This window comes from Saccopteryx leptura, chromosome 11, assembly GCF_036850995.1.
Source record: "Saccopteryx leptura isolate mSacLep1 chromosome 11, mSacLep1_pri_phased_curated, whole genome shotgun sequence".
In the NCBI taxonomy this organism is placed as follows: Eukaryota; Metazoa; Chordata; class Mammalia; order Chiroptera; family Emballonuridae; genus Saccopteryx; species Saccopteryx leptura.
Genome location: NC_089513.1, coordinates 47991660 through 48063748, shown reverse-complemented (window position 1 = coordinate 48063748; position 72089 = coordinate 47991660). Strand labels below are relative to the sequence as shown.

The following is a 72089-nucleotide window of genomic DNA, read 5'->3' as shown; positions in this document are numbered from 1 at the left end:
AGGTGATTAACTAACCCTGTTGTAATCATTTCTCAATATATATGTGTATCAAATCATCAGGTTGTGTTAATATAAGTAGGTAGCTAAATAGTGATGAGGAAAGAGAACAAAGGGAGCTGGTCATTATATTTAATAAAACTGGAAGTGCTTCAGTAAAAAGCTTCTGCATTCTATTTAGCTTAATTTGCTAGAAGGCTACAGCATTCATAGACTCATTTGAACATTCCAGGAGCCCATTTCTCCCACAGCCCTCTAGACTCGATCCCCAGCTGGTTGGGAGAAGTCTCCCCAAGAAACTGCCAATCCCAGTGCTGCGGGGAAGCCAGGAGAGAAATCTTGTACTGGGAATGCACTGTAGAAGCCAAAGAGGCAGCCATAGAGGCCTATCAGTTTAGCCTAGAAGAAGGATCTGATTGGTTAGTGGGAGGAACCAGTGTAAGCCTGTGAAATTTTAAATAAGTTGATTGGCTGGCTTAAGAAAAGCTAGTCTTTCCCAGCCCACCAATAAAAACACAAACTTAGCAAAGTTCCCTCTCCTCTTTCTGCTTGGAAACACAGGCTCTCACCCTGTCTGTGCGTCTTTCCAAGTAGCCCCATGATCCTAAAAATCCACACAGGCTGGCCAGCTGCCAGCAACTCTGGGGACTCCCAGCCCCAGCACCCCACCAGGACCCAGTCAGGAACACAGAGTATGCTATCTGGATGAGTACTTATTGGACTGAACCATGTCATAGAATATCTGGACTTTGGTCTTCATACTGGGCTTAATGAAGACAAAACTGGGCTTTTTCCTTGGCTGAACAGACAGAAATAAGACTCTAGGAACCTATGGGCAACCTTATATTTCAACTCGAAATACATCTTACTGTGAAAATCTAATCTCCAAACGCAGGTCCTGTAAAATTACTTTTCTGCAACTCCATACAAGAATATCATTTTCACTACCATCAGTTGTGCACCTTACACATACACGATGTTATATATCAATTATATCTCAATAAAGCTGGAAAATAAACTTATTTATTTATTTAATAACTGCAATTACAGTCAGAAAAAGTTAAACACACACATGCACACACCCTCAGCTGTCTGATTGCTTCAGACAATATAGAACATTCTTCTATTTAATTCATATGCATCCTCTACCAGGAATAAAAGTATTAAGTAGATTTAGATTTTAGTGCCCTCCTTCCTCCCTTTTTTCTAGCCTCTCTCTCTTATAGCTTCTCTCCCTTCTTCTCCCTGAAGTCACCCTTGTCTCTCCTGGGTCCCAGGACCTTCCCAGGCCTGCTCTTCTCTCACCAAGAGGACCAGCATTCCACTCTTGCTCCCACCAAAGACTCAGCATGGCTGACTTCAGTGACACAATAAAAAGAAAGCAATAGCGTTATACGCATTCATTCCAAGACCACTTTTCCAAGGTAGTCATGTTTTCAAAGTAAAGCTTTTTTTCATATAAATTCCTATTAGATGAAATATGGGTTTCAGCCTATGTGCCCAAGGAAATTAAAGAATTCTATAGTACTGTGGAGAAGGAGGGATGGTTTTTTGTTGGGTTTTTTTTTTTGTATTTTTCTGAAGCTGGAAACGGGGAGAGACAGTCAGACAGACTACCGCATGCGCCCGACCGGGGTCCACCCAGCATGCTGGCCCACCAGGGGCGAAGCTCTGCCCACCAGGGGGCGATGCTCTGCCCCTCTGGGGCGTCACTCTGCCGCGATCAGAGCCACTCTAGCGCCTGGGGCAGAGGCCAAGGAGCCATCCCCAGCGCCCGGGCCATCTTTGCTCCAATGGAGCCTTGGCTGCGGGAGGGGAAGAGAGAGACAGAGAGGAAGGAGGTGGGGGTGGAGAAGCAAATGGGCGCTTCTCCTATGTGCCCTGGCCAGGAATCGAACCCGGGTCCCCCGCACGCCAGGCCGACGCTCCACTGCTGAGCCAACCGGCCAGGGCCAAGAGGGATGTTTTTATCACTTCTTGAAGGTGGCTACTGCCCACAATGCAAGGAGCATTGCTGTGTGACTCCTCACAGCCTCCAGAAGGTGCTGTATGAACTACGGGTGAGACACGCTCATTGATCCCTCGGTGCTTTGATTATCATGCTTTTTCCCCCTATTTCTAGATGGACAAAAGTTTAATAAATTATATCACATGGAAACTTGTAAGTGAATGGTGAAAGAATTTTAACTTAGTTAGAATATACAGCTATGTCTCTAAGCGAGAGTCCGTTATTCACGTCTTCCCAGCTTCACAAGCCCTTTCTTTCTAAGACCACTCTTGCTTTCAGTTTCTATTGTTTCATATATACATATGCAACCACAAAGTAAAAACAGGGCAGGAACTAGACTTATGGTCATTAGAACATTGGTGTTCTGGTGCCACTGTTAATAGATGCCTAAAACTTGATCATCTAATTTCAGAATTACTGCCACATCCCAGTTCTTTTATCACTGGAGGGAGATGCTGGCATTCACCTAAATGTCTTTCATCAGGCTACCGTTATATATCCTCTCTTGGAACCCAGCATCATACCGCCTGCTCATGGAATAAACAAGATAACCAACCAATGTATATATATTTAGAATATGAATCCAGAACATAAGATAAGTGAAGGTGGGCAGGATTTAGTAATTGCAGAGAAGACTATTTTTTTAAGAGAAATGCTTCTAGAATCCATAATTCACATTTTTTAAGCAAGTGGAAATCAAGTAATGATATTGGAAAAGCAATAGCATTTTATGAATCAAAAATTGTTTTTGCTCTGGCCAGATAGCTTGGTTGGTTAGAGCAGGGGTAGTCAACCTTTTTATACCTCTCTCCCACTTTTGTATCTCTGCTAGTAGTAAAATTTTCTAATCGCCCATCGGTTCCACAATAATGGTGATTTATAAAGTAGGGAAGTAACTTTACTTTATAAAATGTATAAAGCAGAGTTACAGCAAGTTAAAGCATATAATAATAATTACTTACCAAGTACTTTATGTCAGATTTTCGCTGTTTGGCAGAATAAATCTTTATAAAACAACTTACTATAGTTAAATCTATCTTTTTATTTATACTTTGGTTGCTTTGCTACTGCCCACCATGAAAGCTGGAATGCCCACTAGTGGGCGGTAGGGACCAGGTTGACTACCACTGGGTTAGAGCATCATCCCAATCTCTCTCTCTTTCTCTCTCTCTCTCTCTCTTTTCCCCTTCTTCTCTCACTAAAATCAATCAACAAAAATTTTTAAATGTTTTCTAACAAAGTACACCCATGTTCTCCAACAAAACTCCTAGACTTTTCCTCTGAACCTGAATTCCCAATTTACTACTTTGTGTCAACTGTTTACTAAATGCAGCTTCAGTCATTTTTTATGTAATTATTAATAATATCTAGAGTGCCTAGTAAAGTACCTGACAAGTATCTATTAAGTAAGAACTTTATAAATGTTTTTTGCATGAATGAAGAACTGTTAAAATCCGGGACACATTTTAGTTAGCAAAAATACAAATGGTGTCTTTTTAATTCAGCAACATATGGCATTGATTCTAAATGTGTTTCGTTAAACTATAAGCAATTACTGAGACACTAGTACTACAAAGGTAATTCTGCTACCAGAATATAATTATAGTAATGCATTATTAGACTTATTTGTTAAATACAGATTATTAATATGTCTTAATCAGCCCTTCATTAAATTGTGCGGAATTTTTAAATGTTTAAGCTACCAAATTTCTCTTTCTTCAATAGCAGTAAGGAAGAACTTCCCTTAGACTCAGGAAAGAGGGGCATTATCCTGGGTCCCCTCTATGGCACTTACCCAGCTTCATTCTCTACCCATGCCCACGGGGAAGTTTATGAGGTCAAAGGGCCATACACACCCAGAGCCCACACCCTCTCTCCCAGACCACATTCTCTGAGTATTTAGGACTCCAGTGTTACCATACTAAAGGGGTCCATTTGCCTGCACGTACCAAAGCCCAATAAGACATGAAAGGGAGCTTGCAACAAAGAAAGTATGGGTTTATTAATTTTTGAAGTGGCTCCACACTCAAAGTCACAGGTGAGCTAATGCTCAAAGAACTGCCCTTCACCCCACTCTCCTATGGCTTCTAGGAGATGGGTTATACAGGGGGAAATCATTAATCATGGTGACTGAGGGAGTGAAGAGGCATGCTCAGAATTATGGTCTCTACTGATTGGCTGGCACTAGGGTAGAGTGTTGTTGATCAGTGCATCTGGTCTTGATGCAGCATTAGTGTCACTTCTGGTTTTATCACTTTTCTGGGTCTGGAGCCAAAACACAACTGAGTCCTATGTGTTATCTTCAGTTTGATTGAAACTGTCTCTATGGTCAATAGATTGAGGCTTTGTTTTTAAGATTATTTGATGCAAACCAGAACCTACGGGCTAAATGATTAAGGGGGTGGTGTGTAAAGGAGAGTGAGGTGGGTGAGTCAGGGTGCTGGATGAGGCCAGTTTGAATCAAAAGGAAAGAAAAAAGAAAGCTCATATTAAATAAATCAAGTTTCTTTATGGTTACACTAGGTCAAACAACTTCAAGCCTACTACCAGAAACTGTGAAACACAGCCTTCTTACCAACAGAGGCTGGACCACACCTAGAGGGCTCACCCCTCAGCCAGGGGGTGAGGTATACACAGTAAGAGGGGAGGCCCACACAACTGCATGAGGGATAGAGCCAGGAATAGTGAGAGAGGAGGCCAAGAACCAAGGCTTGCTCCCTGGTTTATACCACCATATTCCAGCACAGATCACCGAGGGGGCCATGAGTTCTAAATTCACAGCTGTCTTCCAAAACTACTAGAAAAATATGCATCAGTATATTGGTTAAATTTGGAAGATGAAATTAGGGGTAATTTTTTCTGTTTTGTTTTTTTGCTTCAGTTTTCATGTCTGTAAAAATGGAGATAATAATCAGAACTACCTCCTCATCAAATTGCTATGAAGACTAAATAAGAGAATACATGTAAAACTTGAAGCACAGTACCTGACACAGAATAAATGCTCAATAAAATAATTGTGACTACAATTATTATTTTAAATCCTGAAAAAAAAAAAAGTGCTGCCTTTCAGGTTGCCAGAAAGCTGTACATGTCAAGATGGAAAGTAACACAGTTAGAATTTGATGTACAACTTTTCAGAATTTAGACGTGGTTTGTGGACATCTACTCATTCTTGTGCTCCTGGCTTTACAAATGTCGAGAGTGCTTTCTTCAAATTCTGTTCTTGAACTTCAGGTATCCAAGTATAATTAATATACTTAATGAAATATCACAAGTGAATATCTGCCCATTTAAACCTCTGAGATTTCCTTACCACAGAGGTGCTTGGTTCAGATGAACATAAGTTGAAGACAGCCTATGAACATCAACAAAGTTCATATCCCATGGTAATAATAATATTCATAAGTAATAATAAAGTTTATGAGCATTTAACACACCTTGGTACAGCAGCAAGGAATTTGAATGCAATTTGCCATTCAATCCACAAAACTCTAAAGTAGGTACTAATGTTATTTTATCTTACTGATGAAGAAAGTAAAATTAACAGAAGTTTAATAACTTGTCCAAGTTTCCACCAGAAAGGACAACAAGCTGGGCCAGCTGGACTCGGCAGCCTGCAGAATGCCCACTCTCTGCCAGTTACTCCCCTGCCCCCAGCATCACAATCCTCTCTCAGTCTCTGCCTCCGCTCTTCCCACATCCTCTCATCCTCACCCTTGCACGCCAGGCCGCAGGCCTCAGGCCTCCAACCTCACATTTCTAGTAATGATTACTTATTGGGCTGAACATAGAGATTACTTGGGGGGGGGGGCACTGAGGCCTTTCAACACACACAGAAGGAAAGATACTCTGGAGTTAGGGTTCCCCAGACTCAGGCAGGCTCAGCCCTATGAAGGGATAAAGGAACTGGAGCTGAGTCATGGAGAGTCCCAAGGGAGTGGTGGCAAGTTGGAGCGTGAGGCATGTACAATGTATGCTGGTGCTACTGGTGTGCTAGGGGCATGCTGTAAGTATCTGCTGCCTGTTAAAAAGAATGGGACAGAAAAGGAAAGAACTGAGAAGGTACACAGACATGAGCATCAGGGCTGAAGCAGAGAAGGGCATTCAAACTGAAAGAGAGTCTTGGGGTAGGGAGCACAGTTTGGGTCAGAGAGAAAAAATAGTAAAATTCACTCTTCCTCATTAAACTCCAAACCAAATTCACTCTTGTTTGTTTAGTTAAATCAAATCTATGTTTAAAAACTAAAACATAACCTACATGTTTTTGAAATAAAGAGAAAGGGAGAGTTATAGATTTCCTCAAAACTGATGTGTTTGGATTATAGTTTATAAGCAAGCCCAATAAAGAGGTAAAATGTTCCCAAAAGCATTCCTGAACATTTGCAAAATCAGGCGCATGCCCCTGAACCCAAATTGATGCCCCCTGGAGAAAGACTAAACCCATGCATGACTGACAGGTGCAGAAGATAAAACTCTGCCCTCTGCAGCCTGATGGGAGACAGCTAAAATGAGTGCTCCCCTGCACAGGACTTTGCTTCATATCACAGATGAAATCACTTGGGAAGGATGCTGGGTTCAAAAGAAGAACCTCTTTTCTCTCCATCTCCCTTTCTCTCTCTTCTTTCATATTTAAATGCTGTCTCAATATGCTTTCTTTGGGGAATTGAGGCACTCATGAGATCGGCCTTCTATACAGAGAGAGATGAAAATGATATTTTAAGTCCACGTTTCAGTTCAACTTCACCCCTCTTCCTGTACAATAGCATCTTGAGCACTCAAAAACTCTTACTTGCTCTTGTTTCTGTTACCACGACAACAGACAGCTGCTCTGAATGGACTGGTAGGATAGGGAAACATATGTTTCAACCTACTTGAAAAATACTTTCTTGCTGATAGCACTATGCTTCCAGTGTTATTGGCTCCTAAGCATACTAAGTGGTTAACGGAAGTGCCTTCAGGAAGCTGACTCTTTCCTAAGGGACAGCACATTCAATCCAATGTTTCTACCTGATGGCAGGCAGCCAGGACACACAAGGCCTGTGGTTCTGCATGGGTTCAGACATGTACATGGCCACAGTCAAGGTCTGTTGTAGAGCCCAAATCACTGGTTATAACTCAAAGGGAAAAAAACAAAGCTCCTCTCCAGGCCCCTTCATAGCAGTTGTATTTTGCACTAGATTCCATTTAATACTATTGAGTCCTGCTGTTTGCAAGATCCTCTACGTAATTATTAGATGTAGTCATCTCAACTTTTGAAGTAGGTGAAATTATCCCTACTTTTCACCAGAAAAAAAGAAATGCTCAAAGAAATTAAATGACATGTCTAGGTTCACATAACCATCAAGAAAAATCTAAATTTCCAATTCACTTAGGAAAAAAGAGGAGCCCACACTATGGTCTGCCATGGTGCAGGAAGTGGGGGATGCTAAGAAGGCCACTCACTGAGTCACTATTGAACCAACAGCTTGGCCCTTGCTCCAGTATAGCTTACACTGAGGCATTCAGACATGTACAAGTAAAAATAGATATATCCAGATAGCTCAGTTGGTTAGAGCATCATCCCAATACACCAAGGTTGCAGGTTCAATCCCTGGTCAGGACACTGTAATGCTGGTGGCCAAGGCCAGGCAGTTTCACATTGGATTCAGGCAGGCAGCAGAAAAACTGTGGAGCCAGAAAGCGTTAGGGCCATTTCATTTAATCAAGTCTTACAATGGCAGACAAGCACACAGGCAGGGGAAACCGCCTTTCAGGCAAACAGCAAAATGACCCCTCCCGCTCGAGCACAAGCACCAATAGTGCCTCTGCCACGTACTTATGCACTAATCAAGAAAAGTGCTTGCAGCTGGTAACACCGGTGAGCAAGCCTAACACAGCTGCCCCACAGTGCTCTAAGAAAGAAAAAGTCTGCCTTCTGGAGCCTTCTCCTTTGCAAAGCAGACAGAGCCTTGAGCCACAAGCCTGAGACAATGTGCTCAGCTTTGCAGAGTGACCAAGAATATGAACTTGCTCGCAGTCCACCATTTAAGGCCCAGCTCTGCTACAACCTAATTGTGTTATTCATGACAAGCAACCTGAAATTGCAGAAATACATCTAAAGCACATAGCTGAGCCTGGCACATAATATAAATTTGAGTTTTCTCAACTATGTTAGTGTTGTCATTATTTATCTCCCACCCACACCCAAAAGTGTTCCCAAATATTGCCTGCAATGGAAATAAGAAATGATGGCCTCTAGAGATTATGGAATAAAATCATGAAGTGTCAGCTCAACTGGATGAAAATGACTTCCTCCTCTGCCTGTGTGGACCTGGCTCCTTTCCCTCGCCTGTTTTCTAGGGGCTGCTGTCAATGACCCATTCACATGTCCTTGAATCCCCTCACCATTTTCACACTCACTGGATGCCATTGTACCTTCACTCCCAACTGCGAGCACCTATATTTCTCTTCTGGTGGACTGTCCTCCAGCTGCCTAAAACCGAATTGATACCCTCTGGAGACAGCCTAAACCTATACATGTCTGACAGATAGAGGATAAAACCCTGTTCTCTGTAACCTGATAGGAGACAATTAGAATGAGTGTTCCCCTTCATAGGACTTTATTTCATACTACACTCTCTTCCTGACCACTTCCCGAAGCAAGTCACACATCCAAACGCCATACCTAGAGACGCTTCTAGATAAATAAATGAATTTCCAAGAATCCTCTTCTCAGAGTCTGCTTCTGGGAAAACAACTTAAGAGGCTAGTGTTAACTGGCCCAAGTACTTGCTTTAAAACCATGGTTAGAAATCAAACACTTGGGTAAGAAATGTTTCCATCTTAGCAAGGCTTGACACACAAGCTTTAGTATTCCCTGAGGATTTGAGAGAGGAGCAATAGGCATTTTGTCCTTCATTATAAAAGATGAAGGACTATTAGAGTTGAGAAGTGAAAGCAGTGATACATTCTGGAACAAGACACACCTGCTGGGCAGCAATCACTCCAGAGTCATCAGACTTTCCCTTGTTATCTGTTCCCAAATGAAATGCTTCCTAAACAAAATTCAGAATGTGCCAGAATGAGCAAGGCTTTCTTAGGTGCTCAAAATTACAAGGTAATTGTAACCTTTTAAGTAAAATCCAATTAAGTAAGAGTGAAAAATTCATCATTTGAATATTTAATAAATTTTGAAGAGAATCTCTTTGTACTTAGAGCTTAATTGTTTGTAGTAGATACAACATGTAGACTACAACAATTCCAAGGTGGCTCTCTATTAGATTAAATGTACCTAAGCTTTCATATGAGAAAAAAAAATAAGGAGGCTTTAATTAGAAATGATTATTTTAAATCAGCCTTCTTTATCATGATTTTTGCTGGATGACCTTAGATATGAAATTTCTGAAATCATAGTCACAGCACTCAGAATTTAGAGATCATCTAGACTGATTTTTTTTCTAGTGTTCCACATTTCAATTTTTCCACAATGGGTATATGCATATATATAACATATATCAGGGGCCAGGAACCTTTTTGGCTGAGAGAGCCATGAATGCCACATATTTTAAAATGTAATTCTGTGAGAGCCATACAATGACCCATGTATGTTACGCATTATCCAATAAAAATTTGGTGTTGTCCCAGCGGACAGCTGTGATTGGCTCCAGCCACCCGCAACCATGAACATGAGCAGTAGGAAATGAATGGATTGTAATACATGAGAATGTTTTATATTTTTAACGTTATTGTTTTTTTTATTAAAGATCTGTCTGCGGCCCTGGCCGGTTGGCTCAGTGGTAGAGCGTCGGCCTGGCATGCAGAAGTCCCGGGTTCAATTCCCAGCCAGGGCAAACAGGAGAAGCGCCCATCTGCTTCTCCACCCCTCCCCCTCTCCTTCCTCTCTGTCTCTCTCTTCCCCTCCCGCAGCCGAGGCTCCACTGGAGCAAAGATGGCCCGGGCGCTGGGGATGGCTCCTCTGCCCCAGGCGTTAGAGTGGCTCTGGTCGCAACAGAGCGACGCCCCGGAGGGGAAGAGCATCGCCCCCTGGTGGGCAGAGTGTCGCCCCTGGTGGGCATGCCAGGTGGATCCCGGTCGGGTGCATGCGGGAGTCTGTCTGGCTGTCTCTCCCCGTTTCCGGCTTCAGAAAAATACAGAAAAAAAAAAAATCTGTCTGCGAGCCAGATGCAGCCATTAAAAGAGCCTCATCTGGCTCACGAGCCATAGGTTCTCAACCCTTGACATATATGGATATATGGATATGCATATCTATATGCAATTTATGTTTGTATATAAATATATATATGCAGCTATAAATGTACAAACAAAGAGTTACTTTTATAATTTGAAGTTTCTAAATGGGACCATGTTAAACTGTATAGACACTGAAAACAATTAAATTAGAATAATAAAATTTGCTCTTATCAAAGTATTTTTAAGCAATAAGACATTGCTGATATTGGGTATATAAACTCACATACTATTTTGAATGCAATTTAGCAAGAGCCTTTAAAAAACTTGAAATCCAAGAGTTTATGACTATAAAACTGAAATAAATAAAAAGCTTGTGTAAAGCCTGACCTGTGGTGGCGCAGTGGATAAAGCGTCGACCTGGAAATGCTGAGGTCGCCAGTTCGAAACCCTGGGCTTGCCTGGTCAAGGCACATATGGGAGTTGATGCTTCCAGCTCCTCCCCCCTTCTCTCTCTCTCTCCTCTCTCTTTCTGTCTCTCTCTCCTCTCTAAAAATGAATAAATAAAAAAAAAAAAAGAAAAAAAAAAAAAAAGCTTGTGTAAAAACATGCACATTTTGATAATACCTAATAAGTTTTCTACTTTTTATTAAAGTATAACATCAATACAGAGACCTATACAGTTCAATAAATTCTCACAAACTAAACCCATCCATGTACTCATCATCCAAATAAAGAAGCAGATTATTACCAGCACCCCAGAATTTAATAGCTTTTAAAAGTAGAAATACATGGCCAACAAGATGGCAGAGTAGGAAATTGCAGTGTTCCCATCCTCCCACATACAAAAATTCCAACTAAACTACAGAACAACCATCATTTGGATCCATGTGAAACCTGCTGAACAGAAATCCTATAAGGAATTACAGATGAAGCCATGTGGAAACTGGTACGAGGGGTGAAGAAGTGGAATGATCTGGTCCCACGCCAACATGGAGCAAACAAAAATCATAAGTACCCCTCAGGAGCAAGGGGTCCGAGCCCCACACCAGGCCCCACAGTCCAGGGTTCCAGTTCCAGGAATAGAAGGTCCCATGACCTCTGGCTATAAAACAAGCGGGTATTGTGGTTGTGTGGGACAGCAGCCTCATAAAGGGCCCACATATGCACTTGAATGCACTTGTTTTAAGCTTTAGCACTGGGGCAGCAGCTCAAAAGACACCAGGGACATACAGGAAAGAACTGAGTTGAGTGGCGTCAAGGCAAGATGTGGAAGGGCAGCCTTCTCCCAGAGGGAAGTGCTGCCAGAAGCCATTGTTCCTTGGCTGAGCTCTCCCTGCACAGAGCCAGCAGGTTGGCACTGTATCTGAGTCTCCATCAACCTGGCTAGCACGGTTTGCCCCACCCTGGTGATTTCTTGATACCCTGCCCCATCCAACTTTCATGCTCACAAAGCCATTTGCAGTGGCTTTTCCATATAAATGGCCTGTCTTGTCTCATGCTTTGGTCTTTCTTAAAATCTCTGAAAGGTTCACAAACCCTAAACAAAAAGCATCTAGCCTCAGCATGTCGCATCTTATTAAGTGGCACATATATACAGACAACAGGGTAGCAATTCCCAAAGGAAAAGGAGGGATGGAGGTAGGGAGCAGGAGGACAGAAGGGGTAAAATGAGAATGGAAGGAGACTTTGCATGGGGCATGGGGGCATGGGGCACGATGTGGGAGGTAGAGGATGTTATTGACTTGAAACCATGTCAATACAATAAATAAAATATTAAAATTAAAAAAATTATTAAACCATAGAGCGTTGGCCTAGCGTGTGCAGGACCCGGGTTCGATTCCCGGCCAGGGCACACAGGAGAAGTGCCCATTTGCTTCTCCACCCCTCCGCCGCGCTTTCCTCTCTGTCTCTCTCTTCCCCTCCTGCAGCCGAGGCTCCATTGGAGCAAAGATGGCCCGGGCGTTGGGGATGGCTCTGTGGCTTCTGCCTCAGGCGCTAGAGTGGCTCTGGTCGCAACATGGCAACCCCCAGGATGGGCAGAGCATCGCCCCCTGGTGGGCAGAGCATCACCCCATGGTGGGCGTGCCAGGTGGATCCCGGTCGGGCGCATGCGGGAGTCTGTCTGACTGTCTCTCCCTGTTTCCAGCTTCAGAAAAGATGAAAAAAATAGTAAAAAAAAAATTATTAAACCATCTATTTTGTGAGTAGAGTTTGTTCAACTAGAGGAATAATTGTTCAACTAAAAAAAAAAGTTCTCCATGCTGAGAAAAGATGGAGTCCACCATTTTGAATCATGCAATAAACATTAACATCAAACCAGATTATAGCGAAAGATATTCATGCAGGGGTCCCCAAACTATGGGCCCACTGGCCACATGTGGCCCCCTGAGGCCATTTATCCAGACCCCGCCGCACTTCCGGAAGGGGCACCTCTTTCATTGGTGGACATTGACCATCTCATTAGCCAAAAGCAGGCCCATAGTTCTCATTGAAATACTGGTCAATTTGTTGATTTAAATTTACTTGTTCTTTATTTTAAATATTGTATTTGTTCCCATTTTGTTTTTTACTTTAAAATAAGATATGTGCAGTGTGCATAGGGATTTGTTCATAGTTTTTTTTTATAGTCCGGCCCTCCAACAGTCTGAGGGACAGTGAACTGGCCCCCTGTGTAAAAAGTTTGGGGACCCCTACATTAATGAGAAGGCCAAGCTTGTCTACAACCGTATTACTCTGAATGTGCACTGTCATATCTGATCTTAGAAGCTAAGCAGGGTCAGGCCTTATTAGTATTTGGATGGGAGAAAGCCGAGTAAAACCAACTGGCATAGCCAGCTTTTACCACCAGATTTATGAATAAGTTAGTTAAAGTAAGGATGATCCTGAGATACACATCAGAACCATGAAACAGTTTCAGAGGACAAACAAACCTAATACAGTAGGGTTTTTGAAACTAGGATATAGGGTAGACTGGTCTCACTTACTGGTCCAGGCTTCAGGGGAAACAAGAGAACCAGGTACTAATATCAGCGCAGTACAGACAGTCCAGTTTTCACGGGACCTGCCTCAGAGAGAAGGCAGGCTCTGGATAAAAGAGATCTCCCCAGGCCTTCCAGAAGACAAAGTTCAAACCAAAGTTATTCCAATCGGGGGTTTCTCAGGCTGGTAAAGATAGAATTAGTTGGTGCCTCCTCTTTAATCTGCATAGATATGTTCTTTCTTTCAACAGTTATTGAGCCTGTCAGGTCTGAGTTCGGAGGCGCTGTGAGGGCCTGGGAGCTGAAAGAAAACATGCAGAGCTGTAGGCAGATAAGACATGCTTTACTGGGTAGCGGCAACAGCAGCAGTACAGCGGGGGCAACCCACAGCAGGCAGCAGCAGCAGCCTGATGCATTGCACAGGCGTTTTATAGTAAAATCACATAAAAGTGGCACCAAGCCATGATTACAGAGAGGTTACGTAAGTGAAGATCACATAACATGGGTGCACATGTGTACTGGGCTTGCCTATTTCCCTTAGTCATGTATGGCTGGATCTGATGTAGCGCACCTGTCCACTTTGACTCCATTTTGTGCAGGCTGTTTACCAATTCTGGGGAGACCAGCTTCTCCACAGAGTCCCTCCTAAGTGACAGGCACTGTGCTATCCAGAGGATACGTTAGTAACAAAAATTAACAAAGGCCCTGTGCTAATGAGTTATTAGTTATTGCTATACTACCCAATCAATGACTTTTTTTGACTTTTAGGAATACATTTGTTCCTCTTTGCTTTCCCTCTGTAAAGGTTCTTTTGAAAATTCCAATCTGACCAGCCTGGAAAAAAGGAAGGCACTGTTCAGAGCAGGAGAAAAGAAGAGACTTTCCATGGCCAGATTAAGTAATGTTAGCAGCAGTCCCAGCTAGAAAATCAGAGAAGCTTGGAATTGCCAGGTCAATTAAGAAAGTGAACTTCCTGGAACAAATGATCTCAGACCAACGATTCTCAAATTTTAACGTGCTCACCTAAGAGACTGAAAACTCAGTTGGTTGGGCCCCATCTCCAAAAGTTTTGATACAGTAGGTCTCGGGTGGGAACCAGGACTTTCCATTTGCAGTAAGTTCCAGAGGATGCTAATACTGCTGATCAAGGGACCACACTTGGCCCTAGGCCATTGATGCCCAATCTTGGCCTACCTAGGAATCATCTGGAGAGCTTTAAAAATGCTGTTGTCTGGGTTCTCCCCAACCTTGATATTTTGACTAATTGGTACAGTTTGGACATATGATTTGAGGAAGTACAGTCAAAATAATGAACCATTGCCCTATACCAGGGGTCGGAAACCTATGGCTCGCGAGCCAGATGTGGCTTTTTTAATGGCTGCATCTGGCTCGCAGACAGATCTTTAATAAAAAAATAATAATAACGTTAAAAATATAAAACATTCTCATGTATTACAATCCATTCATTTCTTACCACTCATGTTCATGGTTGCAGGTGGCTGGAGCCAATCAGAGCTGTCCTCTGGGACAACACCAAATTTTTATTAGATAATGAGTAACGTACATGGGTCATTGTATGGCTCTCATGGAATTACATTTTAAAATATGTGGCGTTCATGGCTCTCTCAGCCAAAAAGGTTCCCGACCCCTGCCCTATACCATGGTGCATGAGGCCTGAGAAAAGGTGTGCAGGCCTCCCAGCTCTTTTAACTTCTTAGTCCCTCCTCCCAGTTTCCCACAGTAATCAGTTTAACTCATTAACTACATTTCTCATATTATGTCTCTCTACCTGCAACACAATTACTTGTTTGCATTTCTATCTTCCTCCCATAATCATGGAGTGCCTTGAAGATAACTATCTCCCTAGTATCTAGCTGTTGTTATTAAATGAAAGGTTTTGGGGGTTTTTTTTGTATTTTTCTGAAGCTAGAAACGGGGAGAGACAGTCAGACAGACTCCCGCATGCGCCCGACCGGGATCCACCCGGCACGCCCACCAGGGGGTGACGCTCTGCCCCTCCAGGGCGTCGCTCTGCCGCAACCAGAGCCACTCTAGCGCCTGGGGCAGAGGCCAAGGAGCCATCCCCAGCGTCGGGACCATCTTTTGCTCCAATGGAGCCTCGGCTGCGGGAGGGGAAGAGAGAGACAGAGAGGAAGGAGAGGGGGAGGGGTGGAGAAGCAGATGGGCACTTCTCCTGTGTGCCCGGCCGGGAATCGAACCCGGGACTTCTGCACGCCAGGCCGACGCTCTACCACTGAGCCAACCGGCCAGGGCCTAAATGAAAGGTTTTTGAATGAATGAATGTTGAATAATGCATTATTTAAATCACTGACTCCTCCCTTTTGGGCAAAAGAATTTCTTACTCCTCCCAATTGTCTCTTCATTTCTACCTCCACTTCCACCTAATTGTTGGAAGCCTTTACCTTTATTCATAATGCAAAAGGAAAAAATTAACTTGGTAAAAATTTCATACCATAAATTGTAAAACAACTAAACTAAGCCCAAACTATTTGAATGGCTTCCCAAAATAGAACCTAAAACAGAGAAAGCTATATTAAGTGAACTAAATAAGGAAAATGAGAATTTTGCTATTGTACTACAAGTTCCTGGTTTTACCAAAATGAATGATATAAAAAATAAAAATAAAAAACTGTGAAAGAACAAAATGACTTCATGGTAAAACTCTAAGCCCCAGAAGATTCTAGCATCCTTCTATTCTAAACTTAGCTCAGCTACTGGCCTACCATGTGAATGAGTCACTGTTCTTCCTTGACTTAAATCATCCCTCTTATAAAACTTGTTAAAGAAAGACGTCACTGCAAATTAGATGTGGCTAAGTTTAGTCATCCTTAGGACATAAATATTGTAACTTATGTGAGTTCAATCCTTTTTGTACATGACTTATATTTGGGCAGGTGCTTGAATGTGTGTTTTTATACATACTGTAGCTAAAGATATACCTTCAGCGTAGACATAGATTTTATATATCTATATTAATATATATGCAAATATTCACTGAAAGCACCATGCACAGAAACATCCTTGAGCTATTTTAAGAGGCAGCATTATTTTACTGACAAATGTTCAGAATTTAGCTCTTCTACTTGCCCCTAGCCTAATCTCTATGAATTGACTGTTTTCCTCAGAGAGTTTGTGTATGAGCATGTAAGTGTGTATGTTGGAGAAAAGACAAGAAGTCTTGCCCTCCCCCATCCCTGTCTTCTTCTCAGACAATACCATTCACACAGGCAGATGTCACCTGGTATAACCTGGGAACCAGTGGCATCTTTCTACCAGAATACTCCACCACAGGCGTCTCAGAGAAGGGATTCCAGTCATCACCATCATTACCTTCATTTTTTTAAGGGCCTTCTTAAAGAGACAATGTATTTTACCTGGGTCAGAACACTGTGTTATCTGGAAAAGGTTGCCCATTTAAAGTCTGAGTGAAAAAGATTAGTTTATCTCTGATCAACCCACTACCACCAACTTATTGTCAATTCTTTGGGATTAAGATCCTGAAAGAATGAGAAAAAGGGAGCCTACATAAAGAGAGATTTGAGAAGCCCTGAATCTTGCCTAGGAGGAGGAAATTAGAAACCTGGACAGTCCAACAGTCCCACGAGGGTCTAGGCACAATGGAGGAAGTAGCAGAGGAGAGTACCAGGGACACTAGAAGCCTGCTAATTATGAACAAAAGGCTATCTCTGGCCAGTGACCAACGCTGGTCCCAGTGAATTAGGTATTGTTATCTTCATTCTCATTTCATAAAGGAAGAATATGAGATTCAGAAAAACTGAGTAGCTCACCCGAGGTCACCCAGCTAGTAAACTTAGGACTGGGCTATAAACCACAGTCATCAAAATCCAAGAGGACTTCTCTCTCTCTCTGTGTGTGTGTGTGTGTGTGTGTGTGTGTGTGTGTGTGTGTGTGTGACAGAGAGAGAGAGAAAGACAGATAGGGAGAGACAGACAGGAAGGGAGAGAGATGAGAAGCATCAATTCCCTGTTGCGGCGCCTTAGTTGTTCATTGATTGCTTTCTCATATGTGCCTTGACGGGGGGGGGGGGGGGGGCTACAGCAGATGGAGTGACCCCTTGCTCAAGCCAGCGACCTTGGGCTCAAGCTAGTGAGCCTTGCTCAAACCAGATGAGCCCGCGCTCAAGCTGGCCACCTCGGGGTTTCGGACCTGGGTCCTCTGCATCCCAGTCCGATGCTCTATCCACTGCACCACCACCTGGTTAGACGAAAGACTTCTTATTACACCCTTCTGCCTAAGTGAGTCAGGCCAAGCAGTGGCCATGCCAAATGAGTCTGTCTCTTCTAATACACATGGATGTGGTTATACTCCACTACTGGGTTTCCACCTACTGTGGCCAGAATTGACCCATACTCTCAACAATTGTCAGTAGACTGCTCATATGAGGGCAACTGGTACATATACCCTAAAATATAGGGCAAATAACTAAAGGAGAAACTAAATAGGGAGGTAAATATAAGATAGGTAAGGAAGATATCCCAACTGCTCAATCAAAGAGAGTATGTTGCTAACATAATCCTGTGGGTAAAAAGATCTGAGATCACAAAATGTAGGTTTTGGAAGAAGCCTCTAGTATAGAGACCCAAACCTCAGCTATCAAACCCATTTGGTCTTCTAGCCTGTCCATAAATAGTGAAAAAGAAACATTCTTCAATATTCTTCTAAGACCCATTCCCATGTCCAGTCATCTTTTCTATGGAAAAAGGTGCTCTTTTGTATCTAATTGAAATGTTTTCCATTCATTAGATTTCTTGGGTCTGTTTAAGAAAAGATAAACAGTGCCATTTAAATAATATATTTAATATTTAAAGCCTACTAAGCATCCCTTCACGATTTTTTTCCTAATAAAACAGCCACATCTCCTTTGAGATCTTCTCTTAAGTCCTATTTTTCATGCCTTTAATCAATTCCATTGCTCATCTGTGGTCCCTTTCCAATTTTACCACATACACCTTAAGATGTAAAAACCGAAACAAGTACCCTGGAGGCAATACTCTAAGGACTAGAAAAATAAAAAGCTGGTTTCCTAGCTCCTGCAGAAATATCACACAATAAAATTCAGGGTCATGTTCATGCCCAAATATCACTAATAAATCACAGCCCCACCTTGCGATTCATCGTAGGTGCACTCCGTTCGCTGTGGCTCCCCAGGTGTCCTGCCCTCCCTCTCAGTTGTACCTCATGCTTCGTGTTGAATGCACAGAACCCTATCCTGATCCTTTCTGAGCAGACTCTCTAGAGAGGAAAGGCCCACAGCGGCTCACACATTTAAAACATGATAAAAGGAGCCACTTCTTACTATCACAGATGCCTGGAGAGTCACAAAATTTTAGAACAAAAGGAATGTTTAATCTTGCACCACAACAGGAAAAAAAGGAATTCTCAATATGCACAGGTGCTCAATGAAGCCTCTGAACAGCCTAAGAACATTTGTAGGTAATTTATACTCTTAGGTCTGTCTGTATCAAGGGAAGCATTATTCTCACTTACCAGCTCCCAGGTTTGATTAGCAAAGCAAGTGAAACTGAGAAAACCAGAAGAACCTGGAGCTTGTCAAAATGTGTCATGGCAGGGCCAGCAATCACTTATCCATTTTCTCTGTTTTCCCTTCATTTGCATATTAAACCAAGCAATTTCCTCCTCACAAAGGGAAACTGCTGCAACCTGAACTTTCCCATTTTCTCCCTGAAGCAAAAAAGATTGTATAAATAAGAGCCCCAGAAATTTAGTTCAAGAAGAACTAAATCCCCAACAACTAAAAGATTTAGGCAAACAAGATAACACTGGGAACAATTTTTTTTTTCATTTTCTGTTGCATGTGGTTTTAGAACTGTTTCTATATATTTCTGCATCGTTGATTCCAAATATGAAATCCGTTTTTTGGTGCATGCTCTAGTTTTTATGCAATTTAATTTCTTTTTGTTACAGTTAATGGCATGCATTGGTTTTTAAATTGGAGTTAAAGGACGACTCTTGGATTGAACATAACCACAAGGCAATTAATGTTTTACAAACATCACTTTTACATAATTGTAGTTGTTTTTAAATGTAAAAAATTATCTGATAAAAACACCCTCTTATTTTGTTGTAAGATTGAATCACGGCTTCTTCGAGTAGGCGTAGATGTAAGAAGAGTCCTGACACCTTCTGTTATATATGTGGCTGTTACACACTTCAATGTCAAAGGCACAATATTTCATCATTTGTAACATGTGCGTATATTGCCTATTTTCAAGTTCCCGTTGGCAATCAAGACAAGAATTGAGCTCCTCATATTATGTGTTATAATTGTGAGGAAATGCTTCATGACTGGACAAAAGGAAAATGCAAAGGAATGCCTTTTGGTATTCCCGTGGTTTGGCATGAACCTAAGGACCAGAGCAGTGAGTGTTATTTCTGTCTGATCCATACAAAGGGCCTTGGCAAGAAAAAACGGCATATGATTGCATATCCTAATATTCCTTCAGCAATATGACCTATCCCACACTCTGAGACACTCCCGCTTCCAGTTTCCAATGGTTTTATTTCTTCTAAGGATGAAGAAAGTGAACTTGGTGATCAAGTGTATTTTGATAAGATGCATGAGGAAATGGTTGTAGAATCTGAAGAGACTTCTTCTGATGCCAAACAGTCATTAACCCCTCAGCAGTTTAGCCAACCCAAATTGAATGACTTAGTAAGAATGACATAAAAATTGTCCTCGACTTTCTGAAGTATGAGGATCATAATTGGATCATTTGTGTGGATCTTAAAATGGTAAATATCCTGCTAGGACAACAGAGAGGTTTCATGAACTATTCTTGCTTTCTGTTTGTGGGACAGCTGAGCTCAGGAGAAACACTGAACACAGAAGGAGTAGCCGAAACATGAAGCTCTGGAAGTAGGGATGCAAAATATTGTGAATGAACCTGTAGTTAATCGAGACAGGATCATTTTTTCCCCACTTCACATTATACTTGGCTTAATGAAACAGTTTGTTCAGGCTTTGAATAGAGAAAGTGTATGCTTTCAACATATGATTTCTGCTTTTCCTGCCTTGTCTTTCGAGAAGATAAAAAAAGGTATATTCAATGGACCTCAAATTCAAACCCTCAAACATGACGAAGAATTTGCCAGGAAGATGAATAAGGAGGAGAAAGCAGCATGGCAGTCTTTTGTGGCAGTTACAAAGAACTTCCTTGGCAACAAAAAAGCAGAAAACTATGAACTTCTGGTTCAAAGGATGCTGTTGGCTTTCCGTGACATTGGATGTAACATGAGATTCACGTCTTGAACAGTCACCTTGATAAGTTTCCCGAAAATATTGGAGCTGTCAGTGATGAGCAGACTACTGCTAGAGCATCAAATGAGATTGTCCTCAACAAGTACACTAATGCAAGAGCTACAAATGCAAACTTTTGCTTGAATACAATTTAAATAAGTTTTGCACAAATTTTATGATTCAAATATGTGTTTTAATGTGTTCTATTTTGAAATTGTAGACAAATTCTGATGCAATCATATCTTTTAGTATATTAGTGTATTTACTGCATTCTATAAATTATTATATTTTCACAAAGATGATGCCCCAGAAGACATTCTACTTCATTATGTTAAACTAAATGTTGAAATTTTTACAATAAGATGAAAACCTAAAATCTTGAATTGCAAAAAAACTGTAACTTACAGAGAAAAACTAATGTCAGATTTGAGATCAGTACACTCAAATTAGGTAAGAACACATGTTTTTGTGGATGCAACAAAAGTTTTGTTCCCCAGTGTAATAGATTCCACAATCAGTGGAACCTGCTGATGTGGCTAGCAGCATTGCTAGCACACTAACTCAATCCTCAGCTCTTAATAGAGATGTCCTCACAGCTGACTGCCCCAGGCGCCTCCACCTAGAGGGGCAGAGGCCCCTCTGGCAAATATTTACTTGGTCTCAGAGCATCCTTTCCAGCGTGGTATTTTTCTTTACTGTGCAGATGGAATGGAGCCCTAAACCAGCAAACTAGCATCATGTGCCACTGACCCTTCAATAGCATTCAGCATGGAGCCTGAGCCATCTCACATTCTCCTAGAATTAGTTTAGTTCTCTGGAATGTTAGCTTGTTGCCTACATTGCCAGCTGGATAACCTAAGGTGGCCATTTCAATAGAGAAGGACCTGCAAAACCAGTAAAATGATTCTATTTTATTCATTTAACAGTTGAACCATGTCTATTTCCAAAAGAATATACAGATATTTATTAGTGATATTTAAACTGACTAAAACACAATGAAGCCTGACCTGTGGTGGCACAGTGGATAGAGTGTAAACCTGGAACACTGAGGTCACTGGTTCAAAACCTTGAGCTTGCCCAGTCAAGGCACATGCTACAAGTTGATGCTTCCCACTCCCCACCCTCTTTCTCTCTTTCCTCTCTCTAAAATCAGTAAGTAAAACCTTTAAACACACACACACACAAACACACATACACACACACACACTGAAAATAAGAGATATTTGTACTCCTACGTTCAATGCAGCATTTTTCAAAATAGCCAAGAGGTAGAAACAACCTAAATGTACACTGACAGATAAACACAGAAACAAATGTGGTATATGCATACAATGGAATATTATTCAGCCATAAAAAGGAAATCCTGTCATATGCTACAACATGAATGAAACTTGAGGACATTCTACTAAGTTAACATAGTCACAAAAGGACAAATACTGTATGATTCCACTTACATGAGGTATCTTAAGTAGTCAAACTCACAGAAATAGAGTAGAATGGTGGTTGCCAGGTGCTGGTAGAAAGGATAAATGAAGAATCTCTGTTCAATAAGTATAAAATTTCAGTCATGCAAGATGAAAAAGTTCTAGAGATCTGTTATAACCTTGTGCTTATAGTAAGCTATACTATGAGGGTAGATCTCATGTCTTTTTTAACATAATAAAAAATCTATTCTCCTATACTTGATTGTAAATGGAAAGATGAATTGACAATAAAATTGTGTTCACAGTCCTGGCCAGCTGGCTCAGTGGATAGAGTGTCGGGCTGGTGTATAGACATCTCAGGTTCAATTCCCAGTCAGGGCACACAGTAAAAGTGACCATCTGTTTCTCTCCCAGTCTCTGTACCCTTTCTTTCTCTCTTCCTCTCCCACAGCCAGTGGCTTGACTGGTTTGAGCTTCAGTTCCAGATGCTAAATTAGCCCAGCTGATTCAAACATCGGCCCACAACAGGGGTTGCCAGGTGGATCCCGGTTGGGACACGTACTGAAGTCTGTCTCACTATCTCCCCTCTTCTCACTTAAAAAAAAGTTTATGTTCATGTCAAAAAATATATATACTAAGGATAGAGCATTAGGAACAAATAAACATAGTGTCTATGGTAGGCTCTGGTCAAGCCTGTTACACTTGCATTCTTAAATTTAGAACCAGGGCCAGTTTCATGACCATATAAGCTATATAGTAACATTAAGCCCTAAGCTCAGAACAGGCTTACACTTGATTTAATACTTTATGGTTGTTGTCTAGAAATTCTTAATTTTTAAGGTCTTGCATTTTCATTTTGCACTGGGCCCTACAAATTATGTAGCTATTTTTGTTTGTGTCTGTTCACAGACTGGTCATCCTTATAGTTCATTCTGTGTGACTATAAATTGGTGGTGTCTGATGGACATTATATAATCTACAAAATGAGGCAAGGATTGTAAAATAAGAAAATAAATGAGCATATTAGACACAGGCAGCTTTCTAAAGGCAGTTATTTTAACCACATAAAGTAGCTAAATTAGGGATTGGGATATTTTAGTTTGAGATTAAAAAAAATTGAAAGTCTCTTACTTTGCACCTCCCTCTACCTGATCAAACCTACCCCTGAGTAAGCAAATTACAATTGCTACCCTCCCAAGCATATCTCCTCCAGGAACTGGGGAGACCTAGGAATCCATGCTCATCAAACTTCCTTAACCTAATATCTCCTGATAACCTTTGCTTAAAAAGGATCCTTGCCCTGGCCGGTTGGCTCAGCGGTAGAGCATCGGCCTGGCTTGCGGGGGACCCGGGTTCGATTCCTGGCCAGGGCACACAGGAGAAGCGCCCATTTGCTTCTCCACCCCCCACCCCACCCCTCCTTCCTCTCTGTCTCTCTCTTCCCCTCCCGCAGCCAAGGCTCCATTGGAGCAAAGATGGCCCGGGCGCTGGGGATAGCTCCTTGGCCTCTGCCCCAGGCGCTAGAGTGGCTCTGGTCGCGGCACAGCGACACCCCGGAGGGGCAGAGCATCGCCCCCTGGTGGGCAGAGCAGCGCCCCTGGTGGGCGTGCCGGGTGGATCCCAGTCGGGCGCATGCGGGAGTCTGTCTGACTGTCTCTCCCCGTTTCCAGCTTCAGAAAAATACAAAAACAAACAAACAAACAAACAAAAAAACAAACAAACAAAAAAGATCCTTGCCCTGGCTGGATAGCTCAGTTAGAGCATTGTCCTGATAAACAAAGTTTGCCAGTTTGATCCCCACTCAAAGCACATACAGGAACAGATCGGTGTTTCTGACTCTCTCTCTCTCTCTCTCTCTCTCTCTTTCTCTCTCTCTCTCTCAAATCAATAAATAAGATTTTAAAAAGAAATCTGTGTGCTAATGACAATAATGGAAACTTCTAGAATATTTAGGTGTCCCAAAAAAAAAGATACTTTCAGAGATTTAAGCATCTTTGCAGCAATCAGGTAATTAGGTTGCCTATAGTTTTTAGATAACGTGAATAAAAAGTAAAACTAAGTCTAAAGTCTAAATGACTTTATCCTACAGAGATAATTTATATAAAATGACTAAAAATAGTTATTACAAGGTTTAATTAGACAACCATAAATTTAGGAACTTACTCCATAAATTTGTTGACTTCTTTCCCTCTTCTTTGAGGATGCTTTTCATAATTTCAGGGATATAAGCTCTCATTAAGAAAGTAATTATCTTTTAACTATTTAAGAAGGGGGGTTGAATTTTTCCTTACAACATCTCAAACAAATATCCCAGCAAAAACAGACAAAGTCCTCTGTCCATTACTGATAATAGAGGGAAGCACACACCGATTAGATTTATGGGAAATCTAGAGGCCTTGCTTTAGCAGTTTCAATATCCTTTTTACCAGACTTTCTACCAGGATGCCTAGCAATCAGCAAACTGAACTGGTTCACATTTTTGTTTCTTCTCCTCGTTATTTAATCGAAGCACAATAAATAAACAGAAGACAGAATCTGCAAATGGAATCATCAGCTCCATACATAATTATAAAAGTTATGTGAGCAAGACGTGCCCCTGCAAAATCACAGTCCCAAGATAGTTTCCATCTAATTAATGCTAAGAGCATCATTTATTTCCCCAGTTCACTGAAGGAGCGAGCATCTGGTTTCCACAGGCAAAAGAGTGTATGGCAGTAAAGAAGTCAGACTGCCTTTCTCTGATGATCCCTGTTTACACTCAAAGTGGAATAGCCAGAAGAGATCTTAGCAGGGGCTCATCCAAGAACATCTGTATCTACCAGTGAGATGGAAAATTCTCAACCACTCAAGGAAGTCTCATGTCAATTGTTTGAATACCCTCTTTTGTCTCCCATTACTCATCAAGGTTTAAATGTTAAAAACACACAAGTCAATGCATGAGGTTAAATATACTTGGAATATTTGCTCAACTCCAAGGAATTTGGGCTCTAAATTGGTAACCTATGTTTTCTTAGAAAATATTTCATGTAGTCAATCTACAACTTTTAGTGAACACCCAATATATGCAAGTTCTATGTACTGGTCCCGTCTGTCACCTGAGAGCATAAGCTTTATCACTTGTTTAGATGAGAAGAGAATAAGAAAACAGAGGAAAATAACCCTGCAGCACTCACTCATCCTCAGCACACAAGCACTTTAGGTATTCAAAGGCATAATCTTTGACTCAGTCATTCAAAAGGTATTTGTTGCTGCCCAAATCCTTCCTATTATCTAACCAAAATCCTTCATGTTATACCTTAAATTATTTTTTTCTAGTAGGTATATGGAGAATGATTGTTCACCAACTTCCATGGAATTAATTACAATTCAACAAATATTGATTGGGTGCCCAATGTGTGCCAGAAACTAAAAGCCATAGGATTGGAAGTTGAATGATTATGGTCCTTAGGTTCTCAACGTATTACCAAAAACATATATGCAACTATGTACTAAATTAGTATTATGAAGAAATGCAGCAGGAAAAGAAAGAAAGAAGCTGACCCTTCCTTGAAAGATAATTGGCATTTTACCAGGGGAATTAAAAAAAAAAAAGAAGAGCATTCTAGAAAAAGGGAGCCACAAATACAAGGTGATAGATGAGAAAGAAGAGAAAGATCGATTAGAGGGAAATTAGTAAAGACATGCTAAAGATTTTAGACTACATCTAATGGGCCACAGGAAATCATAAAAAAATTTTAAGCCAGCATATGGAGGTAACATGACCAGAATGTTGTGTTTTTTTTCCCGAGAGCAGGAATGCGCAATGGCTGAGAATCTGGAGGAACACTCCCAGTGGGGAGGTCACCCTGAGAGGTGTGCGTACTCAGTCCCAGGCCCGGAGCCCCAGTCTTTTGTATTTTTCTGAAGCTGGAAACGGGGAGAGACAGACAGACTCCCGCATGCACCCGACCGGGATCCACCCAGCACGCCTACCAGGGGGCGACGCTCTGTCCACCAGGGGGCGATGCTCTGCCCCTCCGGGGCGTCACTCTGTTGCGACCAGAGCCACTCCAGCGCCTGGGGCAGAGGTCAAGGAGCCATCCCCAGCGCCCGGGCCATCTTTGCTCCAATGGAGCCTCGGCTGCGGGAGGGGAAGAGAGAGACAAAGAGGAAGGAGAGGGGGAGGGGTGGAGAAGCAGATGGGCGCTTCTCCTGTGTGCCCTGGCCGGGAATCGAAACCGGGACTTCTGCACGCCAGGCCAACGCTCTACCACTGAGCCAACCGGCCAGGGCCCAGAATGTTATTTTAGATAAATCATTCTGGTGGCAGTGGAGAATGACTAGGAGGGAATAACTAGAACCAAAGCGTTAAGAAACTATTGCAAAAACAGCAAAAGATTATGTAAATGTAGGGTTCTGCAGAAAAGAGGATTGAAAAGCTAGAAGACTTTGTGGCCAATTAAATCAATAAAGAAGAGAAAGGTTTGGGTGATGGGTATGCAACAGAATTGAATGACAAGATAACCTGGACATGTTTTCTTTGAATATATGTACCCTGATTTATTGATGTCACCCTATTAAAATTAATAAAAATTTATTTATAAAAAAAAAGAGAAAAGGAAGAATAATCAAGTATTTAGATTGGGTATCATGGTGGGGTCTTATACCCCACCAAAAACAAGTGAGAAGGAATAAATATAAATAATGCTTTCCTTTGGGAACATATTGAACTTAGGTGCTTGAAAGTCTTGGACGTCCAGTAAATACGTCAACTAGACATTTAGACTCTGTCACAAGGACTGTAGATTGGAAGTCATCAAATCTTTGTAGATGAAATCATCCAAGGTAAAAGTATAGCCTTAGCAGAAAAGGGGAAGGGCAGAACTTGAGGCCACCCACAATTAAATAAGGAGACATTTCAAAAAGTTTGAGAGGAAGTACAAACAGCAAGGAATTTATGGGAAGTTGAAGTGAAAAAAAAAGCATGTGAAGGTAAAAGGTAAGAAACTGAGACGTGTTTTTGTTTTCAGAATATAGAAGGCAATGTCAACAATGAAGTAAAAGATCAGGATGGGCTGAGGAGATTGAAGAGTGAAGGGGACAAGTTTAGGAAATGGAAAAGAGAACTGATTAAAAGTGTATTATTTGGCCCTGGCCAGTTGGCTCAGTGGTAGAGCATCGGCCTGGCGTGCAGGGGACCCGGGTTCGATTCCCGGCCAGGGCACATAGGGGAAGCGCCCATTTGCTTCTCCACCCCCCACCCCCTCCTTTCTCTCTGTCTCTCTCTTCCCCTCCCGCAGCCAAGGCTCCACTGGAGCAAAGATGGCCCGGGCACTGGGGATGGCTCCTTGGCCTCTGCCCCAGGCGCTAGAGTGGCTCTGGTCGCAACAGAGCGATGCCCTGGAGGGGCAGAGCATTGCCCCCTGGTGGGCAGAGCATCGCCCCTGGTGGGCGTGCCGGGTGGATCCCGGTCGGGTGCATGCGGGAGTCTGTCTGACTGTCTCTCCCCGTTTCCAGCTTCAGAAAAATAAAAAAATAAAAAAATAAAAAAACTGTATTATTTGGAGCAAATGTTTTATAAAGCCAACAGACATAGGTAATCACAAATTTATACCAAAGCAGAATCAAAACAGATCCAAGAGTTTTCTAATAGCCCTCAGCAACATGGAGAAAACATCTGGTTGGCTTGATCCAGGTTTGAGAAGTGTTAAGGTAAATGTGGCAAAAATACTCATGAAATGAAAGCATTCAGGGACCTACAGAGCATCACTGAGCTGATCCAGAGAAAACGGCGAAGAAAGAGGTGGCAGTCTGGGGAAATAGAGGATAGGGCATCAGAAGGCTGGAGTGAATCTCCATTGAGTTTTTCCTTTTATTTTTTGTTTGCAAATAGGAGAGGGAGAAAAACATTCCTTTGTTGTTCCACTTAGTTGTGCATTATTTTTTTGCTTCCCACATGTGCCCTGAATGGGGATCGAACCTGCAACCCTGGTGTTTTGGGACAACAGTATAACCAACTGAGCTAACTGGCCAGAGCTGAGTTTTGTCCTTTTTTAAGATTCTTTTAGCAGTTTTAGGTTTATAACACAATTGAAAAGAAGGTACAGACTTTTCCCATATACCACCTACCATCACACATGCATAGCCTCCCCCATTATCAACATCACTCAACCAAATGGTACATTCAGTTAACAACTGATGAACCTATATAGACACAGCATAATCTCCCAAAGTCCACAGTTTACCTTAGGGTTCGCTTTTGGTATTGTATAAATCGGCCCTTGAAAAAAGAGGTTAACAGGCTGTTAGTGGTGTTTGTTATATGGGCAAAACCCATACAATCTTTTGACTCTACAGTCAGCCCTTCACATCCACAGATTCAACCAACCACAGATCAAAAACTGTATTTTCAGTCCTCAGTTGGCAATTCACGGTTCTGAAATTGCGCTTGGAATGCAAAAATACCATTTTCAATCAGAGATTGGTTGAGCTTATTGAAATTTCTCCATATTCAATTGTGCCATATTTTCTTTTTCTTTTTTTTTTTTTTTTTTTCTGAAGCTGGAAACGGGGAGAGACAGTCAGACAGACTCCCGCATGCGCCCGACCGGGATCCACCCAGCACGCCCACCAGGGGCGACGCTCTGCCCACCAGGGGGCGATGCTCTGCCCCTCCGGGGTGTCGCTCTGCCGCGACCAGAGCCATTCTAGCACCTGGGGCAGAGGCCAAGGAGCCATCCCCAGCGCCCGGGGCCATCTTTGCTCCAATGGAGCCTTGGCTGCGGAAGGGGAAGAGAGAGACGGAGAGGAAGGAGGGGGGGGGGGTGGAGAAGCAAATGGGTGCTTCTCCTATGTGCCCTGGCCAGGAATCAAACCCGGGTCCCCCGCACGCCAGGCCGACGCTCTACCACCGAGCCAACCGGCCAGGGCCCCCATATTTTCTTTATTGAAAAAAATTTACAAATAAGTGAACTCATGCAGTTCATGAGTCAACTATATATGGGTTTGTATAAAAGTATAATCATGTATTTATTATTATAACGTACAGAGTATTTTCATTGCCCTAAAATACCTCTTCACTCTGCCTATTCAACAATCCCTTTTTCCCTCCCCACCCCTGACAACCACTTGATCTTTTTACCATCTTCGTAGTTCTGTCTATTCCAGAATATCATATAATTGAAATCACACAGTATATAACTTTTTTTGGATTGGCTACTTTCATTTAGTAATAGCACTTAAGTGTCCTCTATGGCTTTTCATGGTTTGATGGTTCATTTCTTCTTAACAGTGCATAATATTCCATTGTCTGGATGTAGCACAGTTTATGTATTCATTCATATACTGAAGGAAATCTTAGTTGCTCCCAAGTTTTGGAAATTATGAATAAAACATCTGTGTGCAGGTTTTTGTATGAACCTAAGTTTCAACTCCTTTGGGTAAATTCCAAGAAGCCCGATTGCTTGATCTTTTTTTTTTTTTTTTTTTTTTTTTTTTTTTTTTTTTTGCATTTTTCAGAAGCTGGAAACAGGGAGAGACAGTCAGACAGACTCCCGCATGCGCCCGACCGGGATCCACCCGGTACGCCCACCATGGGGCGATGCTCTGCCCACCAGGGGGCGATGCTCTGCCCATCCTGGGCATCGCCATGTTGCGACCAGAGCCACTCTAGCGCCTGAGGCAGAGGCCACAGAGCCATCCCCAGTGCCCGGGCCATTTTTGCTCCAATGGAGCTTTGGCTGCGGGAGGGGAAGAGAGAGACAGAGAGGAAGGCGCAGCGGAGGGGTGGAGAAGCAAATGGGCGCTTCTCCTGTGTGCCCTGGCCGGGAATCGAACCCGGGTGCTCCGCACGCTAGGCCGACGCTCTACCGCTGAGCCAACCAGCCAGGGCTGCTTGATCTTATAGTGTGTTTAGTTTCATAGGAAACAACCAAACTGTCTTCCAGAGTGTCTCTTTATTGGGTTTTATCACAAGTTTCATCAGTGTAGAGAATAGCATTTTTTTAAAGTTCAGAACACAGCAATTATAAGCCACTAGTGGTTCAAGGAAGTAACATACTTGATAACAAAGACAGTCAAGGCTCCTCAAAGGATATTGTTTTTCTTTTTTTTCTCTCATTGAATTTATTGGGTTACACTGGTTAAAAAATTACACAAGTTTGCCTGACCAGGTGGTGGCGCAGTGGATAGAGCATTGGACTGGGATGTGGAGGACCCAAGTTCGAGACCCCGAGGTCGCCAGCTTGAGCGCAGGCTCATTTGGTTTGAGCAAAAAGCTCACCAACTTGGACCCAAGGTCACTGGCTTGAGCAAGGGGTTACTCGGTCTGCTGAAAGCCTGCGGTCAAGGCACATATGAGAAAGCAATCAATGAACAACTAAGGTCTCGCAACGAAAAACTGATGATTGATGCTTCTCATCTCTCTCCGTTCCTGTCTGTCTGTCCCTATCTATCCCTCTCTCTGACTCTCTCTCTGTCCTGTAAAAAGAAAGAAAAATTACACAGGTTTCAGGGGCATAATTCCATATTCCATAACACATCATCTGTACACTGTATTGCATGTTCACCACCTCAAATCCAGTCTCCTTCCACCACTTTTTCCCACTATATCCTCCCATACCTCCCCCGCAAGCCCTCACCCCAGCAATCACCCCACTGTTGAGTCCATGCGTTTTTTTTCCTTTTCTCAATCTCTTCACCCAGCCCCCCAACCATCCCTCTCTGCACAGCCGTCAGCCTCAAAGTATATTTCTTACAATAGTTAAAATTAGTTATTAGGGTTTGCTTCTAGGTGTTTATAATATTAAATATTAAAACATTAAAGTAAAATTTTAGTAGAGGATGTGACATCTTTGGAACACTAGAGCTCTAGAACTTGTAACACTTTCTGCTCGTTATAACCTCTGCAAACCAGTCTTAACACTCTCTTCTGTGTTCTGAAGATACCTAACCAGTTTGAGTTTTCCATTTTTTGCAACTCAGGTTAAAACAACAAACACAAAAACTGGCATAAGCCATGAAGGGGATGTATTGGCTTATTTAACAGGAAAATCCAGCTGTAGCTCATGCTTCAGGGCTGGTTTGATTCTAGAACTCAGTGATGTTGTCAAGGACAGGTTTCTTCCTGTCCTTCCTGTTTGTCTCTTCCGATGTCAGGTCCACTGCAAGGCGTCTTATATGGTGTTACATGATACATTCAGAAGGAAAGAAAGAACATCTTTCCCAGAAGCTTCTAGAAAAATAAAAATCTTCTCTAATCCCATTATCCTAAAATGGGTCACATGTCAAGTCCTGAACTGTGGTCAGGGAGTGCAATTAATCTGATAAGTTACAGGTAAAAATGGAGTTAGTGTCTCATATAGGCCATGCATGATCCATATATGGTCAAGAGAGCAAAAATCAGGATAGTTATCAAGGGAAGGGGAAGAAATGTGCACAGGTAATATTTCTCCCTGAATTAGGATTCTGTAATATATATCAAAGATACAGCTAAGAAGAAAATAAACAGATCAGATGATATCATCTATATATAATATTCTACTGTTGTTAAATATTTTTCATTATGTCCTTTTTCCTGTCTATGAATTCATGTTTCAAATTACATTTCTGTTGATGGGAGAAGTTCCTTTGGCAGCTGCTGATAACTACTCTGTAAATTACCACCTTGAGGGCAGTTCTGTTCCCACTCTGCATCTCAAGAAAACCCTTTTCCTTTATTCTAGGAAAAGGTATTATTGTCTTGAGACATAAGGTGAGTTCTCTTTAGTTTGAAAATACAATCCTTCTTTATCAGAATGAAAAAATAAAGGCCTAGTGGCCTGACTCTGTTGCAACCTTTTGCCTATATGTGAATTTTTTTTCTTTTTCTAAAGTGAGAAGCAGGGAAGCAGAGAGACAGACTCCCACGTGCACCTGACCGAGATCCACCCAGCATACCCACTAGGGGACGATGCTCTGCTCACCTGGGGCATTGCTCCATTGAAACCGGAGCCATTCTAGCACCTGAGGTGGAAGCATGGAGCCTTCCTCAGTGCCTGGGGCCAACTTTGCTCCAATGGAGCCTTGGTTGTGGAAGGGGAAAAGAGAGACAGAGAGGAAGGAGAGGAGGAGGGGTGGAGAAGCAGATGGACGCTTCTTCTGTGTGCCCAGGCCCAGAATTGAACCCAGGACTTCCACATGCCAGACTGATGCTCTACCACTTAGCCAACAGGCCAGGGTCAGCCTATATGTGAATTTAAAGTTCATTTTATCTTATGGCAGAAACATAATTAATTTGGCATTCTTTTCTATGTACCTTTTCTTGGAGGGAGATATGGTTTGATATATGATGATCACCTAATTAATAAATTGATTTTACTTCCTATGTACACTTTGTAGTTGTCCTATTAGAATAAAAGGGAAATATCATAGGAAATTATGCAAGTCCTCTGGTTATTCCAATCACTCAAAAGAGATATTATGTTCTCATAAATGTGTTGGGCATTAACGTACAATATATCATCTATGCCCTTCAGGAGGCCATTTAGCTGGGGAGATGAGCCATGCACTTTCAAAATAGTTAAGGAACAGGGCAGAGCAGTGTGGAATTAAAAGTCACAAGTAGTGCTACAGAGAGTAAGGGTCATAGAAAAAGAGTGCGAGGATGGTGGTGGGGAATAAAGACATGGTCACTCTGGGAAGCTGAGGGGAATCCCTAGATAAAGAGGGATTCAGTTAGACCTCGCAGAATGCTTAGGTTGGGTAGGTAGTGAAAGGACATTCTGTGTATGCAGGAGTTGTAGACAGATGCAAAGAAGCATTCGAGTTTCAAAGACCAATAAGAATCTCCCCTTCCAAAGGAGGAGGAACAAATGAGGGGAACAGTGGGAGGTATGACATGCTACAGAGTGGGTCATATGATGAGAGGCATATGATACGAAGGTAAAAACTGCCTGCCTGAAAGGAGAATAACTAAGGACAGGCTGACCAGTTAGGAAAACAGAGGTGAGACCAGGAGCAGCAGCAAGAGGCCCAAACATCTCCCTTCTTCAAAGGAGGGTTACAATGAAAAAGAGCTCAGACTTGATCTTCGTTCCCAGTCTTGTAACAGTGTGAACAGTAGGGCTGAGTTTGAGGTCATAATGGGGCACCAAGTGAAATCATTTTGTAAACAGTTGGGGGATACACTCAAGTCAAACTTGAATATAATGCAATTGGAAGTGGACTTCTGGATCTGCACAATTACTGCCAGCTAGGTGCACAATTTCTATCATTTCAGTACTCTCTCAGTCATGTGATTGAATTTTCTGGACACTACTTATAGGATCACTCTCTTACCAGAAGCTTCTCTGACAAATCCAACCAGAATATATAAGTAAAATAATGCTAACTATGGCCTTAGTGACCTAAAGGAAATACGGTTAATTTTCAAAGAACCTAATGTCCATCTTAGGAGACATAGATTCATTGATGTGTTTATTACTGTGTTCAGGTAGCATGACCTGTTACTTAATAAGAAAAAAATAAAACACTCAGTCCCAGCACACATATGTGCCTACATAGCACCAAATACTAAATCTATGTAGTCTCAAATTTCAGTACCTGTTAATCTAGGGTTTTTATTTTAAATGTAGATTCCCTGGTTCTGTTAGAGCCTAAAATCTGCATTATTAACAAGTCCCACAAGTGATCGTGGTGCAGAAAAATATTTTTTGGAAAAGTACTACCTTAATACCCAGGTGTTAGTTAGGCTCTTTCACCCATCGTGCCTTGCCCATTTTAGATATCCAGTAAATTGTACTATACTGAATCAATGTATTTCCAGCCCTTACAGCCTTAAGGCACATATTATAACTTCTTGGATATCTAAATATATCAAGCCTTCCACAGAAAAGCTATCATTTGAGTTATCCCACATAATAGGCCGTTGCTACATACATGAACTTGACTTGAAGTCAATCAAGTCTGGGGCTTATCTCTACTTTCTGAACAAGTCATTATCCCCAACCAAAAAAAACTTTCTTCATTTTTTCCACTTACCACACTAGCACACTCTATACCAGGGGTCCCCAAACTACGGCCCAGGCCCCCTGAGACAATTTATCCAGCCCCCGCCACACTTCCAGAAGGAGCACCTCTTTCATTGATGGTCAGTGAGAGGAGTACTGTATGTGGCGGCGCCGCAAAGCGTGGCGTCACTCACGTACGGTACTACTTCCGGTGACACAGGATGCACACGTCACGGCTCCAGAAGCTCGTCATATCACTTGTTATGGCTAGTAGTGACAAATATGGAACCGGACATTGACCATCTCATTAGCCAAAGCAGGCCCATAGTTCCCATTGAAATACTGGTCAGTTTGTTGATTTAAATTTACTTGTTATTTTAAACATTGTATTTGTTCCCATTTTGGTTTTTTACTTTAAAATAAGATATGTGCAGTGTGCATAGGGATTTATTCATAGTTTTTTTTATAGTCCGGCCCTCCAACGGTCTGAGGGACAGTGAACTGGCCCCCTGTGCAAAAAGTTTGGGGACCCCTGCTCTATACAGTATGTCTCCATGGGGGGGGGGGTTAAAGATGAAGACTCCTTATCTCATGAAACCCAATGTAAATATGAACTGAACTGTATCCATTTCTTTTAATTTACTACAAATGGGATCTCTAGATCATAAGCTCCTTCCTATATGATTCTGGGCCTTAAATACTGCAATAAGTTATAGAGCTTTTTTTCTATTTTAGAGAGGAAGAAGGAAAAGGAGAGGAGGAGGAGGGAGAGGGAGAGGCAGAGGGGGAGAGAGGGAGAGGGGGAGAAGAGAAGAAGGGAAGAGGGAGTAGAAGGGGAGAAGGGAAGGCAGAGGGGGAGAAAGGTAGAGGGGGAGAAGGGAAGAGAGGGAGGAGGAGGGAGGAGAAAGGGGGAGGGGAGCAGTAGGAGAGGAGGAGCAAGGGGAGAGGGGGAGACAGGAAAAAAGGGGAGAAGGGGAGGGACAGAGGAAGAGGGGGAGGAGGAGAGAGGAAGAGGGGGAGATTAAAAAGGGAAAAGAGGAAGAGAAAAACATCGATTTGCTGTTTCACTTATTTATGCATTCATTGGTTGAGTCTGATATGTGCCCTGACCTTAATCGAACCCACAACTGTGGTATATCAGGATGATGCTCTAACCAATTGAGCTACCTGCCAGGTCTGAAGATAGATTTTGAATCCTTGCTGAGCTTTTGATCTTCGCTGGTCCTTTAGTACTACTGTGACATATTTATTGATTTATTAATTGACTGCATTAATTTTAAGATGAAAATCTGGCAATTGAAATTAAATGATATGTAACTTATATAAGCAATTTTCAATACAAAAAAAAAAAATTTAACCCAGAAATCAAAGGTTCAAAAATAAACACCATTGAGAAATATATAAAAATTTCATATGAAGGCTTTGCTTTAAACTTTACTAATATGAATAAAACAAATAATTCACAAATGATTTTTCACATTTTGTCTTTTGCCTCCAAGTACATTTTCTTTTAAAGTTACTTAATTAACTCTTTGCTTAATCATGTGCTTTTTTCCTTCTACCCAAAGCATTTTAATCAGAAATTGTTGTCTGTAGGTCTCTAAACATATTTTAAAATCTCCAAAACTGATTATTTAATCACTTCTATACAGAATTTTATCGAGTCCAATTTAGTCTGCAGTAACTTGCAAAAAAACGTTATATTGATATTTTAGAAGCACTAATACCAAGGTACTCTCCCACCACTGGATAGTAACTTTCTTAAATACTGAACAATATATATAAACAGTAAAAGATAAAAATTCATCTAAATTGTGCATCCTATAAATGTCCCAACATTCATACGCATTTATAAGCTTAATATATTCTCAAGCATCTTCTCCAAGCTACTTTATATTTTTAGTTGAATTCAGTAACCCATCAAGCAGATATTAAAATACACTTATGAAAATATTATACATGGATGCTTAAATAGATATATATTGCAGACATGAAAATTCCTATGGTTGGTAGAGAAAATATATACTTTAAAAGATTTTAAAGTAGTTATTTCCTGATTTTTTTCTCCAAACATTAGACGAGGTTGCATTGTTTACAAAAATTTATTCATACAAATTTTACATACTTTATATAACAGTTATCAAAGTCCTAGTTATAGATATTATGTGTAATAATACGTGGTTAAGATGTTTTTATAATCATTTGCACACAAAATAAGAGCTTCAAGACTAACATATACCTAAATTATCACTATATCATAAATCTGCTCCAGGTTAGTAAGGCTCTTGGCATTTCTAAAAAGTATACAAAAGATTAAACTGGATGATCACTGTAGATGCTTGCAACTAGCCACGGAAACACTAAATTAGACTTCATAAAATAAAAGGTTAACTAGAGCCCTATTTCACCACTAACAGCTGACACAAATACAGAAAACTGCCCATTATCCAAGAAACAAATAATTAAGACTAAAATGCAAGCCGATGAGTTGCAGCATTGTAGGGCCACTAAATAGCCATCTGTGATTCGTGGCGATTTAAAAGGCGAAGAAAGGCACTACAGCTGCAAACTGCGTCCCATGTCACATTGCCTGAGGAGACTGCAGAATTAAAGAAAGATTGATCCCGTACACAGGACTCAGGCAAGATCGAAAGCCTCTGAGCTTTCACTGTTTGCAATGTGATCTCCTGGCAGCATCCATCCCGCCTGGAAATGCAAATTCAATTCTGTTTTCTTTGATTTATGACTTCATACTGATCAAATCCGTAAAGAAAAGGAAAGGTCCTTTAAACTTTTACAAGCTAACATTTAATCTTTTCTTGTTTGTCTTCTTTTTTTGTTTTGTTTTTTCAAAAGCATTTGTGTCTGAAATTTGAGAGTTTGGCTGGTTTGCGTGTTGCTGCTTGATCTGGTTGTTGGGTGAAGATTCTTTTCTTTATAGAGATAACTCAGTATGTTCAAGAAATTGATAGGAAACAGACAGACATGCTTTCTGTAGCCAAGAAAGGATACAAAGGGAAGTTCTCAGGGTCTGTTGGAGCTTGCTTACCTTACTTTTGACCACAAATATAAGATAGTACACATACATAAGAAGACGAGGTTTAAATGATTTATCAGTTAATAAAACTGAACAACATATGAACACTACACATTCTAATATGACAAAGATTGGTTTTATGAAACAAAGTTTACTAAGCAATAAGCCATAAGGTAAAAAAATACATTTTACCTACAAACTCAATAAACAAGAAACAAAATATTCATATTTAGTGCATAATTACTTAGTAATAACTACATAGGGTTTCCTAAACTTTACAGTAAGTGCTTGCATCAAACACCAAAAAAGTAAGACACATTCACAAGTTCAAGAGAAGTGAATGAAAAATGGTAAACAGTACTTAAACAGTGCAAGAGGGTTGGAAGGAGTCTTCAGAAAAGCCACAAAAGAAAAGGATAGCTCCTACAGAGCAGGGCTCAAGGGGAGGATCCTGGCCATTTCACAAGATGAGAAGCGTGGACAGCACTGGAGAAAAACACATCGTACTTTGCATCCATTTCCAACACCCAGCACCCAGACAGTCAGGCTGGGGGCCTAAGATGAGGACTCAGCTTACCCCTAGCATCCCAGAGCTGGGGCAGCCCCAAAACAGTCCCTTTCCAGGGTCCTCCTCCTACTGCGTTTTTGCTCTGCCTCTTCCAGTATACCTGCATTTCTTTCACTTTGTTCCAATTGTCCTAACCTTGGGATATTGGGTTTCCTGGAAGTACAGAAAAGGGAGCTTTCTACCTAAGTCTCCCTTCTCTGTACAATCTCCCAACTCTTGCCCCAGGGAGTGGTGTGAATTCTGGGGAGAAGTACAATTTAGATAGAGCTGTTATTTAATCGGGAGAATCTCCTTCTGGGCTGAGAGTCTAAAAAGAGACAAATACACATAAAGGTAGAATCCAAAAAAAAGCAGAAGTGTTAGAATTGTCACCCAGCGAGGGGGGTCCGTGCCTCGCTGAGTTGGGCTGGGATTGAAGCAGCCTGCCCAGAGACTCACTGGAAACGAATGTCCTACAGTAATTCTCCCAAATTATTACCTCAAAATCTCCCTGGAGCAGGGCATTATTGTTTATATACAGTAGCAAATGGTCAGTATTAATATATTTAGGCCTGTAGTGGATAAAAATACTATCCTTTTAATTCCAGTTTACAAAAATAGGAGTAATATTCAAAACAATGATTGTCTATTTTTCTATTTTATATAAATACATAAACAGCTCAGGTGAATTTTCAATCCTTGTGCACATTTTGTATAAACTGCTCTCTATTATATATATTCTTAAATATATATATCAATAATTGGTCCACAAAGTATATCTGTGCATTCTCTAGTGCTTTGTAAAAAGAAAAACAATATTATTATCAAAATATTCATTTAATGGCTTTACTTTATACATAAATACGTTTGGATAGAACACATGAGCGATGACTGTTCCATTTGCTGGGAAAATGACTTTTCATTGTGTCAGGGTTGTATACACAGAGTAGTAGCTGGTAACTCATCGCTACAAATACGCTATTCGGCGTCCTTTGTTTTTAACCCTTTGTTTATACCTTTTTCCTAGAACTGCCGCCAAGTATTTCTTCACAGCCATTTGTTTCCGGTAGCGGCTGTAGCTGTCCGTGAAGATTCCGTCCGAATGGCGCTTGGAAAGCGGATCCCAGTTGTCCTTCGTGTAGCCACCTCGAATCCCACTGCAAAAATAGGGGTAGGGAAGAGGGTGGCAGGGCGGGAGACCCAGGTTCAATAGATGCAGAAAGCAGACGGGCCCCAGCCCACGCGGGAGCCTACGCAAAGGGCACCGGCTTTCTCTCTCACTGCCCTCCTTCCTCTGCCAGTTAGAGGGGAGCTGGAAGAGAAACCTCTCCTTCCTCTCTCCCCACCGAGGGTTTACTGGCAGGCACCAGGTCCTGACGGGAAGGGGCTCGGTGTGAGGTCCCCGCCAAATACACGCATTTTAGCCTAACCTCTGTCCTGGAGACACGACCATCCCATCTGTATGTTTGCGCTGAATTGTCCTAACAGAAAATAACGAAAGAGCCCTAAATGCCACATTAGCTACTGCCGTGGAGTTGACATCAATCCGCAATTTCTACATAAGCACTCTCCTTCTGCACGCTAAATTGAAAAACGTGATAATAATACAGGTCGACAAACTGTAGGTAATATTGTTCATTGCATGAATTATTCATTACTAAAAATGTAATCCGTTTCCCCATGGGTTTTATTAAAGTGCTGCCTTCTGCTGAGAGATGCTCCACGCCAGCCCCGTGCTCTGGGTATGTCTGGCACGAGTAAAAACTATTTCCTTAACTGTCCAAATTTGAGGGTTTGTTGGTTTCAATTCCAATTTACAATAAAAAATGTGGGTTTTTTAATCAAATTTAGAGACTATTACAGCAAATTGTCCCGCAAAGCTTGAAGGTTTTGAATAACAAGAGGGTGTTGATTTTTATTAGTTATTATTCAAAACAGATAAAACTCTCCAGGTTTCCTGCCCTCTCCTTTTCCCTCCTGGACCCCTACCTCTCTCCCCAAACATCAGGGGACACTTCGGAATCTTTACGGGTCGGACCGGGAGGGGCAGACTCGCGCTCGGCCCCAAGTGCACGCAGACGGTAGGAGCCGCACCGCCCACCTCGCGCGCTCAGCATGGACACCCACCCCAGCGCACGCGCGCCATCACGCGCTTGTTAACTCTTTAGCAAACTCTTACCCCACACCCTTGGCCACGAGCTTCTGCAGTAATTTCTCGCCGGACAGCTGGTCCAACACTTTGCGGTAGGCCTTCTTAAGGATCACGTGGGAGATATCTCTAGCGGGGAGAGAAAGTGCGCGCCCAGGGTCACTGCCTCCTTCCCTCAGCGGCTTCCCAGACTCCCCGCTGGGAACGCTCGCCCCTTGACGCCCCGGGATGCTGACGGGAATATCCCCGAGAGGCCCAGAACTCCTGAATAACTCTCTTGGGATGTTCCCGTGAGTGGCTACCAGGAACGGAAGTTCCACCTGCCCTCCTGGGTGGCAGGTGTGCAGTCTGAGCTCTGCATCGGCCGGGCGCGCATTCACTGCCACCCTTTGACCACAAACCGTTCGGTCACCACGCGGCCTTTCCGTCCACACAGGCCAGCCCGCTACAAACTTTCTGTCGCTGTCGTTGGAAGAGAAGACAACCTGGAGGGCTTTTATGAAAAAGGACCTCCGGGGTGGGCCAGTCTACTGTCCCTCCCACTACCTCGGTCCCGGGGCGCTCGGAGGCCGCACGGTTAGTACCTCATCTCCCCGGGTTGGCTGAGCGCGTTGGCTCCGCGCTGCGCGGAGGCGGGGCTGTCCACGCCCCGCGGCTCCAAGTCGTAGAAGTTCTGCAGCTGGTTTCCGTACTCGTCGTACGTCTCCTCGTACGCCGCGTCCTCCGACCTGCAGGGGTAGCCGGGGGCAGAAGGAGTGGTCAGTACAAGCGCCTCCTCGGTGCTGCGAGGACCGCAGAGAAGTGGGCTTGCGCTGATTTTTCTCCCTCCTCAAGTTCTCCCACGGAGAACTGCCTCTTCCAGGACAGGGGGTCAGGGCAGAGGCAATAAAGAGAAAACTACATCCAGAAGTTCCCACCACCCCACGAGGGGCTCTCCCAATCCTCCTTTCGCGGGTGAGGGTTAGCCCAGCAGGGCTGCGGCCTCCATGGGCACTGAGAAGCCAAGGTGTCTCCGCCGACCGACCGCGCTCACCTCGTCCCCGAAAAGAACAGCCCGGTTGTTGGCCTGGAGCCTGAACCTCCCCCCACAAAAAGCAACGGGCGGGGACTACACTGGCCCTAGGAGACTACAGGGCTACGGCCAACACAAAGACCCGATGGGGGAGACCCGGAGCGGAACAGAAAGGTTGGATGGATGGGGTCTGTAGCAGCCGACTCCGGCAACCACCCCCACCCAGCCTCTGAGCCCCAGGGAGCCCTTCCCTGCGCAGATGTAGGTCACGGAAAACCTCCGGCTTCTATTTTGGGCCGGAAAGAATCTGGCAGGAACACGAATAATAGATGCCTCTAAACTTAGTCGGTTTGGCGGCGGCGGCGGCTCATTCCGTGGCGTGCGTGCCCTCTGTTGTCTCTTGCCCGGAGAGAAAGGGCCTTTTAAAATAGCTGGGGGATTAAATAGGGCTTTTAAGTCCACTAAATAAATAGTTCTCTCTAACTGCGAGCGATGGCGGGGCGACGGGACCGCAACTCAACCTTGAGGATCAATAAGTGGTCAATAGGAGACCGAGAGCGTCAAGAGCACGGTGGCCTCGCAGTCGCCTTTGCCAACCGCTTCTAGCCTAGATACAGAACGGGGAGAGGTGGGTTAAAAGACAAAAACTCCTCGCTTTGGGCCGCTGGAGAGACTGGGAAAGCGGCCAAGCGGCTGGGGCAAGGCGCGCGCTCTAGGAGAGGTTGGAGTCACACTTAGTGACTCCGCTCGTCTTTCCTTCATTCCTGGAGAGGTAGGGACGGACCAGGCAAGCGCTTTTCTCCGCCCGCCTCGCACCCAGCCTTCCCCAGGCCACGCATCTCTGCCCTGACCTTCTGGCCGGACCGCCCGGGTCTTGCTGGCCACCTCCATCCTCCCTTTACCCAAATGCTGGCGTCCTAATACTGAAGCCAGAACCCACCTCTCGCGCCAAATCAATGGTCGGCGGCCCTAGAGGCGCGTTTTTGGGGCGCGGCTCGGAGAAGCAGCTTTGCGGGCAGAACTCAGTGCTCTTCGCTGCCAGGAGCCTGGTGCCCCGCGGGGCGCGAACGCAGCGCTGCAAAGGGGGCTTTCACTTTCCCGCTGACCCAGGGGGTACTAGGCTGATTAGAAACCAGGATTCGGAAGAAAAAAAAAAAAAAGCCCGGGGCGGGCAGGGCTGTCCAGATCCTACCTGCTTGCTAGCTTCCTTTTCCTCTTTCCTTGCATTCGTGGCACTTGTTTCTCCCCCTCCTTTTCAGATTCATTTTTGTTCTTCCTTCTCTCAAATCGCTTTTCCTCAACCTACCCGACCAACACTCCCCCCTCCTCAAGACAGCCTGAGACTCAAAATGCAGTCGTAAAAACGTATCACTTGAGAGTGATCTTCCAGGGGAAAGAATTTGAATTGAAATGAAAGAGACCCCCTCCGTGATCATGGGGAACAAGCTATAACAAAGCAAAGTCCTGGGAGCTTCACGCTCCACCCTCCCACCTGGCTCCGCGACCCGAGCCGAGGTCCTCCGAACTCCAGCTGAGAACAGGAAAAAGGTGTCAAGCTCCAGGCCATGCCCTGCCCCCCCTTCCGCGGGCGGGGCTGGAGGTGGATAGGTTTCTACAGCCCGAGGCAGCGAGCTAGTTCCACCCGGGCCCCTGGGCTGCCTCGGGCTGGGGGAGGGGCGCCGAGCCGGAGAACAGTGTGCCCGGCCCCGAGGCTGAGCGGCAGCCAGGGACCCCGCCGCTCGCCCTAGGCTGGCGGCTGCAGCTGCGCTCTGGAGCGCGTGGGGAGAGAGCCGTAGCTGGGGCTGAGGAACTGCGGAGGGCGACCACGAGGAGGTGTCCGGGGCAGAGCAAGCCCAGCTCCATTCATCCGCGCAGCCAGCACCTACCTGATTCCACGGAACGGGAGTCCGGTGGTGTCAGGTGAGCAGTACACGCTGCTGTGCATGATGATCCCGTAGACCAGAAGGGTCAGCCTCGCTCCGCTACACATGGTCATTCTGTGCAGGACGGGGGGGAAAAAAAAAGGCATACAACTGTCAGAATGCCCCTGGTCTCCCACCCTCCAACCCCAAATACTCCCGGAGCTAGGGGTAGGGAGAGAGCGCAAGACTTCCCAGTGCTGAAAAGCCCTGAGTGAAAGCCCGAGCTCGACCTGCCACTTCCTTTTCGCTATACGTAGTTACTAAAATATATTCCTAACTCGCTAGACCCGGTGCGAAGGAAAGCGAACTATTGCCAACAAAAGAAGCAGCAGTCAGGTGAGCCGTACGGTTTGGTGAGACTGCCCCCCCACCACCACTTCCCTTACCATTCAACTCTTACCGCGTCTAGGAGAGGGTTTGCTGCCAAGTAGGACGCTGAGCCAAGGGTTCCGCCAAGTTTCTGCGCTGGAGTCACCAGCCAAGAGGCATCACCGTCTGATGTTGGTGCCTGAGGAGAAGCCGCGGGAGCAAACAGGAGCAGCAGGAGGAGCTGGAGGACTTGTTTGCTGTTCCCCAGTATTCTGTTTAAAACTTTGTAGAGCACAGAACTAGAAGGGAGCGTGAACACACCGGGGAGAACGGGGCGAGGAAAGAGATAGAGAAAGAAGAACGAAGAGGCGACAAGCTAAAGTGGGGATGAAGGACAAAGTGGCCTGAGTCCACCGGGAGAAAGAAATAAGTGATTAAGGATAAGAAAGAAAAGCCGAAGAAGGAGAGGAAGGAAAGAGAGAGAGGTCCAAGGCGAAGCCGGTTTCTGAGGAAGCCGCCTGGTCTGGTCCGGCAGCTGCGCGAGTCAGCAGTGCCTTCTGTGCTCCGAGGTCCTTCTAGCTGCGTCTGAAGCTGCGGCTTCTTCTGCTACTGCCGGTGGTTACAGAAGTGACCGGCCCTCTGCTCTGATTTATATATGCAGTGGGCAGAAATTTATCTGAACATGGTTTTAGAAGAGACTTCTTTGTCAACATCTGTCTGCCTGTGGCCTTTAAGTACGGACTATTTTGTTGCACTGTTGCGCTCACGAAATGACTTCCTTTTTTTTTTTTTTTTTTTTTTTTTTTTCAGTCACGCAATGATCGGGTATCAGAAAAAGACGTCAGCATCCTAATTCCTCAAGGAACATATTAACTAACTATTCTGTGCTGTCCTCTTGGATGATAAGTTCCGGAGTCATTCACTTCTCATAAGCACCTTTCACTCATACAATCCAATTTTTAAGAAGTTCAATTATTTTTGGTAGTTTTCCATTTTGCCCATATCTCAAGATGGGTAAAGAATTCACAGGATTTTAAGCTGATAAAGAGTCATGTTTTTAATGATATCCCTACTTATTTCTCTCTACTTTTCATCAAGCCCCAGCCATCAGAGCTCTAGTCCCTGGAATTAAGCACCGTCGAGCTCTCCTATTAATAAATTTAATTTAGATTTCCTAATTTCTTGCGTATGTTCTTTCAGATAGACGATTAAGTGTGGAAGTCGTTTTGTTTTTAAAGGGAAGTCTTGCAGGATTTTCAGTAAATGGCTAATGAGTCTGGGCATCGTTTATAGTCTGGCTATGAGTAGATTGATGAGTTAAAGCTACATCCAGAGCACAGCTTTGGGTACTGAACGTGTTTGGTCGCAGATACTCTAAACATTGAAAATTACCTCTCATTCAGTTTTTTTTTGTTGTTTTTTTTTTTTGTTTGTTTGTTTGTTTTTGTTTGTTTGTTTTTACCACAGCCTCTAAATCTGAGGATTCGTCAGTGGTGCCATTAATGTGGCAATTCTTTGCCCATGTACCCCCACTGTTTAGATATGCTCCCCCTTGCAGTGTCCATAAACGCCCTTAAAGCTGAAAATGGTCCAACCCTTCTAGATTTCAGCAAAGAACATTCTCCGTCTCCTGTTAGTCCTGGCCTTTGGACTTCTAGATGACCTATTTAGACACTTGCACACTTTCTGAGGCTCTTACTGGTGTGAAGAATTGAAACTGTGATATTGTGCTTTCCACAAAAAAAAAAAAATCAAATTTTAAGAATTTTGGAGTGAGAAATGTTTTCCCCCTTTACTTACAACTTCAGTTTGCTCAGAAAAATACCTACAGACTGGGAAAGGACAAGGATTCCCAGTACAAGTTCACTTGCTGAGGGTTCCTAACAGGAAGCCCTCTGTTGGGAACAGTAAAAAAAATTTTTTTAACTGAAAATGACGTGGGAAGAGAAAGCAATAAGGGAAGACCACATCCTTTATGAGGCCACAGGGAGGCTTCCAAGTCCCTGAGTAATTTAAGATTTGTAAATTTCTTCTCCAGTAAAAGAACTCGGGTTTATTTCTTTCACAAAGGGAATAGAGCCATCAATAACCATTACTGTGTGCATGTTGATTATTTGGAGTGGTAGTGTTTCCTGTTACTGATTTGGATCTAACATTGAAATAAGCTATATTAGTTCTACATGTTTTCCTAAGGCAAAATTATGATGCTTTTCTCGTTTCAATGCCTTTCCCTCTCTCTTACTTGAGATTTAAGCCTTCCTCCAAGAACACTAAGTTTTGCATATTCTTTGCCATTTTTGGCCAGAAACTGCCTACCCTCCTCTTAGTTTATTCCTGGGGATGCCCCAGATCGCTAGCCTGCTGTAAACCGCATCTACATGGGAAGAATCTCTTTGGCTCTACTGCATATGTTTGCTCATTCATGTTGGAGTGTTTACATGCATTGTTCCGTATTCGGCTCTGCCTCTAGAATAAGCTTGCGCGGGAGGTGAACACCACCCGATAATCAAGCAGAGATATCTTTCTTATTGCAGCGCCCAAAACTATTACGGACTCTTGGCTTTGCTGTCTATGACTTGTTTCACGTCAAAGATGAACTCGATTAAAATCCTTACTCTTTCCTCCCACACGAATTCTGAAATAAGTTCAATCTATAGACATCCTTGAAAATTTCCAAGACTCTTTGTACGAATTCACAGTTCAACTTTAGTAAAGGGAGCCACCATGTGGGGAGTTTGTTGACTTCATGGCCTACTGAAGGGGGAAAACCACAAATACCATTAACTTATTGGAGAAGGTGGTGGAACTGCTGACTCCACAGGCCCCCCGAGACTCTGAACTGCACCTCTGGCTCGTAAAAGCTGTGCCACTTCCTCTCTCCTCAGCGAAAGCACTCAATGCGGAAGTCCGCATTTCAAAATTACTGGCCTCGAGGACTGAACCCATTTGGTGAAGTACAGAATTAAGTACAGAATTTATTTTGAGAGTTTTGGTCACTGCACTCCAGATAATCTAGCTTTGGAGATCCACTCATTGCTCAGCACAATGTAAAGATCCTCCAGCCTCGACACACAGCTGTTTGGGGGACTCAAACCCCGGAGACGATCATTCTGCAGACCTTTCATTCCATTCTTTGATCGTCTCTGAGATTAGGAGAATTTGGTCTTAAGGGACAAGATAGTTTACCTATTCTGGAAAGTTCTGGCCCTGGTCCCCGGGGCCGGGGGAAGCTAGGAAGGCTGAAGGAGGGAACTAGAATTGAAAAGGAGACTAGGAGGTAGAAGAACTGCGGGAATCTGAGACTGCACCCCTGCCTCTCAGAAATCTTCGGGCGGAGCGCACGTCCATTCTATTCAGTGGAGGGGAATACCGGGCAATTGAAGTTTCAATGACCAAAACTACTCGTAAGTGCCCCCCCACACACACACCAAATTCCGAATCACAACCGCCCCCCCCCACCCCGTCCAAATTCCGACGGTGGGAATTTACCTCTCTAAACTTCAGGGAGCATTCTAACTTGAATGTTAACCTTGTTTTCAGGGGACCCTTGCATCCGGGAGCGATGGGGTGGAGGGCACGTCAGGAGAACTATTCAAACAAACGGCTGCAGAGGCCTGGAAGCACCTTGGTACGCACTGAATAGGGGTGGGGGGCGGGGGGGGGGCGAGCAGGGCGGTACCGACTTGTTCATTACAAATGCAGGCGCCAATCTAGCTTACAGTGAGGGCTAGGGCCTGGATGGAGGATAGGAGGACCTCAACTAGGGCTCCCTGTGTGGGTGAAGAAGGGAGAAGGGAGGAGAGAGTGAGAAGATCATTGGGAGGAGCAGAACAAGGGGGAAGAGCCTTCCAATTTTATCCTGTTCTTACATGGCTTCTTTCCCAAAGGGAATTTTGCATTCTCCCATGGTGGCTGAGGTTAAGAGCTGGAGAGAAGAACCCTTTAGATCTACGCTGTGTGATTGAAGCTGACCCGGGAAAAAGAGGGAGGAGGTGAAGAAGGGACCGACCAAAGAGTTAGAACTTCCAGTTTATAGGTAATGCAAAGGAACTGTCCAACAACTCCACCCCTTCTCCCAGTGTTTGCCAAAGATAACCAGCAAAGTTTCTCTCCAGGCAATGAAAGCTGAGAATAGCATATGAATGATGGTCAGTTAAAAATGTTATATAGGCCCTGGCCGGTTGGCTCAGAGGTAGAGCGTCAGCCTGGCGTGCGGGGGACCTGGGTTCGATTCCCGGCCAGGGCACACAGGAGAAGCGCCCATTTGCTTCTCCACCCCCCCTCCTTCCTCCTTCCTCTCTGTCTCTCTCTCCCCTCCCGCAGCCAAGGCTCCATTGGAGCAAAGATGGCCCGGGCGCTGGGGATGGCTCCTTGGCCTCTGCCCCAGGCGCTAGAGTGGCTCTGGTCGCGGCAGAGCGACGCCCCCTGGTGGGCAGAGCATCGCCCCTGGTGGGCGTGCCGGGTGGATCCCGGTCGGGCGCATGCGGGAGTCTGTCTGACTGTCTCTCCCCGTTTCCAGCTTCAGAAAAATACAAAAAAAAAAAAAAATGTTATATAAACCACAGAAATCTTAAAAGTGGAATGTTTCACCCATGTCCTCTATAACACAAAGGAACCTGAAGGAAAGCATCAGTTTCAGCTAAGGAGTGACCAACCCAAAAGAAGCTGTTGGGAAATATCTGTTGAAAATAATAAAAACCCTGAATTCCAAGCCCCTAATGTATCAACTCTTTTTATATCCAGTTTGTCCTGAAGGTATGAAAACATAACATTTGGTCTAAAACGGTGAATGCTAGCTAAAAGTCTAGCATTGTTTTTGTTGTTTTCCTGGTCCCTGACACATCCATCTTTCTTGAAGTTTCAAGTCTTTTAAACAACATTTGATTTAAAGTACGCTTTTAGCACTTGGGGAAAAAAAGTGGATTTTTGTGTTTAAACAGAAGAATATGTCAGGCCTACTCACTGAGTGTTTGAAATTGCAGATGGCTTCAGAATATTGGCAAACACTTGGAACAGACAAGAATCAGTTCTAGGGTAAGGAGATGTCTACTTCTTTTCTTCTGGTCTAGCTCCCCATTCTACACAGTTTCCATATGTCCAGGTTATTTTTCCCCTTTCTTTGGCTATGCAGCAGCTCTCCCCAATGCCCACCCTCCCCCCTCCCCCCATATGAAAGAACATCCTATATGACTACGCACACAACATATTCATACATTCCTAGTATAAATACTAAATCAGATTGGTAAAGTCTTATATTCTTTTATTAATTCCTAGTTAGTACATAGCATAAAAATCAGGTTATACTAAACTTTTTCAAGCTTGATGCAAAACATCATTCTCTCATTATGAGTGATAAAAGTAAATTTCAACAGTTTTCAATTTCCTCTAAACTTTTTCTCTTCTGACTCTTCCAGAAAATGCAATGACTAACCACTCACTTCATATCAATTACACCTGTAGGGAAACCCAAATGTTCTGCCTCAGAACATCATGACCATCACTTACTGCACTGCCTGCATCACGCCCTTCTGAACTCACTATGAAGTAAGGAACTGATGAGCTTACCCATAATGTGTCATGACTTACTTCTCTGACCTTCAGAATTTAGTGCTTCACACACTAAAAACAACCAGCAAAGGAAGCCTTTCCAAACCACATAAGCAAAAGCATATCTCTCTAATTCAAGCACACAATCACAGGGTCAAGAGATTTTGCCAGTTGTTTTAAGACAAAGTAGACAATCAAAAAGCAAAAACTAGGACCTAACCTTTGCTGCAGTTTTCAATGATTTCAACTATCTTACAAATATGGCTCTTTGATGGTTGTGTTCTCTGAAAAATTTGTGGTACCAAAAAGTATACACCCCAGACTTCATCCTGCAGCATCTATCAAATTCTCCTGAGATTTCCAAAACATGTCCTCTTAAAAGCCAAGAGAAAGCAAGTCTTTTTCTAATTCATTCTATTGATAAACTCTCTGCTCCTATAAGCCTTAAATGCAGGAAGAACAGATTGGAGAGGATCCAGGAAACTCAATATCCTAAATGAGTTTTTGTGACAGCTGCTGAAAATGTTCTAAGAAAGATCTGTGTACACAATAAAACAAGGTTCTAATATATGTCAAAAAAGGATATTGCTCTACATAGCATTCCAAACCTCTGTCCTCTGGGTTCAAACTCAGCCTTATTGTCTCTGAATATAGGTCTATTTGTAATAATTTTGGAGCCTTGTATTTTATTATCCTTATTACTAGCACTTTTTGGTAATAATAATAACTACAAATATACAGGCATGATTTTTAAACCTACCATCTGCTTGGAATACAATTATGTTTGCCATGAGTTTACTATTTGAAAACTTCAATTATTGTTTATTTAATTATTATTTAAATTTTCTTAAATTCTTCCTTCCAATGGGGCTGCATGATTTGCTACTCCTCAATTAATAACAGCAACAACAGCAGCAATAATAACTAGTTATTAAACCCTTACTTGCTAAATGCCTGCTAGAGTTATTTCTTTTACTCTCAATCTATCCTCTCTCTAGACACTGTTAATATTCCATTTTACAGATGAGATATTGAGGTTCAAAGTGTTTAAGCATATTACTAAAGTCACACAGCTGCTACATTGTAATGCAGAGATTCAAATTCAAATCCCAATAACTCCAGGCAGTTTTAATGACCATAGTATATTCATACTGGTTTACATATTTATTTTCTTTAGAGCTTTTATAAACACAAAGTACTAATTTAATATGAACTCTATCTAACCTGTGACTTGACTCAACTTAGATGGTTTCTTATTAATTTTCAAATTAAAAATTATGCTTAATGTAATAGGAATCAGGTGCTATTAATACAGTAGAAACTGGTTAAGTTAGACTACAAGCATATTATATACTTTTTTTTTTTCTTAAGTAAGAAGTGAGGAGGCAGAGACAGATTCCCACATGTGCCTCCAATTGGGATATACCCCACAAGCCCCCTATGGGGTAATGCTTTGCCCATCTGAGGCCGTTGCTTCATTGCTCGGCAACCTAGATATTTTAGGGCCTGAAGTGAGGTCATGGAGCCATCCTCAGCACCCAGGGCTAACTTGCTCCAACGGAACCACAGCTATAGGAGGGGAAGAGAGAGGTAGAGACAAAGAAAGGAGAGGGGGAGGGGTGGAGAAGCAGGGCCACTTCTCCTGTGTGCCCTGACCAGGAATCTAACCCAGGACATCCACACACCAGCCGACGCTCTACCACTGAGCCAACAGGCCAGAGCCAAGCATATCACATACTTATGGGCTTTGTTTGATAAATAGATATGATTCTAAAAAATATGTGCATTAGTAGTGCAAATATTTACATATTTCAAATTGCTGAAAAAGTAAAAAATATTGCCATCTCAAGTCATTATATAAAGTGATTTCATACTTAAGAATGTAGAAGTTTCAGTGATGTATTTAAGTTAAAAACACATTATTTTCTAAGATCACCATTTAATAGTCATTACATCATCATCTCTTATTAAATGATCATGTAATTCAATACCACAGAAGCCATATGTTTCCAGTGAGTCAAGACTTCTGTGAGTCAAAGTGATGATGTATATAAAAATATTTTATAAACAATAGATTCTAGACCAGTATAAGGGAAAGGAAATTAACATTTACTGATCTCCTTCTTTGATATAGCAGTGGCATGCTCTGTGTTAGCACACAATGCCCTTTAATAATACTCTTATTGCTCTGAGAGTTAGATAAGAGTATTATTACTATTTTTACTGATGGATAAACTGAAACTCTTAAAGGTGAATTAACTTGCCCAAGACACACAGCAAACAAATGTAAAACTCAGGTTTTAAATCTAGGACTGGATTTAAAAAGCTATTTCCAAAGTTACTGTGCTTTCTCCTACCATTTGACCTCCTTGTTATTGCTGTATAACCACCATTATTATTAAAGGGGAAAGAAACACCAGCTTTCATAAAAGTACATAATTATTTTATAAAATATGAGGGGTTTTTCACCAGTTTTTTGAGATATAATTGACACTTAGTACTGTATAAAGTTAAGGTATACAATATAATAATTTGACTTACATATATTGTCAAACAATTAGCACAAGTTTAGTTAATACTCATCACCTCATAAATATATGCAAAAAAAGAAGAAAAATACATTCTTCCCTTGTAATGAGAACTTTTAGGATCTACTCTCTTAAAAACTTTCATAGATACCAGGCAGCAATGTTAATTATAGTCATGTTGTACATTATATCCCTAGTATTTATTTATCTTATAACTGGAAATTTGTATGTTTTGACCATTTTTATCAAATTCCCTCTTTTTACTCCACCTCTAGTAACCACAAATAGGATCTCTTTTTTCTGTGAGTTTGAAAACATTACTTTAAGGCAGTAGTATGAACAATTCTTCTTGCTTTTTCTTGACATTTTAAAATAAATGAAGAGGTTATATGTTAGTATCATTTTAAAGAACATTTTTTTTTTTGAAGTGAGAAGTGGGAAGGCAGACATACAGACTCCAGCATGCACACAACCTGGATCCACCTGGCATGACCACCAGGGAGCGATGCTAGGCCCCTCTGGGGCTTTGCTCCGCTGTGACCAGAGCCATCCTCAGCACCTCAGGCGAAGGCCATAGAGCCATCTTCAGTGCCCCAGGCCAACTTTGCTCCAATGGAGCCTTGGCTGTGGGAAGGGGAAGAGAGAGACAGAGAGGAAAAAGAGGGGCAAGAGTGGAGAAGCCGATGGCGCTTCTCCTATGTGCCCTGACCAGGAATCAAACCCGGGATTTCCAAACGCTGGGTTGTCGCTCTACCTCTAAGCCAACCGGCCAGGGCCTAAAGAACATTTTATTTTATTTATTTTTTTTATTTATTTTTTATTTTATTCATTTTAGAGAGGAGAGAGAGAAGAGAGAGAGACAGGGGGGAGGAGCTGGAAGCATCAACTCCCATATGTGCCTTGACCAGGCAAGCCCAGGGTTTCGAACCGGCGACCTCAGCATTTCCAGTTCGACGCTTTATCCACTGCGCCACCACAGGTCAGGCCCTAAAGAACATTTTAAAAGAGGTAAGTAATGAATAAGTTTGCACTCCCAGGTATTAAAAAATGTGATAAAAAATTAAAACTTTGATAAAATTGCAGCAATTAAAACAGTGTAGTGCTGACAAAATAGTAAATCAAAGGAATAAATATCAATTATAGAAATATTTAAAAAATAAACATTATTATGTAATTTCCAATGGACAACTGACTATCCATTTTAGAGAAAAAAGAAATATCACTATTTCAAAAATATTCAAGTGAATTAAATTTTTTAATATAAAAGAAAATCATGGCCCTGGCTGGTTGGCTCAGTGTTAGAGTATCAGCCCGGCATGTGGAAGTCCCAGTTCAATTCCCGGCCAGGGCACACAGGAGAAGCACCCATCTGCTCCACCCTTCCCCCGTTCTTTCTCTCTAGCTCTCTCTTTCTCTCTCGCAGCAAAGGTTCCATTGGAGAAAACTTGGCCCAGGTGCTGAGGGTGGCTCCATGGCCTCCTCCTCAGGCACTATAATGGCTCCGGTTGCAACAGAGCAACACCTTAAAGGGGCAGAGCATCGCCCCCTAGTGGGCATGCCGGGTGGATCCTGGTCGGGAGCTTGGAGGAGTCTGTCACTCTGCCTTCCCACTTCTCACTTCAGAAAAATACAAAAAAAATCACAAAAATACTAAAAAATATATAAAGAATTTTAAGATTGGAAAGGAAATTTTAAGACTGATGATTTATACAAATCAAAACTACAATGAGATAATACCTCACACCTGTTAGATTGCCTGCTATCAACAAGACAGATAATAACAAGTATTAGAGAGGCTGTGGAAAAAAAAGAAAACTTCATTCAATGCTGGTGGGAATGCAAACTAGTAAAACCATTATGGAAGAAAGTGTGGTGGTTCCTCAAAAAACTAAGAACTACCATTTGACCCAGCAATCCCTCTAATGGATATCTACCAAAAAACTCAAAAACATTGGTACATAAAGACACATGCACCCCCATGTTCATCACAGCATTATTCACGGTGGAAGACATGGAAATAACCAAAGTACCCTTCAATAGAAAATTGGATTAAAAGGATGTGGTACATATATACAATGGAATACTACTCAGCCATGTAAGAAATAATGATATATTGTCATTGTACAACAACATGGATGGACCTTGAGAACATTATATTGAGTAAAATAAATAAATCACAAAAAGCTAAGAACTATATGATTTCACACATAGATGGGATATAAAAGTGAGACTCATAGATAAAACTGAAGTGGTTACCAGAGGGAGGGATTGAGGGAAAGGGAGGAAAGAGAGACAAGTATATGGTGATGGAAAATGATTTGACTTTGGGTGTTGTGTATACAACATAATCAACAGTTCAAATGCTATCGAAACGTTTACCTGAAAACTATGTGCTCTTGTTGATCAATGTCACCTAGTTAAAGTTAATTTTCTAAATAAAAATTTTTTAAAAAGTGATGATTGAAAAGAAACCAAAATAAGAAATTGACTAAAATACTTGTTAATTTCTCTGCATTAAAAGAAAACCTATAGCCTGACCTGTGATGGCGCAGTGGATAAAGTGTCGACCTGGAAATGCTGAGGTCGCCGGTTCGAAACCCTGGGCTTGCCTGGTCAAGGCACATATGGGAGTTGATGCTTCCAGCTCCTCCCCCCCTTCTCTCTCTCTCTCTCTCTCTCTCTCTCTCTCTCTCTCTGTCTCTCCCTCTCCTCTCTAAAATGAATAAATAAAAAATTTTTTAAAAATAAAAAAGAAAACCCACAAATAAAGTTAAATGACACATGAAAGCTTAGGAGAAATGTTGTCTTGCTAATAAAAAATAAATTTTTCACATTTTCAAAATATAAAGAACACTTAGAAATCCATAAAGAACAAACAATCACACCTAAATACCAAGTCAGTGAAGGACAAACAGACAATTCACAAAATTAGAAATATGAATGGCCATAAATTTACACAAAGTTTTTCTTTTTCCAAATGGATAGTCAGTTGTCCCAGTCTACTATTCTTTTCATTGCAAATTTCATAATACTGTTTATTTCCTCATATTTATGTCTTTTTTATATAGTTTTATTTAGACGATTAATTTTAACGGGGTGACATTGGTCAACTAGAGCACATAGATTTAGAGAAAATATCTCCAGATCATTTTGACATTTGATTATGTTGTATACCCATCACCCAAAGTCAAAATTGTCCTCTGTCACCCTTCATTTGGTTTTCTTTAAGCCTCTCCCCTCCCACCACCTCCTCCCTCTCCTCCCTTCCCCTCCCCCTGGTAACCACTGCACTCTTATCTATGTCCATAAGTCTCAATTTTGTGTCCCACCTATGTATGGAATCATACAGTTCTTAGTTTTTTCTGATTTACTTATCTCACTCAGTATGTTATCAAGGTCCAGCCACATTGTCATAAATGATCCTATGTCATCATTTCTTATGGCTGAATAGTATTCTATAGTATATATGTACCAAATTTTCTTCATCCAACCTTCTACTGAAGGGCTTTTTGGTTCTTTCCATGTCTTGCCCACCGTGAACAATGCTGCAATGAACATGGGGTTGCATGCGTTTTTATGTACCAATGATTTTGAGTTTTGGGGGTATATACCCAGTAGAGGGATTGCTAAGTCATATGGTAGTTCTATTCTTAATTTTTTGAAGAACCACCATACTTTCTTCCATAATGGTTGTACTACTTTACATTCCCACCAACAGTGAATGAGGGTTCCTTTTTCTCCACAGCCTTTCCAACACTTGTTATTACCTATCTTATTGATACAAGCTAATCTAACACGTGTGAGGTGGTATCTCATTATAGTTTTGATTTGCATTTCTCTAATAGCTAATGAAGATGAGCATATTTTCATATATCGGCCATTTGTATTTCTTCTAGGGAGAAGTGTCTGTTTATGTCCTCTTTCCATTTTTTATTGGATTATTTGTTTGTTTGTTGTTGAGTTTTGTGAGTTCGTTATATATTTTGGATATTAGTCCCTTATCTGAGCTGTTGTTCGAAAATATCATCTCCCATTTAGTTGGCTGTCTGTTTTGTTATCAGTTTCTTTTGCTGTGCAAAAGCTTCTTAGTCTGATGTAGTCCCATTCATTTATCTTTGCCTTTACTTCCCTTGCCTTTGGAGTCAAATTCATAAAATGTTCTCTATGGCCAAGGTCCAAGAGTTTAGTACCTATGCTTTCTTCTATGTATTTTATTGTTTCAGGTTTTATATTTAGGTCTTTGATCCATTTTGAATTAATTTTTGTACAAGGAGACAAACCGTAGTTGAGTTTCATTCTTTTGCACGTGGCTTTCCAGTTTTTCCAGCACCATTTATTGAAGAGGCTTTCTTTTCTCCATTGTGTGTTTTTGGCTCCTTTATCAAAGATGATCTGACCATATATATGTGGTTTTATTTCTGGTCTCTCTATTCTGTTCCATTGGTCTGATTGCCTATTTTTCTGCCAATACCATGCTGTTTTGATTATCATGGCTCTGTAATATAATTTGAAACCAGGTATTGTAATGCCCCTAGCTTTGTTCTTTTTCCTTAGAATTACTTTGGCTATTCAGGATTTTTTATGGTTCCATATAAACCTGGTGATTTTTTGTTCCATTTCTTTTAAAAATGATATTGGAATTTTGATGGAAATTGCATTAAATTTGTATATTGCTTTGGGTAATATGGTCATTTTAACTATATTTATTCTTCCTCTCCAAGGACAAGGAATATTTTTCCATTTCATTGTGTCTTTTTCGATTTCCTTTAACAATGCTTTGTAATTTTAATTATATAGGTTCTTTACATTCTTTGTTATGTTTATTCCTGAGTTTTGTTTTGTTTTTTTGCAATCATAAGAGGGATTATTTTTTTAAGTTCATTTACTGAAGTTTCATTGTTGGCATATAAGAAAGCAATAGACTTCTGTATATTAATTTTGTATCCAGCAACCTTACTGTATTGGTTTATTGTTTCTAATAGTCTTTATATGGAGTCTGGGGTTTTCTATATACAGGATCATTAACCTGCAAACAGTGAAACCTTTACTTCTTCTTTCTCAATATGAATGCCTTTTATTTCTTTCTCTTGTCTGATTGCTCTGGCTAGAACTTCCAGCACTACACTGAACAGGAGAAGAGAGAGTGGGTAGTCTTGTCTTGTTCCTGATTTTAGAAGAAAAGTTTTCAGGTTTTTGCCATTAAATATGATGTTAGCTGATGGTTTATCATATATGGCCTTTATTATGTTGAGATTTCTCCTTCTATACCCATTTTGTTAAGTGTTTTAAACATAAAATGATGTTGTATTTCATCAAATGCCTTTTCTGCATCTATTGATAGGATCATATGGTTTTTGTTCTTTGTTTTGTTGATATGGTGTATTACGTTAATTGTTTTACATATGTTGAACCATCCTTGTGATTCTGGAATGAATCCCACTTGATCATGGTGAATTATTTTTTTAATGTGTTGTTGTATTCAGTTTGATAGTATTTTGTTTAGGATTTTTGCATCTATATTCATTAGAGATATTGGTCTGTAGTTTTCTTTCTTTGTGTTGTCCTTGCCAGGTTTTGGTTTGAGGGTTATGTTGGCCTAATAAAATGTGTGTGGAAGTATTGCTTCTTCTTCAATTTTTTGGAAGACTTTGAGTAGGATAGGAACCAAATATTCTTTGAATGTTTGATAGAATTCACTAATATAGCCCTCTGGCCCTGGACTTTTATTTTTTGGGAGGTTTTTGATAGTTGTTTCTATTTCCTCCCTGCTTATGGATCTGTTTAGGTTTTCTACTTCTTCATGATTCAGTCTAGGAAGATTATATTGTTCTAGAAATTTGTCCATTTCTTCTAGATAATTAAATTTGGTGGCATATGTTTATTCATAGTATTCTACAATAATCCTTTGTATATCTATGATATCTGTGATAATTTCTCCTCTTTCATTTTGTATTTTGTTTATATGAGTTCTTTCTCTTTTTCCCTTATTGAGTCTTGCCAAGGGTTTGTCAATTTTGTTGATCTTTACAAAGAAACAGCTCCTTGTTTTATTGATTCTTTCTATAGTTATTCTGTTCTCTATTTCATTTATTTCTGCTCTAATTTTTATTATTTCCTTTCTAATAGCTGTGTTTCTTGTTTGGTTCTTCTCTCTTGTTTTATTGTCATTTGTTTTTGTTTGGTTGTATTTCATACTTCTTTCCTCTGTTTCTTCTTTTTTTAAGCCACGTGTTTCAGTAGTGGTATCTTCAGGGATGGTTACCATTAAGAAATTTAAAAAATATTTATCATATTCATTGTAGTCCATTATTTCATGAGTGCTTCTGCACTCCATCCTCCTTTATTACTGCTAATTTTTGTCTTCTCCCCTTTTTTGTTTTTGTTGTCACAGATTATTCTTGTTTTTATTGTGATCTTGTTGGAGATTTTACTTGTGATTTTGTTTTGTTTTGTTCTTTGTATCTGGTTGGATAACCCCCTTTAATATTTCCTGAAGTGTGGGTTTTCCGGCAATAAATGTCCTCATCTTCTCTATATTTGTGAATGTTTTTATTTCCCTTTTATATTTGAAGGAAAGCTTTGATGGATATAATATTCTTGTCTGGAAGTTCCTCTCTTTCAGTGCTTTAAATATTGGGGTCCACTTTCTTCTGGCTTGCAGAATTTCTGCTGAGAAATCTGATGATAACCTAATGGGTCTTTCTTTATATGTTGTAGTCGTCTTTTCCCTGACTGCCTTGAGGATTTTTTCTTTGTCATTGATTTGTGATAATTTCATTACAATGTGCCTTGGAGTAGGTCTATTTGGATTAAGGTAACTTGGTGTTCTGTTTGCTTCTTAGATTCTAGGCTCTAATTCTTTCCAAAGGCTTAGGAAATTCTCATCAATTATTTGCTTGAGTATGTTCTCCATTCCTTATTCTCTCTCTTCTCCTTCCGATCTACCCATTATTTTTATATTGCTCTTTCTGATGGAATCAGACAATTCTTGTAGGGCTTTCTCATTTTTTTTTATATTTCTGAGTCTCTCTCCTCTTCTCTCTGTAGTATCTCTAGTTGCCTGTCTTCTATGTCACTAATTCTCTCTTTTATCTGGCCTGTCCTATTAGCTAAGCTTGTCACCTCATTTTTCAGTTCATGTATTGAGTTTTTCATTTCTGTTTGGTTCCTTTTTATAGTTTCAATTTCCTTGATGAAGTATTCTTTTTGTTCATTAAATTGTTTTTTGAGCTCACTAAATTGCCTTTTAGAGCTTTCTTATATTTCACTGAGTATTTTTAGGACTTAAATTTTGAATACCCTGTCATTTAACACTAAGGTTTCCACATAATTTAAATTTTTTCTAGAGATTTTTCATCTGTCTGAGCTGTGTCTCTGTCTTTTGTATACATGATATTTTATTTCTTTTTCCTTAATGGCATTTGAGAGTAGTATTATTAATAACACTAATAAGAGATGATTAAGAAAATAAAAGTAGAAAAAATACAATGAAAAAATGAAAATTCTACAATGATAAGTGGAACAAAACTACAGAGAACAAGGAGCAGAAACTGAGGAGAGATGACAAAAACGAGAAAAAATGAAGTAAAAAACAAGCAAAATGCCACAAAGAAAAGTATGAGTCCAAAATATAATAATTTGATGATAAGTGACAATTGGATGGAGCAAAAAGAAGAAGAAAATAGATAAAGGAGAAGAAACAAGAAGGCAGAATAAAGAGAAAGAAAGGACAAAAACAAAATACAAAACAAAGAGAAAGAAACAAAATTGTAAGTAAAGGTTTCTGAAATGAAACCCTCACAAAAACAACAAGAATAAAAAATGTAACAACTATGGATAATGTAGTTCAAAAAGAAAATAATGAAAAAAGAAAAAGGTAAGAAATAAAAATGACAGAAAGTATAAAAAATGTAATTATTTTCTGGTTTTGAGAGGTAGCTTCTTCCTTTTCTTCGCAGGTGGCGCTGTACTACGAGTTTTGCCTCTGTGGGGCTCTTGGACAGGGGTCTGCTGGTGTGTCACTGTGGCAGTGATGTAGGCTGGGTCTCAGTCCCGTTGGCAGGCAGGGCGTATTAGGGCTTTGCAATTATCTGGCTCTGTCAATGTCAGTCTCAGTTTTCCAGGCGCCTCTGTGCACGTCCCTCCCATTGGAGCTAGCAGTCTGGAGATTTAGCTATGGGGTCCACCTCAGCTACTGTCCTAGCAGCAAGGGAAGCTACGCACAGCCTGGGACCCCCCTCCAGCACAGCTCAAAGCACAGTTCTGGGCAAGGCAGTGGCACCCAGATCTGCCAGCGTGAGCAGGCAGCGTAGGGTACTGACCAAGGATCAAGTTCCTTTCTGTTACACACAGGCAAAATTCTATGGACCAGTGTGCATATCTACCATGCCTCAGTGCACCACGGTTTTAATCTCCCGGGCTTTTCCCGCTTGCGCTGCTTGGTAGCCCACAACAGGCCCCATGTGTGTTCAGCTCCCTCAACTCAGGCAATGCACACAGACAGTTGCAGCCACTGTTCAGGCATCCAGCAGGCAGTCTCAGGCTCGGGCACATGTCCAGTGCTGGAGATCATGGAGCCGGGAGTGCCCATAGACACTGATGACCACGCAGGTGCCCAGCATTGATAATCTCGGTCAAAGCCCTTGAGCTAAACACGCGCCCGCTTGCTCCCAGTGCTGGTGATGCTAGGAGGAGCCACTAGCGCATCACCAGTGATCGTGGAGCTGGGAATGTACAAAGATGCTGGCGCCGGCCCACGTGGACACCCTGTGTTGGTAATTTTAGGTGGATCCCACCGCCCGTGTGCGTGTCCGGTGTCCACAATCTCAGGCAGAGCCGGTGTGTTCATTCTTTTGTTTGGGCGCCTTCCCTAACTCAGATCCTTCCCCACTAGTTGAGTCACCGGGCTCAAAACAAAAGTGCCCCTACCTCAGATCAGTGCAGAAAACAAAATGCCTCATCCTCTGTCTTATATATTCATCCACTTTTTCAACCAATCATACCTTTGTCTGGTGTGTGCAGACTTCAGGTGCTCCAAAGGGTTTGTTTTTTTTTTCTCTGTGTTTAGTTGCTGAATTTGTTGAAATTTTAAAGGGAGAGATTGGGATTGTCCCTCCCTCCCTGTTTCTCTAACATCACTCTATTTATGTCTTTTTTTTTTATAAATTTATTTTTTATTTATTCATTTTAGAGAGGAGAGGGGGAGAGAGAGAGAGAGAGAGAGAGAGAGAGAGAGAGAGAATGGGGGGAGGAGCTGGAAATATCAACTCCCATATGTGCCTTGACCAGGCAAGCCCAGGGTTTCGAACCGGCGACCTCAGCATTTCCAGGTCAACGCTTTATCCACTGCGCCACCACAGGTCAGGCTATTTATGTCTTTTATATTTATTTATTTGATCTATACTATGTAGCAAATGGTCATACAAATGCAAATCAAATTAATATGTTGTTTTTTCTAATTTACCAAATTGGAATGAGTTTTTATATTCTACTAAGTTGTATTGTCAAAGAGGCAAAGAAATGTATGCTCTTGAGTCCTGGCAGCAGGAGTGCAAATTAACCCAAGTTTTCCAGAGAGAAATTTGTCAATTATGCACTAATTTGACCCACTGATTTCACTCCTATGACTTTATGCTGAGGAAATTAGTGTGAATCTATCTAAAGTATTAACTACAACCCCTATTCATAGCACTATTGATTATTATATGGAACATTTGAAAACAAACATAAAATGTCACATACTAGGGAACTGATTACATTTCTTTTAATGCACCCCTACAATGGAATATTATTTCTATTGTAGAATGATAAAATGAAAAGATGCTTTAAAAAATCTTCAGTGACACAAGAAATTGCTTCCAATATGTTATTAAAAGAGAGAGCACAGACCCTGGCCAAATAGCTCAGTCAGTTAGAGTGTCCTTCCAAAACAACAAGGTAGCAGGTTCAATCCCCAGTCATGACACACACGGGAAGCAGCCGGTGAATGCACAACTAAGTAGAACAACAAATGAATACTGCCCTTCCCCCTCCCCTCTCTTTTCCTTCCTCTCTCTGTCTCTCTAAAATCAATCAATCAATAAAAAATTAAGCCCTGGCTGGATAACTCAGTTGGTTAGGGCCTCATCTAGAGGCGCAGAGGTTGCTGGTTCAATCCCCAATCAGGGTACATACAGGAACAACTCAATGTTCCTGTCTCTCTGTCTCTCTCTCTCTCTCCCTGTCTCTCCCTCTAGGAAAGGAAAAAAGAGAAAGTGAGAAAGAGAAAAGGTTTTACATCCTCATGTACAATACAATACCAGTTTTGTAAAACCAAAACATTTATACACGTGCATCTGCAAGGACATATACCATAACATTAAAAATGTTCATCACCAGTTTTGGAATTATGGAGAAATATGGATTCTTTTTATTTTCTTTTTGTGCTTAGCCATTTTTACTTCAAGTTTTTTAAATTAATATATTTTTTATAATAATAAAAATAATTATGGGATTTATTTTTAAATAGAATGCATATATATTTTTTCTTAATCACATTTCCAATAAATATTTACTTATTCTTTGTTAATATTTCTTGTCTTATATTGAGCTAAGCATCTATTTGATTTTTCATATCATGCTGATCTATGACCTTCACTTTGAAGGAAAGCTAAAGGCAAACCAGGACAGAAGAAAGAATAGAACCAAGGCAACATATCCAGGAAGCAATTTTAACAAAAACAAGTGTGAGAAGAAACAAGGCAGGGAATAGACAAGCAATGCAGCCATCAAGAGTAGCCTTTTTTGAGCCCTTCAATAGCTGACTGGATAAAGAAGATGTGGCACATATACACTATGGAATACTACTCAGCCATAAGAAATGATGACATTGGATCATTTACAGCAAAATGGTAGGATCTTGATAACATTATACAGAGTAAAATAAGTAAATCAGAAAAAACCAAGAACTTCATTATTCCATACGTAGGTGGGACATAAAAACGAGACTAAGAGGCCCTGGCCGGTTGGCTCAGCGGTAGAGCGTCAGCCTGGTGTGCGGGGGACCCTGGTTCGATTCCCGGCCAGGGCACATAGGAGAAGTGCCCATTTGCTTCTCCACCCCCCCTCCTTCCTCTCTGTCTCTCTCTTCCCCTCCCACAGCCAAGGCTCCATTGGAGCAAAGATGGCCCAGGCGCTGGGGATGGCTCCTTGGCCTCTGCCCCAGGCGCTAGAGTGGCTCTGGTCTCGGCAGAGCATCGCCCCCTGGTGAGCAGAGCGTCACCTCTGGTGGACGTGCCGGGTGGATCCTGGTCGGGCGCATGCGGGAGTCTGTCTGTCTCTCCCCGTTTCCAGCTTCAGAAAAATGGTAGTTCCATTTTCAGTTTCTTTGAGGAACAACCATACTTTCTTCCATAATGGTTGCACTACTTTACATTCCCACCAACAGTGGATGAGGGTTCCTTTTTCTCCACAGCCTCTCCAACACTTGCTATTACCTGTCTTGTTAATAATAGCTAATCTAACAGGTGTGAGGTGGTATCTCATTGTAGTTTTGATTTGCATTTTTCTAATAACTAATGAAGATGAGCATCTTTTCATATACCTGTTGGCCATTTGTATTTCTTCCTGAGAGAAGTATCTGTTCATGTCCTCTTCCCATTTTTTTATTGGATTGTTTGTTTGTTTGTTGTTGAGTTTTATGAGTTCTTTGTATATTTTGGATATTAGTCCCTTATCTGAGCTGTTGTTTGAAAATATCATTTTCCATTTAGTTGGCTGTCTGTTTATTTTGTTGTCAGTTTCTGTTGCTGAGATAAGAATTTTTAGTCTGATGTAGTCCCATTCATTTATCTTTGCCTTCATTTCTCTTGCCTTTGGAATCAAATTTATAAAATGCTCTTTAAAACCAAGGTCCATGATTTTAGTACCTATGTCTTCTTCTATGTACTTTATTGTTTCAGGTCTTAAATTTAGGTCTTTGATCCATTTTGAATTAATTTTAGTACAAGGGGACAAACTGTAGTCGAGTTTCATTCTTTTGCATGTGGCTTTCCAGTTTTCCCAGCACTATTTGTTGAAGAGGCTTTCTTTTCTCCATTGTATGTTGTTGGCCCCTTTATCAAAAATAATTTGACCATATATATGTGATTTTATTTCTGGAAAATAAGGCTGTTTTAGGAAGGCAAATGTTTTGCTAAACAAATAAAATCTCCTTAGGAAAACTGCAGGACAAATAAAATCTCCTTAGGGAAACTGCAGGACAAATAAAATCTCCTTAGGAAAACTGCAGGACAAATAAAATCTCCTTAGGAAAACTGCAGGACTCAGAGTAACAGGCAGAGAACAAAAGCAGGAGGCCACAGGACCTTTCAGATGGAGCACCAGATAACCTGAGACACATAGGTTCTAGATTCACTGAAAGGCAATACTCCATGAAATCAACCCACTCTTTTATCCCAAATGTTTTTACTATAGGAAAAAAAACACATGTTTTAAAGTGGGCATTTTTTTTTTTACCAGTTCTTTCATGCTGTAGTAAAGCTGAGCAAATTTTCACATCTAGGAGCAAGCTCCCCACCCTGATATGGAAAGCAAACATCCCAACTCTTGAGCTAGAGGAACCCAGAATTACATAAAATCTAAACATAATATTACTACATACTGCTACAAATGAAGATTTGAGATCCATAGTTTAGCACTATATGACTGATAGAAATTTTGGTACCAAGAGGTTCATTTGGAACCTAGAGGTTCATTTTTTATTTTTAATATAATGTTTTTTTAATTAAATTTTTATTTATTTATTCATTTTAGAGGGGCGGGGGGAATAGGGAGAGGAGCAGGAAGCATCAACTCCCATATGTACCTTGACCAGACAAGTGCAGGGTTTTGAACCTGTGACCTCAGCGTTCCAGGTTGACATTTTATAGAGGTTCATTTTTTTAATGTTTATTTTATTGGTTTTAGAGAAAGAAGAAGTGAGAGAAAGAGAGAGAGACAAGAACATCAATCTGTTCCTGTATGTGCCCTGACCAGGGATCAAACCGGCAACCTCTGTGCTTCAGGACAATGTGAGTTATCAGTTCACTGTGATTCTAGAGGTTCTAATTAGAGACAGAGATAGAAAGAGATTTCAAGGAATGGGTTTACAAGATTGTGGGGGTTGGCAATCCATAGGAAGGCTGGTAGTCTGGGAACTCTCAGGCCAGAACTGATGCTACTGTCTTGAGTCAGAATTGCTTCTTTTTCAGGAAAACCTGCTCTGTTCTTCAGATCTATCAACTTATTGAATGAGGCCCACCCACATTACTAGCATAATCTCCTTTACTTAAATTCAACTAATTGTAGACGGCAACTACATTTACAAAACACCTTCACAACAAGGCAGTGGTTGAAAAACCGGGGACCATAGCCTAACCAAGATGACATATAAAACTAACCATCACAATCTCCGAGAGTGAATTCTGTTTCCATTATAATTAACAAATTATATAATTTCTTTGATCATCCAATCACAATAAAACATCACAAGTTTTGTCTAAATTGTATCCTTTGTTCTCAGTCCTCCCAAAATCATGAAGAAACTATCATTTAAATTTAATTTATTAGTTCGGTCACCGAGCCAATGGAACAGCAGCCCCAGATGGGCAGAGCATCGCCCAGTGAAAGCTTGCCGGGTGGATCCTAGTCAGGACGCATGCAGGAGTCTGTCTCACTGCCTCCCCGCCTCACTTTTAAAAATAATTAATTAATTAATTTACATCAATAATATTTTTCATAGTTAAGCACTACTTACAGAGTCAACAATTTCATATATAACAGCTCTACCACTAGGAAAAAATCCTTAGTGGTTTGCGGATAATGTTTTGAAAACACTTATTTATAGCCATGAATTGCCAGAAATAACAGCCAAATTAATAATTAAATTGAAAGCTTTTATTGTAAAATGAATAAAGCTAAAATAAATAGAAACTATCTGAAATTTTTCAGTATACAAATTCATAGAGCTTTTATTTAACTGAACAGTTATTACAATAATAACTAACAACTTGACATCTTCCAAGTCCCCTGGAGCTCCTGGTCTTTAAATCCATGAAAGCTAATAAGGATAGCCTAGCAATGCAGTCTGTGTGGGAAGGAATAAGAGAGAAAGCAATGAAAAACTGAAAAAACATAGGGGCAGGTGGGAAGTACTTGAATTTGTTCTGTATTATTACATACAGGGGAAATGAATTTTTACCATCATAAACTTGAATATGCAAAACTGTATTTTATTTTCTTATAACTGAATTTAATTTCTGCCCTAAGCTTTTATTATTGCCTAATAGCAGAAAGTTTAATCTAATAATTTCCAGGTAAACTCAGTCAAATCAATGATTATTCAATCACTCCATATTTTTACTCTATTTGGGAAATCTTTAACAGTAGAATCCAAGGACCTTCTGTTCTGTTTTTACCCAGGGATATAAGTGCCAGAGACCTTACAGAAGTGCCTGTGCTTGAGAGGGTGAGGTGTCTAGCTCTTGATGCTTTCTCTGTCTTCCATGGATATGCACAAGAACGTAACTCATCTTGCTGGGTCTTTAGTGATAGGCATCTTTTCCAGCTTTAATTTCTCATTCAAATGATTCATGCAACATCTGCTGACTCCTTCCCTTCATGTTAACTTCCTTCATTCATGACTGGAGGCCACTTCCAACCCATCAACTTTCTATCAGTCAATCCTGCCCCTCTCATGAGAACATGGAAACTTTCTAATGCCCTCTGCAGTCCTCTGAGTCCACAGGTGACTCATGAGGCAACAATCAGGAACTGTGCCCAGACTGGCCCTGTGGTCATTTGTCACTGCCAAATCATTCTGTGGGAGGGGGCTTCTCTTTACAGCATGGATTTCTATCCAGGACTAACTTGGGAAGGGAAACGCTCACATACCTCTAGCCTACCTGGAGTATGTCATTACACACAAATTCTCAGACACACACACTTACAGTCCAGGAAGGGGTGGCAGAACTCTGGGACCATGTTCACCAAAGGTTAACTCTATTCTCAACTATCCCTGAAAAACATTTTTCCCACTAGCTCATCATCTTGGATGGGGCATTAGTATGTGCACTGACCCTTGCCTCAGTATTCAGAGACTTATTTTGCCAACCTATTTTCACTGTAAGGGAAACCCCTAGGGTATTTTTTATAAAGAGTATTTTTATTTGGGCTGTATAACCCAAATAAAGTTTCACTGATATAAAAACAAAGCTGAGAATTTTGGCAAAAAAAGAAAGTGGAGGGAAACTTGATTTAGCCTTTCATGCCACTCTAGTTAACAATGTTCTAACAGAGAAACAATGTTCTATTTTACCTTTACCATAGTACATAAGTACCAAAGCTTCTTTATTGAGGAGGTCTGATGGGTTCATCAAATTCCCTCTAATTGGTCTTGGACAAGTTAGTTAACCTTTCTGAAATGCATTTCCTCATTCCCCATACCTGTCTCATGGAGTTATTTTGGATTGAAATGGAATAACAAGGGGTAATGTTGGTGCCCTAATCCAGTTGAGCAAAATTTGAAAGTTAAGTCCCAGTTAGCACAATCTAAACATAAACTATTCTATAAAAGCTAAATTCCTGGCCTAACCTGTGGTGGCATCGTGAATAAAACGTCAACTTGGAACACTGACGTCGCTGGTTTGAAATCCTGGGCTTGCCTGGTCAAGGCACATATGGGAGTTGATGCTTCCTGCTCCTTCCCCTTTCTCTCTCTCTGTCTCTCTTCTCTAAGAAATTAATAAATCAATGACTTGATCATTTAAAAAAAAGCTATATTCCTTGTAGATTAGATAGTGGTAAGATTGTCATGTTAAAATAATTACCTATCCAGGATAATTTTGAAGATATTTTAATATCTATTGAGTACTGATTGACCTCACTGGTCAATCAACCACTCATTACTCCCTGTCCTCTCCCACACAAACACATGACCATTATATCTGCTCTATAATTCTACTTCAAGTTTATAGAGCAAAATCTGCCCAAAGTGATGAGTTTTATATGGTAGCAGCTTTTAAATGTTGGCTTGGCCATGCCCTGGAAAAAGCAAACACTGGGTCCTGTTACATCTGGGATTATAGAAGAAGTTTTCTGTAGTTTAGAGGTTCCTTAAGCTATAGATATTGTGCTTGCTCCTGACTTGGTACCTGTTCTCCTCTGCTATGGAGAATTTATCCCTTGATCTATTCTCATGCTAAAGCTGATTCACCTCTACTATTTCAGTCTTGCTTCCAACCTTGTTTCCAGGACCCACTGCTGCCCAGAGTCTCCCTATCTTAGGAGATAACCTAAGATAAATACCCATGGAAACTGTACTCCTGAGTTTAAAACCAAAAACAGATTTGAAAAAAATATTATTATGAAAATAGAAGAGAAAAATAATATATGCTAGGTATGGTAAAGAGAATGTAACTAAGAACTGAAGGTGAAGTTATGAAAATTTTTTTTTAAGAAATGAGGTATTTCACTGGAGAAAGAGCTCAAAACCTGTGTAGTGTATTGTATTGTATTGTATTTTTCTTTCTTTCACAAAAGTGAATTACATTCAATGTACTCAAGATCATCAGAAAGTGAGGTTCTAGATGAGAATGTTAGAACCAGGAGATACTTTAGAAATCAGTCACCTAGTGACCTTCTCATATAATCCTTGAAGATACTCACTCAGAAGATTAAATGACTAGACCAAGTTTATACAGCTGCCCGCAGCGAAAGGTGAGACTAGAACCAGCCTAGGTTTTTCCCACTGTGTCTTATAGTCTCCTGAATCATACACTGATTTGACTGCTATTTCTAGAACTTTGACTTAAGACCACCTCCTCTAGGCAGATGAGGCAGTCACACAGTTATATGTATATTTTTCTCCAGATCTTCTTTCACATGGCCATGCCTAAGCCCTTAAAATTAGAGTTTTCTAAATTGATTTGATCTGACAAGACAGCTTTCCACCTCTTCTTCCAGACCTCTACAACCAAACCGAAACCTACTTTCCTATACCCACCCCATACACCAACCTTCAGCCTTTATCCCACTCTATTTCTACCCCTTCAACTCGCTGACTTTGGCTGATAGAATTTTAACGTATATTTTAATAGAGATCAATTAAAGATCAAAAACTTCAAAATCTCAGGAACTAGATTAATAATGGGATTAAGGAAATCTATCAGGTTAAAAAAAAATAAAAATAAATAAATTAAAAAAAACATGCTCAGCTCACACTATATAAGAGACCAGGGGCCTGACCAAGCAGTGGCGCAGTGGATAGAGCATCGGAGTGGGATGCCGAGGACCCAGGTTCAAGACCCCGAGCTCGCCAGCTTGAGTGCGGGCCCATCTGGTTTGAGCAAAAACTCACCAGCTTGGACCCAAGGTGGCTGGCTCGAGCAAGGGGTTACTTGGTCTGCTGAAGGCCCGTGGTCAAGGCACATATGAGAAAGCAATCAGTGAACAACTAAGGTGTCTCAACGAGAAACTGATGATTGATGCTTCTCATCTCTCCCTTCCTGTCTGTCCCTATCTATCTCTTTCTCTCTCTCTCTGTAAAAAAACAACAATAAAAACACCCAAAAAACAATTGAAGAGAGAGACCAGGGAAAGACTGTCATGGAGGAATAACATTTTATACTTATCACTAACAGCTGAGAAAGAGTAAGTTATGAGACTTCCTCAATTTGAAAACAGAGAACACTCTTTCTGGGAAAAGGGGAAGAGAGCGTTCTGGAGTTGGGAACACAGTTTGAGAGAAGGCTGTTTTGTTTTGTGGCAAATTATGCTCAGAGACAAAGATTATCTTTGCCAATAGTTTAACACACGTTTTCTGTGAGAATTACAGTAATTTCACAAGCCAGTAGCATGCAGGATAATGTCTCTTAATAAGAAAATAAATAAATAACATACTCTAAGCTAATGATAGATTAATTATACCATTATTCCAGGCAAAGGGAGCTGAAAGGAATAAAGCCCAAAGTTAGTTGAGGTTTAACTGTTTTTGAGTTGGTACTCTGAAGAGACAGTTTAGCCAATGAGATGTTCAGCTACCTGCACAAAAGTAGAAGTCCTTTGTTGCTAGATCACATTGCTAGGGAATGATGGCACGAGTGTTGAGAAGCCAGGTCTTTTCCTTCTCAGGGCTGTTGCATAGTAAAATAGTTGCCTTTATCAGGCAGGAGCTAATGCCCAAAGGTCTTTGGAGAGCTATTTAAATCAGCAAAGAGAAGGCTTGCCCAGACAAAATATTCTCAGTTAGTCCTCACAAACCTTCAGTGTTCATAGTATAAATGTCCTCTCAGCCCTGGTCAGGTAGCTCAGTTGGTTAAAGCATCATCCTAATACATCTTAATACAAGGTTGTAAGTTTGATCTTCTGTCAGGGTATATACAAGAATCAAACAATGAATGCATAAATAAGTGGAATAACAAATCAATCTCTCTTTCTCTCTACTCTCCTCTCTAAAATCAATCAATAAGTAAAATCTTTTTTAAAAATATTCTCACAACATAGTTGCTTCTCTCTACATGTTTTATTAATGATCCCCCTCAGCATCTGAGCTAATGAGTGCTTATCCATGAAAACGGTTGAGATAATGACATTCTGACACAACTTACTTCATTCTAACATCAAAGCAACTTTACTTTTAAAAACAACTTCATTTTTGTCAAAAACAAGTGGATTTCAAATCATATCAAACCAATACCCAACAGAGTTCTGGTCAACCTGAATAGCATGATAGCATTGGGGAACTGAAAAGAGGTAGAGAGGTGCTTTGAGAAAAGACCGAATCCTGAAATGGCATTGAAACAAATTTCACTTACTTCATGTATTTGTCTAGAGCTGACTTAGCACTCATGGCAATCTCTAGAGATTCTGTTTGCTCCACGGTTTCTGTGGTTCCTTATAGTGCTTTATATTTATCCATTACCGAAACATACTAAACAAATATTACATGTTGAAACTTTTGTGATGACTTGTAGACAAAATTAAGGGTTCGGGAGTTGGCAAATATCTCTAGTAATAGCCCTATTCTTACTTGTTATGTAGAGAAAATATTACCTACAGATTAATTTAATACAATTGCTCTTCAGTTCTTTCTTTTGGGTCTAAAATAACTGAATATTTGTTTTTCTATTTGAATGGCCAAATATTCAAATCATAAAATTTCTTTAAACTTTTTGTAATAGGGTCTTTATGGTTAAATGGCAACTTTTCATTATAAGAACTACTGACATCATTTACAACAACATGGATGGACCTTGATAACATTATACTGAGTGAAATAAGTAAATCAGAAAAAACTAAGAACTATATGATTCCATACATAGGTAGGACATAAAAATGAGACTCAGAGACATAAACAAGAGTGTGGGGGTTACGGGGAGGGGGGAGGGGAGAGAGGAGGTTGGGGGAGGGCAGGGGCACAAAGAAAACCAGTTAGAAGGTGATGGAAGACAATTGGACTTTGGGTGATGGGAATGCAGCATAATCAAATGTCAAAATAACCTAGAGATGTTTTCTCTGAACATATGTACCCTGATTTATCAATGTCACCCCATTATAATTAATAAATATATATAAAACATTAAAAAAAAGAACTACTAGCCCTGGCCGGTTGGCTCAGTGGTAGAGCGTCGGCCTAGCGTGCGGAGGACCCGGGTTCAGTTCCCGGCCAGGGCACACAGGAGAAGCGCCCATTTGCTTCTCCACCCCCACCCTCTCCTTCCTCTCTGTCTCTCTCTTCCCCTCCCGCAGCCAAGGCTCCATTGGAGCAAAGATGGCCCGGGCGCTGGGGATGGCTCTGTGGCCTCTGCCTCAGGCGCTAGAGTGGCTCTGGTCACAACATGGTGACGCCCAGGATGGGCAGAGCATCGCCCACTGGTGGGCAGAGCGTCGCCCCATGGTGGGCGTGCCGGGTGGATCCCGGTCGGGCGCATGTAGGAGTCTGTCTGACTGTCTCTCCCTGTTTCCAGTTTCAGAAAAAAAAAAATGCAAAAAAATAATAATAAAAAAAAAAAAAGAACTACTGACAAATGTCAAGGAAATGATACATAAATGGTAGAAAATCTATAACAATCTTGTCATATTTAAGAACAAGAACCACATCTCTACCCTTCCACATAGTATTTTTAGTAAGTGTTTCAACAACATTTCTGGTCCTTTATTTTTTTCTGGTCCTTTCAAAATTACTGTAGAGATCTTTTTCTGTTGTAAAGAGCTTCAGGTGTTCATTTGACATAATTGCATAAATTTATTGCCAATTTTAGGTACTGAATCTTTATTTTAAAAAATCTCTGCCCTGGCCGGTTGGCTCAGCGGTAGAGTGTCGGCCTAGCGTGCGGAGGACCCGGGTTCGATTCCCGGCCAGGGCACACAGGAGAAGCGCCCATTTGCTTCTCCACCCCTCCGCCGCACTTTCCTCTCTGTCTCTCTCTTCCCCTCCCGCAGCCAAGGCTCCATTGGAGCAAAGATGGCCCGGGCGCTGGGGATGGCTCTGTGGCCTCTGCCCCAGGCGCTAGAGTGGCTCTGGTCGCAATATGGCGACGCCCAGGATGGGCAGAGCATCGCCCCCTGGTGGGCAGAGCGTCGCCCCATGGTGGGCGTGCCGGGTGGATCCCGGTCGGGCGCATGCGGGAGTCTGTCTGACTGTCTCTCCCCGTTTCCAGCTTCAGAAAAATGAAAAAAAAAAAAAAAAAAAAAAAAAAAAAAAAAAAAAAATCTCTAATTAACAACAAAATTAGTAAATCCCTAACTGTTCTAGTCAGAAATAAATAACCTCAGAACCCAACAGTTGAATAAAATTTTTGATAGTCTATTTAATCCATATATCTTAGATCTAGCCAAGGCAACACTATGAACAAGACAGAACATCACCTATTCAGTGTGTAGCAAGTTCCAATGTCTAAACACCCTACCAAAGGAAGTCCTATTTATTTCTACCTGAACTCCTTCTGCAACGCAATTTAGATGTTAACTATCCAACTACCCACAGTTAGTACAGACATCACAGGTTGAGAGGGCAGTTCTCCATAAGACTCTCATTTCAGACACCAGCTACAAACTTTAGAGTTCCCAGGCCACCCACAATTCCATCTGACTGGTTAAAACTCTGGAAGTTCTCATTACTCCCTTTAGGTTTCATAATTTAGGAGAAAGACTTGTAAGTCTCAGGAAAATGCTATATTTA

The 72089-nt window shown here is 41.5% G+C and overlaps 1 protein-coding gene across 3 annotated transcripts; it reads right to left on the bottom strand.

Annotated features, from left to right (window-relative positions):
- Window positions 1–36700: 36700 nt before the first annotated feature.
- On the bottom strand, window positions 36701–43493 carry ADCYAP1 (adenylate cyclase activating polypeptide 1). Of its 3 annotated transcripts, XM_066353238.1 has the most exons (5): window positions 42910–43493; window positions 42474–42584; window positions 40160–40303; window positions 39606–39704; window positions 36701–38583 (listed from the first exon to the last, which is right to left on the bottom strand). In XM_066353238.1, the coding sequence occupies exons 2-5, from the start codon at window positions 42581–42583 to the stop codon at window positions 38394–38396; spliced, it is 543 nt and encodes a 180-aa protein (XP_066209335.1). In that variant the 5' UTR covers window position 42584; window positions 42910–43493; the 3' UTR covers window positions 36701–38393. The 3 variants fall into 3 exon arrangements, with proteins under 3 accessions (XP_066209335.1, XP_066209334.1, XP_066209336.1); XM_066353237.1 differs by lacking the exon at window positions 42910–43493 and having other exon boundaries at window positions 42474–42712; XM_066353239.1 differs by lacking the exons at window positions 42474–42584; window positions 42910–43493 and adding an exon at window positions 41780–41904.
- Window positions 43494–72089: the final 28596 nt, after the last annotated feature.

What these genes read in the sequence shown, in the direction of transcription:
- ADCYAP1 (XM_066353237.1), bottom strand. Translation starts at nt 42,616, where the DNA reads ATGCCTTTTTTTTTCCCCCCCGTCCTGCACAGAATGACCATGTGTAGC. An exon ending in AGCCAACCCGGGGAGATGAG is followed by an intron (nt 39,705 to 40,159) that starts GTACTAACCGTG and finishes TCTCCCCGCTAG; the next exon opens with AGATATCTCCCACGTGATCC. An exon ending in CTCGTGGCCAAGGGTGTGGG is followed by an intron (nt 38,584 to 39,605) that starts GTAAGAGTTTGC and finishes CTATTTTTGCAG; the next exon opens with TGGGATTCGAGGTGGCTACA.